We start from the raw sequence: 69605 nt of genomic DNA on the forward strand, positions 1-69605 counted from the left end.
AACGTAACGGGTCGGATTCTGGTGCATAAGTCTTGGGAATTCAGGTTGACCACTGAGTTTTGCTCTGCTGGCTGCGTCGTACTGGAAGTGTGCTGTCACCTGCAGGTGGTCATGGGAGTATTTGGCGTGCTGTTAATTTTTAATTTCTCCCTGTTAATGTTTCCTCAGGTGACCTGTCAGCGAGGAGCCTCGACTCCAGCCAGGAGATGTTCCGCTCCGGCTTCCAGCTGTGCGCCAAGGAGCTGCTGCAATACGTGGCCAAGCACGACAACAAGGAGCTGAAGGCGGCGCAGCTGGTGGGGCACCTGCACCGCGTGGCGGCCGAGCTGCTGCCGGGCGGCCCCAAGGACCTGAAGGAGAAGGCGGTGCCGGGGGGCAAGGCGGGCGAGGGGCGCGGGCAGAACTGCGTGCCCGTCATCCAGAGGACATTCGCTGCCTCCAGCGGGGAGCAGAGCGGCAGCGACACAGACACGGACAGCGGCTACGGGGGGGAGCTGGAGAAAAGCGACTCCAAACCGGAGCAGCCCTATTTCCCAAAGGATACCGAACTGAAATACGCCGTCCAGGAGAGGATCGGCTCCATCAAGCAGGAGAGCGAGGACCCTCCAGCCAAGAGGAGCAGGCTGGAGGTGCCCGATGATGACAGCCCCTTTGGCGGCGAGGTGATGGGCGCCGCGGGCGGCTTCCTGCCCCCCCACGCCCACCAGCCCCCCCTGTGCCTGCCCTTCTACCTGATCCCGCCGTCCGCCACCGCCTACCTGCCCATGCTGGAGAAGTGCTGGTACCCGGCCTCTGTCCCCGTGCTGTACCCCGGGCTGCCCGCGCCCGCCGCCGCCGCGCTCACCGGCTTTGTGGGCCCCGATAAGCTGTCCCCTCCACTGCTGCTGCCCCAGAGACTGCCCTCCCCGGGGCCCACCCGCTCCCCCATCGACTCCTCGGCCCTGCTGCAGGCGCTGAAGCAGATCCCCCCGTTGAACTTGGAAACCAAAGACTAAGCGCGGCGTGGGTTTTGGTTTTTTGTCCTTTTTTTTTTTTTTTTTCCAGTTTGAGACCGTTTCACTTTTATGCATTGGCTGGAGGGAGGTGTGGGCCGCGGCTCGCGGCGTGCAGGGAGCCACATCCCTGTCCTCTGTGCCAGGGAGCGTGCAGGAGGATGAAGGAGGCACCCGGGTTGGTCGTGCGGAGCTGCTTCCAAAAGGACAAGAAAAGAGCTCGATGCTTTCCGCCCCCCTCTCTGCACCCACAGAATGGGTTGGCTCAGTCAGCTGCCGTGTGTCAAAGCTGTGAAAAAACACCCCGAGAGGCAGATGTGGGGATGTAGGGTCTGGATGTCCCCAGTGGAAGGTATGGACGGCCCTGCTGCAGGGTACGGGTGCCCTCCGTGGTATGTCGGGGGCTCTGAGCTGTAGGGTCTGGGTGACCCTGATGGTACTTTGGGGGCTCTGAGCTGTAAGGTCTGGATGTCCCCAGTGGAGGGTCAGGATGTCCCCCACGGTGCCTTGTGCTGTAGGGTCTGGCTGTCCCCAGTGGTACTTTGGGGGCTCAGCGCTCCCAGCCCGGCCGTGCGCCGGTCAGTGGTTCAGGCAGGCTGAAGATGGGTTTCTCTCCTCACCTTTGCTGATACATATTTTAATAAATAAAAGGTAGATGCTGCTTGGAGGCTTTACGTGGAGTACACCTAATGAATAACGAACCTGAGCCCCGTCCCGTAACGAGCTGCTGGCGGGGGCCGGGCCCGGTCCTGCGAGGTGAGCGTGGCCCAGTTGTGCTAAACCCAGGTGAGGGCTGGGGCACGTCCCATAGATCCCAGCGCTGCGGGGCCCTTCCCTGCAGGTAACGCCATGACACCGTGCCCAGTTTGGCTTCTCTTTTTCTTTTCTTCTTNCCGTGCCCAGTTTGGCTTCTCTTTTTCTTTTCTTCTTTTTTTTTTTTTTTTTTAAACAAACTTTCCCCTGTTTTTTTTTTTTTTTTTTCCTCACTGGTTTTGAGGACCGGTGTCCAGCACAACTCCAGTATGGATTCCCATTTCACCTTCCTGTTGCCCCAGCTGTTGAGATGCACTATGCTTGATTGCAGATTGTGTTCTGACGTTTATTTCATTGGGTTTTTTCTTTTTTTTTTTTTTTTTTTTTTTTTTTTTTTTTTTGGTATACAGTTGTTGCCTTTATTTGTAAAATCCTGTTATAAATATATATATTATATAAATATATTAAAAGGTAAAGCGTTTCAGATGTCTATTATTTGTATAACTACTTGAGCATCAAAGAAGTGTGAAATATGAATGTATCTTTGTTCCCGGGTTGTCCTTTGTTTTTTGAAGAGAAGAGCTTTGTTTTATTCTCTAGGGAGAGGTACAGTGTTTATATTTTGGAGCCTTCTTCAAGGTGGGATATTGTACATATTTTTATCTCGAGTAAATGTTAAGTAGTTGTTTAAAAATACTTAATAAAATAATTCTTTTCCTGTGGAAGATAAGGGTCAGCTTCTGTGCTTTCCAGCAGCTGAGCGGGGTCCCTCTGCGGGGCCTGGGACAGGGGTGGGAGCAGGGACTCCCATGGAGATGGGGCTGTTGCCCATGTTCCAGGGTAGTGCTGATTGATTTTGGGGATGCTCATTGATGGCTTGATTCCTGGGGATGCTCACCGATTGATTTCGGGGATGTTCACTGATCTCTTTCCCATCTGCATCTCTGCGCATCGCTCCCCTCACCGCTTCCAGCTCCGGGTGCACCTGCTCAGGCTGATGCTTTCTCCCCATTCCCTGGATCCAGCTGCTGCTGAGGACCAGTGGGTGCTGCATGCTGGGACACCCCGCTCTGCTCACCACCCCCCCCAGCTCCCAGGGCTGGGACGCCGCTTCCCAAGGACCCAGGTACGGGGGAGCTCCTCCTGCCCTCGTGGTGGGATGGGGTCAATCCCAGTGCTCCACTGCTCTGTGCCGCTTGGGTGCTGGGTCTGTAATCATTTACCCCATGCACATGGGTGGTATATGAGGGGCCTGCTGGGTGTTGGGGGGTTTTACAGTTTGGAAGAGTCGCAAAATCTGGTGACAGCAAAGCGCTGTGCGGGACGGGGCTGCTGCAGCCCTGGGACCTCACTGCAGGATGCACACGCGTGCCCATGCTGCATGGCAGTGAGCGGTGCAGGGCTGCTGTGCACATGGACTTGGGCACTCCGTGTATCCTGGTGCTGGTGTTCGGTTTAATGAGCACTAAATATCGATCTCGCTGAAGGCAACCCCACGTAACCCCCTTTGGGGACGGGACACGGTGCTCAGCACAGCCACGTTTCAGCTCCCTGGTAGCCACTGCGGTTGTCCCTCATCCCCACGGTGCTCAGCCCGCTCCAGGCTCATCTCCATCCCCATCGCTCGCTGGTGGGCACACACCGGGGGAACGGGCAGGAGGGCAGCGCAAGGAGAGGGCAGGGGCAGGTGGGGTCCCCTCGGTGCCACTGCGGTGCCACCCCGCTGCGTGCCAGGGCACGGGGCAGGGACGCGGGGTGCCAGGGCTGCAGGGGGTGGGGCCGTGGGGTGATGGCGAGGCCGCGGGGTGACCCTGGCCCCTCCGCACCGCCCCAGCCCCGCCGGGCGCGCCGCGTTCCCTGCCTTGTTTTCATGGTCTCACCCAGCTCTGACCTGCCTCAAATGTTGACACAATGTCACGTTTCCGACTGCAGCCTTTCATGTGCAGCCGGAGGCTAAATGCGGCGGCTGGTTCCTGGAAAAAGACGTGCCTGGCACCCTTTCAGCAGCAACCCGATCCCCATGCAGGCTTGGCACAGCAGCTGAATAACATGGCAATAACTCTTTCAGCAGCGTTTCAACCCATAAATAGGGCTTCCCGAGCACCCCCTTGAAGGAAGGCGAGGAGGGAGACACAAGGATTATTTAAAAAAAAATTTAAAAAAAAAATTGAAGAAAAACAAACCAGAGCACGAGAAAAGCGAACAGGAGGAAGCAGCCCCATCAGAAACAGATCAAAGGGAAGCGGGGTGACGCTGCACAGGGTCTGGGGAACAGGAGAGGGATTGCCTCAAAAGGAAAGCACTGCACAGGGAGTTTTGCCGCCCGGGCTCTGCTCTGTGCCATCCCCGTGCAGGTTGGGGGGAGCTCTGTGGTGAGGACCCCCGGCCCTGCAGGATGCACTGGGAGCTCCCCACCACCTGTTGGGAAAGCTCCTCCACCGGCCCAGGGTGGCTGCAGGCGTGCCCGGGAGCTGCTGATTTGCATTATGCATGGACCAGGGCCTAAAATAATCCCCAGTGACGCACTTTTTTTTTTTTTTTTTCCTGTGATTTTTTTTTTTTTCTCCTTTTTGTTTCTTTCAGAACTCCATTTTTTGTGACTTTTCAGGAACGGGCATCCCAGGGGCTCCTGGCTCCCCAAACCGGGGCAGGCACGGGGCACGGAGCGGGGACGCAGCCCGGGTGGGAGCGGTGCCCTCCTGCGCTGCCCCCGCTCTCGTCTCCCAGCGTGTAGCTACAAGTGCCATGTGTTTACAAACGCAGCATTGCAAGATCCCTTGAACTGTGTCCTAGTACAAAAGAGGCTTTGAAACAAGAACCACGTTGTCATGGCATGTTTCAGGCCAGCAGCACCAGACTGAACCAGATAATTGCTGTTTCTCCTTTAGCTACTGTGTTGTGGGAGAAGGCGTAAGGTTGAGCAAGGCTCGGCCCTTGATGGGGGCTCGGGGCTGAGAGGGGGTGGTTGGGGCTGGGGTACAATGGGCTCTCAGCACACCCACGGTGGGGTCTGAGGAACCAGGAAGGAAAGGTACAGGCACAGCGCGGTGTGAAAGGCAGCGGATTCCTGGAGCATTGCTGGTCCTTGGCACAGGTACAGAGCTCGTGTCGGTGCCTTTGCCTGAGGATGTGCACAAAGTGAATGAATGTGGCTCTGAGCAGCTCAGGGAGGATTTAAGGTTGGGATCCCAGCACGGATCGCAGCCCCACACTCCTCAAATGGGAGCTGTGCTGGGATGGGACTTTGATGGCAAAACGTCACAACGGCCCTTTGCTTCTTTCCCTGCTCGCTAGCAGCCTGTCACCCTTTCCATGGTTTAAATGAGTGTCCAAAGGTCACAGTGAACTCAAGTCCCTGCCCAGTGGCTCATGTTGTCCAGTGAATAAGAGTGGGTGTGCGGTGCCTGCATCAAAACTCCCTCCTGCTGTGGAGCAGGGCATGGGGCAGCGCTGAGCTGTGAGCCTGCTGTGCGTGCCCTTCTCCTGGGCGGGAGCGGGGCCACGGGGATGCTGCCATGGGGATGCTCACCCAAGGGATGAGCTGCCCTGATGGATGCTTCCCCAGGGATGCTTACCCCGAGGGATATTTGCCCCAACGGATGCTGCCCCGAGGGATGCTCGCCTCGAGGGATATTCACCCAGAGAGATGTTTACCCTGAGGGATGCTCACCCCAAGGGATGCTGCCCCAAGGGCCACCCCAGCCCCTCCACCTCCCCCGCAGGGCGTTTCAGACTTGCAGCCACCACAGCTGTGTGCAATGCTCTGAGCAATCTGTCAGCTGCGGCCGATGAGGGGAAGACGTGACCGAGCAGTGTGTCGCAAGGGGCAGGGGCACACAGCTGGGGCTGATGACGGGGAGCAATGGCAAGCTGTTAACACCGGGCCATTTCCTCCGCTGCTGCCTGCACAGAGCCCACGCTGATTTTCTGCATTTAGTCGCTTTGCTCACTTCCAGGTGCTCGTCCCAGGGGCAGGCGGTGGGGCCGCTGCCCAGCGCTTCCCGCTTATCCCTGGATGCGCTCCAGCGCACGTGAGCAGCACGAGCCCGTGGGGAGTGCCGGGAGGCGCCGCTCGGAGGGGCTTTCCAGCCACATCCACGTCTGAACCTCGCAGTGAGGCGAAGGCGTTGGGGAGAGGCCGAGATGGAGATCTGCTCACATCCCGGAGCGCTCGGAGCGATGACTCAAAGGATTCCTGGCGTTACTGCGCTGCGAGGTGCAGCGCGCTGCCACCGCCGCCGTCAGCAGAACTGCGCTCCCTCGGACAGCTGCGAGCGCTCGCAGGTTTATAGGGCTTATTAGGCAATTTCCTATTAAAAATGTTTATGTGAACATATAAATATTCATTTATGCAGAAATTGTCTGGCCCTTTGCACGCAGAGCGGCGGAGAGGACACAAATTGTCGTAAATCCATCAGAACTCAGGGCTGCGCTGAGCGGGGCGGGTGCTGGGCAGGGGTGGGGTTGGGGCTGGGGCTGGGGCTGGCTGAGCAGCAGCTGCGGGTGCTGCAGGAGCTGTGTGCTGGGTTTTCTCTGCTGTGATTTCCCAATGGCCGCAGGAAGAGCAAGCACAGACCCGAGCTGGATTAAATCAAAGGAATTTTTTTTTTTTTTTCATTTGCTGTCTTATGCGCTGACCGCTAAACCACATCCGTCGAGCCTGAGCCCAGCCTGGTGAAACAAAAACTAGGCCAGGGCTTTTTGCTCCTTTCCCCCCCAAGCTGGTGCAGGCGATGGGGAACCCCTCCGTGCTGGCACCGCGGGGCTCTGTGCAGCCAAGTCCCAAAGCAAACCCTCCCATCCCCCTTGGGCGACCCTGTGTGGGAACCACGCTGACCCCTCGGCTGCAGGACCGGGGCAGAGCAGGAGTGCCACCCCCCTGGCAGCCCCGGAGCAGCGCTCCTGTCAGGGACGATGCGGCTGCTTGGGGAAGTTCTCACGTTTGGGAGCAGACAGCAGCTTTATTGTTTTAGTTTGCAAACCAAAACCAGCCGGGAGTTTCTGAAGTGTCTGCCATCCCCGCAGAGCTGTTTAGTCATGCCTGGTGTGCATGCATGTGAGACAGCGCAGGGGAGGGAGGCTCTGGGACTTTGCAAAGATTAAAGATTTATGCTGACCCTTGAATGCGATCCAAGGGTGCTAATCTGCCCTGATCCTATCGTCTGCGCAGGGCGGATCTATTTCACTTTCCTTTATGGTGCTCCTGACTCACTGCGCTCCCACTGCAGCCAGCCGGGTGGGAATGGGAAGCACCGCCGCTGCACATTTGTTTGGGTTTGCATGTAAAGCCCTGGACCTGCCGTGGGTGCAGCTCATAAAGGAAACCAGTGCGGATAAGATATGGGCGAGCTGAATGCTTGGAAACCACTCCCAGGCACAAGCTGCCGTGGTTAGAAATCAAGGTGGAGTGATGTGCAGGAGGCACAATGCTGGGCAGCTACGCCCAGCGCGTGAGAAAGGCGCTCACTGAGGTGGGCAGTGGGTGTGCTGCAGGGCCCAGCTTCACCCCACGAGGACAGAGGCGGCTCTGGGTCCATCTGTCCCCCCTGCCCACCCCTTCTGGTCCCCGGTGCCATGGGAGCCGGGCAGGGCTTGTGCCCCTGGCACTGCGCTGCTGCCTGGGAAACGTCTTGCTCCATCACCAAAAGGCTCCCGATGGCTGCTGGGGATTTACTATGGAAAACCAAGTGTGGGGGAAAATGCAGAGCTGTGTCGAAGGCAGAGTTAATCTCTGCCCTGGCACCAAAAGGTGTGGCAGAGAGAAGCACGAGCTCCCAGCACTGCCCCGGCCACGTGTCAGAGCCATCCTGGGGAGTCCGCCTGTCTGTCTGCCTGTCCACTTGGCTGTCCGGCTGTCCGTCTGCCTGTCTGTCCACCTGTCCAGTTATCTGTCCGGCTGTCCATCCGCCTGTCTGCCTGCCCAGCTGTCTGCCTGTCTGTCTGTCAAGCGGACGGTGTCAGTCACTCGGGGCCGGCCGTGCTGAACTGACCGGGAGGCAGAGCGCGGCGTCTCCAATTTCAGCTCCCCGGGGACATCCTGTTCTCCTGATAGCCCATGAGATGTAAATATAGCAAATGCAAAGCAAGGCACTTTCCTGCCGTGCCTCGCTCGGGCTGCATTTAGAAGGGGCTGAAGCCTAGCAGCACAGTTGGAAACACCCATCTGCAACTGTTAAATAGGCAGCGTGTTTTATTTTTAGTTTAAAATGAAGTTCCTGTTTGTAAGGCCAGAAGGGTTACAGGAAAAAAAAAAAAAAAAAAAGATGAAGCGGGATCATTTACTGCGAGGTTTCTTTTCACGTGTCCTTCCTTCCTTCCTCCCTCCTGAGAAATAGGATGTGGACTGCGGCTGTTCCAGTCTGCAGCGTTCGTTAGCAGCAGTGCCCGGCTCTGGCAGGGCCGTCACGCCCTGTGCCATGGCAGTGCCACGCTGCCGGGCCGTGCCAAGCGCCCTTCACATCGAGTTGCTACACCGAGCGCTTATCTCATGTAAATGAACGCTGCCTCTTCCTTCCTTTCTCCTTCGTCAGGCTGCGGGCTGCCCTGCCAGGCAGGGTGACGGGAGGGTCAGCGGAGCACACCCCCATGGGCAGCGCTCAGCCCCACCAGCCACTCCAATTAGCACAGCTGGGGCTAACGAGCCCACTGTTCAGTGCACGGCTCCTTCCAGCTGTAGTCAACCAGGATGTGTGGGGTGGGCACTAGAGGGTGTGTTTGGGTGCCTCCTCTGGGTGCCCTCCAGGGAAGGGGATGTGAGCTGCTGATGGGGATTTCCAGGTTCCCAGGAGCTGTGGGAGCCCTGGTGCGTGGACTGGCTTCCTGTAGTGCCGTGTGAAGGAGAGCAGGCTTTGCTTAATGAGGCAGGATGGGTCCAGTGGGAAAGAGAGTGGGGGGATTTGGGTCTGGGGAGGAGGCATGTGCTGCCCACGGGGCTTTGCCTCTCATGCTCTGAGGGGGGTTCTGGGTGCCTGCAGCTTTGGGTGGGCTTTAGGAGGGATTCAGCCTGTCGAAGATCTGTATGCAGATACCTGCATACATTTGCAGCTGATCAGGAGGAGGGGTGGCCCACTCCTGCAGCCTCGTGGTTTGTGAGCGCTGGGGCTTGAGTCCAGGCCAACATACTCTGAAAAAAGATAAAGAGAGGAGTGGGCAGCACGTGGCAGGAGGGGCAAATGGAGACCTGGTGTGGCCTCTGCAGGGAGCCACAGCCTTCTGCTGCTGGTTTTAATGAGAAAGGCCCCAGTGGAAATTTTAAACCTGGATCTGCATCAATTGCTCATAGTTCAGGGAGCTCAGGACGGGGAGTTCGGCCCAGTCCATGCACCAGAGCTATCTGTAACATTCACAGCCCAACATTTTTTTTTTTTTCCAGAGATGAATTCTGCCAAAGATGAGCGCTTGGATGTGAGGCATTTTTCTTCTTTTTCATCCCTTTTGCTAATTTAATTCCCAGATCTAAATCTAATCTTTCTGTCTCAGGCTTCTGTGACCCGGGATACATCGCTCACGGTTACGAAACTGCCGTGGCTCCGTCGCTCCCTGCAGTGCCGTGGGACGGCCGTGACACTCACCTGCAGCAGCACAGCCCAGGGCAGGAGGCCCCTGGCTTCAGCACTGGGCAGGTTTATTGCTGCATTGAGTCACAGCCTTCTGACGCGACAGTGCGCAAAGCACTGCGTTTCCTCATTATTGAAAGAGTGGCACAGAAGCCCCACGCTGGGCTCTCCCTTGTTTTCATTCTTTCTTGTTTTCTCGGTTGTAGAATGAGAACTAATCAGAGCAGTGCTCTCCAGCAGGCTTCTGTGCGTGGCATTACAGTGGAATCTGAAATTCCTTTTGCTGCTCATGCATACGAAGCAGGAAGAGCCAGCACGGCTGCAGACTGTTTGTGCTTTCAGATGGTTTCGCCAAGGAGAAAACAACAGGGTAGCGGGAAGAAAGCGTGTTTGCTCGGAAACACGTCTGGAGCGCAGCTCCCCAGAGCTCACCCGAGGGCAGGGCAGGGCCACAGAGAGCCCTGCAGCCAAAGCTCCCCAGACCTCCTGCTGCACGGCGCGGCCAGCAGCCTGCAGAGGAACACGCCGGGCATGTCGCTCCTGCTGCCCTGCTGAGCAGTGCCACGTGAAGCACGGATTAGAAAGTATTCATAGAATCGTAGAGTGGCTTGGGTTGGAAGGGACCCTGAAACCATTCAGTTCCAACCCCTGTGTGGGCTGGGTGCCCCCAGTGCCTCAGGCTGCCCAGGCCCCACCAGCCTGGTCTTGGTCCCCTCCAGGGATGGGGCATTAGGTGGGTCCCTCTGGCTTGCTGCACACAGCCGTGGTGGCTGGGAACAAGCTCTCGTCTGTTTTCTTTGTTTCCAAGTGACACCCGGTCCCCAGGATTATCTCTCCTTGGCTGTGACAACATGGAAACCAGGTGTTGGGATTGACAGGTAGACAAGTGCTCCCGTGCTCTGCATCCATCCATCCGATGATGGCTCATCGCAGGTGAAACCCCTCCCTGCGATGTCTTACGTGCATGGAGAGAGAGAGGTGCTGGGGGCCGGGGGCTGTGGTTAGGGCTGGGTGGCACTGGGTGACGCTGGGGTGACGCTGGGGTGAGCTGCGGAGGCTCCGGGCGAGGAGCGCTTTGGTGAGGCTGCACCCCCCTCTGCTGGAGGAACCCAGCAAGGACACAGGCAGGGAAAGGGAGGAGGAAAAGGGGCTCAAAGCGGTCGGGTAACCCGGGGATGCCAGACACCAAAAGGTGCAGAATGGTGACCTCGGTGGGATTGGAATGTATAGAATCACAGAGCCACAGAATTATTGAGTGACTTAGGATGGAAAGGAGCTTAAAGATCACAGAACAAGAGAACGGTTGGGTTGGAAGGGACACTGAAGTTCCGCAGCCCCAATCCCTGCCGTGGGCTGGGTGTCCCCCAGCTTAGGCTATGCAGGGCCCACCCATGGCCTCGGGCACCTCCAGGGACTGGGTCCCCACGGCTCTGGGCAGCACTGCCCGGGCCTCACCGCTCTGAGTGAAGAATTTCCTCCTCGTATCTAATCTAAACCTCCGCTCTTTTCATTCTATTCAGATAAACGTGAACCACTGGTGCCTAAATTTATCAGCTATCAATAAGGGCCACCCATGGTTCTGTGCCAACCAGCTGCAATGGAGCTCTATTTCAAATCTATTTTTGCAAACAGGGGGAGGCAATGCCTCTCCTGCCCACTCCCCACGGCCACCTCTCGCCCTCAGTGCTGGGGAGGAGGAAGGAGCAGGTGAGGAGCTCTGGGACTGCCCTGAGGCTGTGACCTGCAACAAGCAGCCTTGTGTGAGTGAGGAAATAATGCTGTTTTGGGTCCCTGGGCCTCACCCAGCATCTCTCTGATGCTGCAATGGGTCTCCCCTGAGTGCTGGCTTCCTCCAGATTCAGCAGGACACATCTGCACTAAGCAGGAGGCCTGGGGCTCCATGTTCCTCTTGCAGAGGCTCGCTTGGAGACTGTTTGTGCTTAGACTTAGTGCAGGAAGAATGCTTTCTTTTCTTTTTGGATTTTAATACTAAATTATAGAAAGGGTGAAATGCTGCGACTTAGCTGGCGAGGGCTCTGACTGTGCAATAAATCTGCAAGCGTGGGCCCGGCTTTTGCGCAGGGCTCTGTGCAAGTGCCAAGGTCTCTGCTAATAAATCTGACTGGAGAATCAGGAGGAAACTTTGTTTTTAACTTACTGCTAACAGCAGGCTCTTTTTCACCCATCATTTTTTCCCCTCTCTCTTCTGCTGATTCACACTCCCGTTGCCTCGCGGCGGGGAGACTCCAGCATTCCTGAAGGTCATCGCCTGCACGCAGCAGCTCACGCTGCAAAGTGCTTGCCAGCCTCCACCGAATCAGAATGCTAAAGCAACTGCGATCATTTCTATTTTCCTTGTCAGCGATGGAAAAGCTTGCAGCCTGCCAACTGCCTAGCTGCCACGTTTCCAGTCTGCTGGGCTACCAGAAGGCAGCGGAGGTGCAGAGAGGTAATTCCTCCCTGCAGACCTGACGCCACGCTGCCTCGGTGGCACAACACCCTGAGGGTTTTCAAATGGGCTCACCTAGGGGCAGTCCCCTCCACGATCTAGGAAGCCCAGAGCTGAGGAAGGCACCTGCCTGACCCAGCAGCCCATCTCCCAGGCAAGTATCAGGACTCTGGGCAATGAGATGCGGCTGTGCAGTCAGGTTCCTGCAGGACCGCAGCCTCAGTGCCTCCCAGGCTGTGCCTCCTCCCCCCTTGTGCCTATCCTCCCCAGCGTGTTGAACATGTTATTCCATCCTGTGCAGGACTGAAAAGAATGTTGTCAGCATGCGAACATCGCTAAGACAATAAGAATGACTATTTAGTTTTCAGTGCATGTCTCCCTTTCAATGGCAAAGGAATATTTCTGTTTTAGCTCAAACAAAACCAGCACAATCGACAGGTTTCTTGCTGAGAAGAAGTGTGGGGAAGACACAGTGAAATCCTTCCTTTACTTGAGGTTGTTTAGTGAGGTTTTGTGCTGTGGCCATACCCAAAAGCCTTGCAAAAAGCACGCCCTGAGTACAGCTGCAGGAAGATGCAGGTCACCGCCCCAGGAGGGGCCTGGCTGCTCCAGCTGTGCAGGCAGCATGCTGGATTTAGGTCTGGTGATAGTCACTCATCCAGCTCTAGGTGTTCTTTAGCAAATGGAAGTAGTGCAGAAAGAGAAAGAACTCTTTTGCTTTTAGTAGGAGCTATTAACAACAGATCCCAGCATAGAGCAGCTGCTGTTTGGGGGGAAACCTGCCTGATTTGTTCTGCTCTGGCTTTAGCCAGATCTTGGGGTACCACCAATTCAAGGGGGAAGGCTTAAATCCAGCATGTGGGCTGGGATGGCATTTCGTCTAGTGAGTTTGGATCTGATTCACTGAGCTGACAATGACAGTGTGCCAGGCTCCGGCTGCTGCCACTGTGACATGCAGCTCTGGGCAGGGCTGGCACTGACCGTGCACTGTGTCCTTTCCCTCTGAGCAGTTTTAATGTAAGCTTGAAACGCTTTGCATTAACTATGCTCTCATCTGCCTGTTTTTCTTTCGCTAATACTTTCAGCAGGACTCGAAGTGCAGAATGGAAGCAGACCCCACCTGCTGGTGCTGTGCAGCAAAGCTCCCAGCCTGGGCCCATTTCCTCACAAACTCTGCTCCGTGTTTCGCCCTCCCTCTGTACGTGGGACACCTGATCTAGGAGGCACCGTCAGCTCCTAGGCCATTTTACACATGGCCAGCTCCATCCCTCTCGAGAGAAAACTAATGGCAACATGAGCAGAAGGCACACACAGGGCATGTATATTGCCTCCTTAAAGCATGAAACATGAAGAGGCAGAAATGCAAAATCTCACACCAATATTGGCGCTATTATTTTGTCGTGTTGCTTGCTCAGCAGCAGGGGCAGTGCCACACAGCCGGGCTCTGTAACTAATCGAACCAATTAGTTTTTTTGTGTGCACCAGCTAGCGGGAGTAGTCTTCAGCCGAAGACAAATTAAAGTACTGTCCAGTAAGACATTCTATTTTGAGACGAGCTGTCCTATTTTCTCATGCTAATGACAGACTCGGAAATCTGAGCGCAATTTAGCTCATTATTAGAACTAATTGGTGCCAGGCATTCCGTCCCCTTTGATACAGCTAACCATGGGCAGGAAATTTTCTGAGTTAATGAACCATAAAATGGATTAAGAACTTTCAAAGTGTAGTTCATATCACAGCTTAATTGGAAGGAGCGTAGTAGCTGGCAAAGAAAAGCCATGTGTTGGGGTGGAAAAGCATATGCATGGCCGCCTTCCCCGACACCAAGGAGGGGGAAATTTCTCCTCCTGGTGCCACAGAACAGTCTCATTTCAGTGCAGGCACTTTCACCAGCAGCACGTGGTGCAGCCCAGCTTGGCGGGATGGCTGCAGCGGGGATGGATGGAAATGGGCTTTTTCCTCTGTGTGCAGCACTTAGCATTCCTCCTGCGTAACACCGAGCGGAGAGAAAGCAATTAATACAGATCCCCCAGCAAGGTCGGCAGGACTGCCAGGCAGATAAGGTGCCAATAGGAAATGTAGCATGAACCCTCCCAGTGTGGCTGGCATCGCTGATGGCAGACTGTCATCCCCCGTGGTTTCATACAGATCTCGTTCTGTGTGGTTTTGTACACCTGTTTGATAGCAGTCAATAAGAGCAGATTTCTTCCCCCCTTTTTCTTATCTGATGGTTTGGGAAAAATAATATGGCGCAATTTAGAAAATTTCTTTCTGGTGGTGATGGGGAAGAACTCCTCACAGGTGCCCCAGGGCTGCAGCACTGGCCTACAGGATGCCAAGGAGAAACACAGCTCGCTGCAGTGACCTGGGGCCCTAAGGTGACCAGGTGAAATGGGGTATCCCTGGATGGAGACACAGCGCACATACATCATCAAGCAGAGCTGATTGGAAATGTAACACCCACTATTACATTTTGTGACGTAAATATTTCCCTGAACCTGCATGGAAAAATTTGAAGCCTTTGCCCTTAGCAGACATTACAGAGCTTTTTTTTTTTTTCATCATCCAAACTTTATGATTTTTTGCTTCCTCTGATGACACAGCAATACAACATTTCAAGCTATGACACAAATTTGGTAATTTAAGGAATTTGCAATTTAGATAAATGATGACCAAAGTGCACCTATCCTAAATATACTTGGAATGATGATTTGTGTCATTGGCTGTACCCAGAGGCTCTCCTCTCACGGTTTGCAGCCTGCAGAGAATTTCCAGGAAATGTCTAGACACAGAAAGTGATGATCTGAGTCGTGTCTTTATGTGCTCTTTCTTCTAACATGGCCATCTGCAGCCCGGTCCTCCTCTGCTGCCTGAAATATCCTGCAATCCATGGCAGCAGTAATTGCATTGCTCTAAGTGCTCTGTGCTGCCGCAATAACGAGTGCAAAGGCTCCCAGGGTGCCTCTGCAGACAGCTGACAGCGGAATTGCGAAGCAGAGTCAAAGTCTAAAGAGCTGAGAAACCCTGAGTGGAACAGTCAGTAAAGTGATGTACCCAGCTTAGTGCTCGGTGCTGCCTTGCTGAGCACAGAGCAAGGGATTTTGGAGAAACCCCATCATTTGAGGAAAATGCATAAAATGTACTGTGAATTCAGCAAAATAAAGGGTATGACTCCTCTGCATTTAGACACACAGCTTTTGTTACAGCACAAATTATATGCCACAGATTTTATTGGGAGAAATATTCAGAATGTTCAAACGCAGACATATGAGAACCTGCAAACGCCTGCATCGCTCTGCAGCTTCCCTAGGCCTGCTGAACAGACACAGCATCCCCGCCTGCTGGCTCTGCAAGCAGCCGATACAAATCACGAAGTCTGTTGTCTGAAAACACACCACAGATGAGAGACTTCCTCCACATAGGATATGCAGCCTGTGCGGAAGGTCTCTCTGGTTTCTCTGCAATTCAGGGAGAGGGGACACTGTATTGTTTTCAGCTCCAGAAGCGCTGGGTAACTCCTGCACTGTTTTGTTTCAGCGAGTGAATTAGCAAATTAGATTTGCTCCCAGGAGTAAAATATGCATTTATCACTTAATCGAAAACATGACTGCTGCATAAGATGTGCTGTTGCCTGCTGCACATCTGTTCCCAGTGTGTACATCAGGAAACTTTTATCTCTGAAATGATGATGGACATCCAGCAGCAACTGGCCGCTTCCATCAGCTCCTAGCTGGCTCTGCAATCTGAGTGCTACAGCTTCACCTCCTGCAAAGCCTTCAATGTGCAAACCACAGGCAGACGGGGACCCTGGGGGTCATTCTTCTCCTGTGCTTCAGCAACAAACAGAATACTGTGGGCTGCCGGGCCCCAGGTGAGGAATGTGCGGCAGCAGCAAATCCTTCTCAGCCTGCCCCAGCAAGGGAGGGCTCAGGGGGCTCAGGGTCTCTTCAGATGAGGTCTGTGTTGGTAACGGAGATGAGTGATGGTCTCCTGAGATACACCAGTTATGTTCCTTGCATGTTTTATCTGTTCTCTTTGACACGCTCCTGGGACCTCGCTACGAGAGAGGCCAGGACACACAGGAAAGAGCCCAGCAGAGGCCTCCAGGTCGGTGCGGGGCTTGGAGCGGCTCTCCTGGGGGGAAGGCTGGGGCTGCCTGGCCTGGAGGATGCTCAGGGGGATCCCACCCACGCCCACAGCCCCCAGCGGGAGATGCAGGCCCGGGCTCCGCTCAGCAGGCGGCGGCCCCCCCCGCAGCAGCCACCAGGGGCGCCAAAGCGACGGGGCGGCGCTGGGCACAACTCCGCCCCCCCCGCCCTCGTGCCGCAGGTCCTCCCCGGGTGCGGTGCGCGCGGCTGCCCTTAGGGGACGCTGTGGGACGAGGCCTCTCCCGGTGCGCCGCGCGGGCCAGGCCACGGCGTCATATGACCGCGGCGCGGGGGCGAGCCGGGCCGTGAGGGAGCGCGCGGTGCCGAGAGCCGCCGGAGCCGTCCCCGGTTCTCCCGCGAGTGCCCGGCCGCCGCCGCCGCCCCGCCGCAGCCATGCTGGCGCTGCTCTCCCGGCTGCTGGACTGGTTCCGCTCGCTCTTCTGGAAGGAGGAGATGGAGCTTACCCTGGTGGGGCTGCAGTACTCCGGCAAGACCACCTTCGTCAACGTCATCGCGGTGAGCGGGGGGGGGCAGGGAGCAGGCCGCGGGGCGGGCCGCCGCCTTCCCAATGCGGCCCGGGAGCGGCCGGCGCGGGAGGGGACCCCGGGCTGCTCGGGGTCGGGCTCGGGCTCGGGGGGGGGCCGGGCCGGGCCGGGCCGGGCCGCGGGAGGTGGCTGGGCTGTCCCCGGGCCTGCGGCGGGCGCGGCTGGGAGCACGGAGCCCCGCGCTGTGCTGCGGCTCGGGGAGCCCCGTGCTGCGGGCCCTGCGGAGCGGCCGCGTCAGAGCGCTGTGCGGTGAGCTCTGCAGGCTTCCCTCGGCCTTTTCTTGGGGTAACCTAGGGGTGTCAGCAGCAGCTGTCCCCAACTTGATCTTGTCAGTGGTCATCAGTAAATGATTTACGTGTTTCCCACTCCGTTGTTCTCTCTCTCTCTTTTTTTTTTCCTCCTTCTTTTATTTTTTGTTTTCTGAAACCTGTATCAATTTATGCCCTTTCTCTTGAGGCGTGTGCTAAGAAGTGCAACTTCCAGGCCTTGCAGTAGCAGCCTGCTGAGCCTGGGCCTGCTTATCAGATGAAGGAGCAATGTGAGAGTCCTTTCCTACGCAGAGCTTTGCCATTGTTGAATGTGAAAAAGAGTGACTTGATTAGATGGATTCTTTGGCCTCTTCGATGTCCTGTTCTGCAGATGTATGTGGCAAAGCATTCACGAGGGGCAAGCTGCAATTTGTCAGCTGGTGTAGGGAGGCTAACGTGGAGGGGTAGCCTTTGCTTTGCAGGAAGTGTGACTGGTTTGAATCTAGTGCACCTAGAACATAGGGCTGATGTCCTCGACTTCAGATCCAAGCGCACCTTCAACTTCTTCTACGAGGCTGTGTTAACATTACTGAGCATTTTTATATATGTATTTATTTAAGTGTCAGTTGAATGAGTAACTGCATGGTAAAAGACACTGCCATTCTCCTGCGGTTGTATATAATTCTTGTTACGCTTACATGTCAGAACATAACAAAGCTCTTGTGTTGTTAGGGATGTTAGAGCTCCATAGCTTTCATGATAGTCACATGAAATGGTAAAAAATACCTCTTCCTCAGCCTGGTTGTGTGAAGCAAAAGCTGCTGGACTAATGTGAGAACTCCAGAAGCCCTTTCTTTCATGTGCTACTGGCTGTCACTGCCTTTGGATTTCTACAACTTGGACTGTATTGGAAATCCACTACTTGGATTTCTGCAAATGGAACTCAACCATTGAACAACCTCAGTGTGCGGTTGTTGACCTGATGCTTATTGGTGTGGTTTTCAGCTGAACTTGGGCACTGGAATTGCTTTGCAAGTTTTTCTCTTCTGTTGTCCAGGGTGGCGATGGCACATGTCAAACTACTACTTTTTTGTATTTTGAAGCACATCCACTTTGAGGTGGTATTTGTGAAGCTACTGCAGATAATGTGGGGCACTACAGGGTAGTTGCACAGTGACTTAATCTGTCTAGATTGTCCCAAGTGGCAAAATTACTAAAAGCAAAGCTGACAACTGTGCCCAGCTTGCTTTGCTAGAGGTTGAAGCTTGCAAGGTTTCAACTGCTCATTAGGATCACACCCAGAAATTTATCTGAGTAAGTGTCATTCAAATAGGCTTGCAAAACTGAGTGAAATAAGGAAGTCATTATGTGTAAGGCACAGCATCGTTAACTGTTTTACGTTTGGGAGTAGCATGTCACATTTCTGAAGCTTTTAATTAGGAAATCTGGTGACTCTAAGCAAAACAGAGTGAGGGGACTTGCTCACGTCTTTATTATTGGTTTAAAAAATTAATAGCATGAACTGTGATTGTCAGCATGATATTGCTTCTTACAGAAAGAATAGTGTAGTCCATAGCACGAGGAGCTAACCTTGTGTCTCGTGCTGCCTTCACTGTAAGTCAGAGCCTGCGTTAGTAGATCAGTGCTGGAGAAAAATACCTGCTCTCTGTGGCCTGGTTAATGGTTTGAATGGAAGCAGCTGTTGTGTACTGGGATTCCATAAAGCTGAAATGAAAGGAATGATGCAGCAAGGTGCTAGCCCTATAGACTAGCTTTAAAAGCTGGATTGCATGGCAGGATGTGGCTCAGGGTTGTGCTCTGCCTAACAAATGCGTGTTACCAGTCTCTTGACAACAGTGAGTTTAATGTAATGTAAATCTCTAATGTAATCTTCTGCCTTGCGTGGGTACCCAATCAAATCAGGCGCATGTAACTGAGGGAAAACTCAAGCCCATTACCTAGGAGGCTTGATACAACTCCTGGCTGCCACTGAAGAAGAAATGCCATGGAGGGCAAACAATCTGGTTCTAGAATGTTCTTTGTAGGCTGGGAGCAGGATTTGGCTGTATTTGTTCCTCCAGTGTCAACAAGCACTCAGTTGATAATCAGACCAAACTTAGTTTGACTGGTGGGTTTAAAACCCATAGCAGTGAAATCTAGTTGTAGCTGGATGCAGCTTCTGCTTTGCTAAGGCTCCATATTAGTCACTGTCTCTAATTAGATATTTAGCATAAGTTTTCCATGTGCATGAGTAAACTTGCTCACAAGGGAGGATATCATTTCCTCCCGGTTTTAATTTCCATAATGTAGATGGTCTATGGCTCCTTTCAGAGAAACTGCATGTCATCTCAGTATCACCTCTTGAATTGTGAACTTCTTATCTGAGGGCTTGAGATGGCCATTGTTTTCTGGAGTCTGTGGTATCTTCTGTTGTTTGCATCTCTGCAGCTAGTGTCTGTCAACAGGCTTTCATCAGACCGTCGGAGCTGCAGGTTACAGCCATGCTGCTGTGGGGAGATAGGACAGACAGCAGAGTTCCACTGTCATGTGATGCAACTGCAACATGACTCAAGCAAACCGATGGCTTCCAGGCTGCAGGCAGGCAGTGCTGGCCAGTGGTGGGACACTCGCTCAGTTTCAGGATGTGCCTGATGGAAGAGCAGCATTCCCTGTTGCACACTGATCCTTGACCCAGGCATCTGTGGCTCTAAAACTTCATGGTCTGGTCTTCAGTGGGCAGGAGAGGAGCACTGCAATGATGAGGAGGGAGACGGACCTCCCCTAAACTTGGTCTGTTCTGCCTGTGGTGACTCCTTTTTGGGATTTCTGTCAAAGCCTGAATTGATGTGTCTGGTGTTTGTTTAACTCTGGAATATCTGGAAAGCTTTTGAATGAGGCCTTCGTTTCTGGAAAGAGGCAAGTTCAAATGAAACTCCTCTGAAGGAAACATTGCTTTGGGCAGCTGGGAGCTGTGATTTCCTTCAGTCCTCGTGACTGTAACTTTGATTTAAAGTTATGCTGGAGAAGTGTGGGGAAAGATAGTTCTAAGTGGCTTCACTGGTCACTGGTTTAGTGCCTGGTGAAGCACCCAGGTGGGTCCTAAACGGTGTGTGTGTCACTTTGTAGCACTTGGGTGAGAAGTGTGATGCATCCTTAAGTGAAGGGTTTCTTAATTGCTCAAGTCTATTGAAATGGATTGCCTCACTTCATTAGGTAATAAAGCTAATATGAGGTGACTCACACTCCGGTTAATGCTTTCTGTGAGGTCTGTCTTGCTGTACTCCAAGTGGTCTGAAATAGGTGACTGAAATCCAAATGTTGGTCTTGGGTTCCCATGTAACACTCTAAGCAACACAAGAACTTTAAGTGGTAGCACTTAAGGAAGACAGCACTTTCGTGGTTGTCACAGAGGTGTGAAATGTCTCAAGCTCTTATACAACTGACTCCTAGCTAGCAATATGCCTTTTTAGCTTGTTTCACTTCTATGTGGTAGTTATGCGATAGCACTCCATGTTCTTTTAAATATGCCACTGAAGTCACTGTTGGGGAAGCGAAAATGCATTTTTACGTAGACTTAAGTTATTTTGCTTTCAGCAGTCATTCACAGAAGTGCTGTTGTAAAGCCCTTTAAGGGACTTGAATCTCAAGGACTCGAGTTTCTAAACCAATATGATCACAACAAGTAGTTGAAATGCTGAAGTATTTTGAGAAGGAAATTGACTGCAGAAACTGGAGCGCTGATTTGCCCATACATATTTCCCACTTTCTTGGTTGAGGCTATAAGTGTTGCATAGGATACTTGGTGTAGGGGTAACTTTATGTAATGCAGCACTGACTGCTTTTTCTTGAGAAGAGCTTGTTAGATGCGGCTGTTTTCATAGTGTATAAAGGAATTTGGGAGCAAACGGTGAGATTTAAGGTAGTGTTCCAGTGTAGGGCTGGGAGTGTCCCAGCTGGAGTCTGTGCTCCAGTGATGCTATCAGGTAAAAGCTCAGCTGATTAAATATATTCTAGATGGATAAAAAGTATTGTGACTAAAGATAAAAATCTTTGCAGTAACAAAGCTTATGTGAAGAAACTTGTCCTATAACAGGAAGGAATCGTAGCAGCTGTGAGAGGCAAGCTGAAGTCTGTCCTAGCATTTTCTGTTGCTGTAAAGAATCTCCTTGTGCAGGTTGTGCAGTGAGATCATTGTAGCTCTGAATTGGTGGGTGAGCCATTGTAGCTGATGTGTCCAGTGCCATGCTAGCCAGAGGGGAAGAGGAAGGAACACAAGCTTTACTACTACAGTTTGAGTTCTGCTTTTGTTTCATGATTAAAAGAATTTCTAGGGAAGATGCAGGAAACAGAACTCCAGTCTTAAGATCAATTACTTGCTTAAGTTGCTTAGAGATTTGTGCTGCCGGTCTGATGTGCGTACCCTTCTGGAGGATAGCAGTCTTCTTGCTGTAACTTGTGGCTACAGAAAGGTGAGTGGAGAAACAGTGTCTTTTGGTTTGGTTTGGACTTAAGACAAATGTTAGGGTTAGTAAGCAGCTTGTTTCATTGTTAACTATGTATTTATAAAACAACCCCCGCTTAGCATTCTTTCTGTGCTTTTTGTGGTGGTAGATGATGCTGGGTTAAATCCTTGTCAGAAGTGCTCTCATCCTGCCCTTCTGGAATATGGTCTGTAATGATAACTGGCACTCTGCCATCTCATTCTCAGGGGAAACCTTCAGTGGGAGCTGGCTGGCAAGGCTGCCTCTGGCCTGCTGCTGGGCTGAGCAAGCAGACAGCAGGCTGATGGGAGGGCAGTGCAGCCCCGGGGCAACCTGCCAGAGTTCAGGGTAAAAGCAGTGCTTGTGAACGTGGCTGTACTGACATACAGTGGTCAGTAGACCCTGCCACAGCAGATGCAAACAGGAGCTGACCAGTGAAGCAGTGTAGAAGTCTGAGGTATGGTGAAAGGGCTGATGTGATGCTGACTATGGCTGGGCTGGCTGGCACCCAGCAAAACACTCAGGTGTCTGTTGCTTTCCTGTAACAATGAACTGTTAGGTGAAGTTCAGCGTAGCACAGCCCTGCACCAGAGATAGTGTTAGCTCATGTGTAATGGATGGAACGGACTTGGTTGTTGTATAGACAGAGCAATCCATAAATGCTATAGTCTGTGCAACAGCTGGTGCTGACTGTATTATCTCACCTGTGTCTGAATCAAAACTGGTTCGTGCATGTAGGTGTCTGCGCTGTACTCCTAAATTACTCCGTATCCCAGGTGGGCTGATACTTGGGCTGGGTTTCAGTTTCCCTATGGTAAAACCTTACCTGTATCTCTCACATGCCAGTTTGTTACAAGAACTGTCCCTTGGGATGGACAAGGATCACATAAGGCTGGTTTGTTGCCTCTGGCTAGCTAAGAATCCCCTTCATCTTAGTACTTCACGTCTAGTATTTGGTGTGACTTATTGCCTGATCTGGAATATAAGACCTGTTGGGTCAAAGTGGCTGTAACTGGGCAGTTCCAAACTGAGCTTTGCTGTAGTCAGTTGTGAGGCTTTCAAAAAACAGATTGCTTGCCCTTAATCCATGCCGTACCAACATCAAATCATACTGCAGTACCTGGGCATGCCAAGAGGAAATACTAGAGAGCACTTGTGTATAGCTCGTCTTAGTACCAGTCATTGCTTCAGTGACTATCTTCTATTAAACAAATTGAACATTAATTCTAATCTTCAACTACCTTAATGTAAGTTTTGTGGAATGTCAGTGCTTGTTGGTGTGCCTGAGCTTAGGAACTGGGTGGCACTAAACCTCTAATATATCATGTGCGTGGGTTCTCTGGGAGCCTGGAATATCGTAAAGGGAACGTCTCTTAAACCAGGAGGCTTACATGCTAATTGTGCAGGTTCTTTCAGCATATGGCCTCTGAAATCTGGTCCGTTTAGTCTCCCTCTTATCTCTCATGTATGGACAGGAGTTAGCTTAGTGACCTTCACTGGACAGCTTCCATTAATGCTGCCTGGTCTGCATGGCTGCAGAGCTGAGCGCCTGTTCATAATCACTTCCAGGACACGCAGCTGATCTGAGAGGCCTCGAAGAGATATGGTGTCTGCCTCCTGGAGTATTCATGGGTGCTGAAAACAGATGCTATTGCTAGGTCTGCAAGCAGCTGCTCTGCTGTCCTTGAGTGCTTGAGCAATGCTTACTGCGTGTGACAACAGCTAAGCATTTTCAGACTGTGAATAGAAAATATTTCTGTTCTTCTCAAATTGTTTTAAAGCAAATGTCTATTTCAGAAGGAGAAAACATTATATCGGGAAAATAAGTAATAGGGCTGAGTAATCTGCTTTGGGGAAGGCAGGCAGGGAAGAAGCCTGACTCAAATGGAACTATATACTAAGAACAGCACATTCTTCTTGTTGTCCTGTGACAGCTTTTTGCATGTAGGAAGAGCCGAATGCCTTGGCTTTTGCCAACAAAGGCATAACAGTTGTTTTAACTGTCTTTGGACCTGCCTTAAAAGACAAGGTGACCGCCAGTAGCTTTCTTCAAGTGTGCTGGCTGAACTACAACAGCACCTGCACTCGTATGAGTAAAGTGTTTCAAATCAAGGTCGAAGTTCTCTGAAGTGCTCAGAATGTGAAGATGGATGTGCCTCACAAAGCTGCTGAGATCGTGCTCATCTCCTCAGAACCCACAGCCTCCAAACCTCCTCCGGGGCAAGGACTTGTTTGTGTTTTGGAGATGGTGCAGTGAAAGCACCTCCTGCCCTCTCATCCTGCTTCTGACAGCTCAGAAAGTCACTAGCGCTAGTTTGTCTCACCTACAAAGCAGGGTATAAGAAGCTGAAACACAAGTTGCTACACTGCAGTCATGTGGTTACAAGTCTGAACAAGTTGTTCTACCTGGGTGCACACTGTGGGTATGGAGTACTTGGGAAGTGGCGTGAGGTGCAGCAGCTCTTCTGAGGGCTTTGTAAAAGCTTGTGATGGATCATGGCAGCTGCTTCAATGCTGCCGTAAGCATGTGGCTGAGGTTGCTCTCATGTTGCTCCAATGTGAAGGGATCTGTATTTTAAAGGAGTGGTGGGAGAGCGGAAGCTCTCTGTTGATTGGAACAGCCGTCTACTGGAGGACCTGAAAGCATCTGAGTAGGAATAACTAACAGCTTGTGGAGTTCTCTGGAGCTGCAGATAAATGGAGGTTCAGGGAGTGTCTGGAGATGCTAGTTAGAAGATGTGGGTGTAGGGTGTGACTGCCAAGGCAGGAATGTGGCAGTTCTTGAGCAACCATAGCAAGCTGACCCTTCAAAGGCAAGATGAGCAGTGCAGGCTTTGGGCTGAACTGCAATCAACAGGGAAATATTGCTTACCCACTTGCTGTTGAATGATGATGGCTGGCTGAAATGGATGAGCTGGACTCGAGGCTCTCAAGGCAGTGATGGGAAGCTAACAAACAGGCATCCAGGTCATGTGCATGCTTTACTAAACTTCTCAGGAAGGTTGGGTTCTGAAGCAGTGCTGTGTGAGTTTGCCATGTGCTCTTCTGTATAGCATAAGCAGTTGAAACTTCTTTCACGTGGGTTTGCAAAACAACTGTCTAATGAGATTTAATCTGTTTTTTTTTATTACTATTTTTACAGTATCATTCCTTAGATTCAAGGTCTTAGTTATTTCAGATGCCTTTTAAGACTGTTAGCAGTGTAGCTGTACATCTGGGAAGCAGATCTTAAATGTGAGAAGTCCCCTCCTGTTCAGGGGGCTGCTTGCTGGCCTCACGTGCAGGCTCTGGCTGTATTTGTTGTGGAGGTCAGCAGCAAGAACAAAGTGCCGTTTAGCTGGGAGAGTTGGTCAAATAAGTAAAAAGCAAGATTAGAAGCCAACTGAAAACATATGGATGATATTGTTTCTTAGCGTAATACTGGAGTCTATGTATTGTGCGAAGCTTCTGGCTTTGGTTTGCTGATGGAAGATCAGGGTTCTGATGTGAAGGGGAAGCAACAGCTGAAAGTATGGGTTTTTGAGTGACAATTGAATGACAAAGCTCGTTGTCTTCTGGCTGCGGACTCTGAAAAGCACGTGGTTAAAGTATGTCCACACAGACTTGGCTACTTCCAGCTTGTGAGCAATTGGGTCCAAAGTGTAGGGTGTAGTGATTGCTGCTTCATAGATCCCAAAAGGGCTTTTCATTCACACTGGCTTCTCTGTGCAATATGAGTTGAGAGAAGCAGAGTTTTTACTGCTGTGATATTGAGCCCTAATTAAGCAATTGGATGCATTTGAGTTGACCTTTATTTCCAATTCTGATGTGACTGTCTGGTTCTATTAAGCGTAATGGATGTAGTGAGATGCATAATGCTCACTGCGGCTGAGATTCGCCTTCTGCCAGAGAGCCAAGTCTGCATGGGAGAAATTTGTGCTGCTGGTGATACCGCTTGTTGTGGCTGCTGGGTTAGCTACCAGAGATAGCTGTGAACTTGGCTTTTATCTGTAGCACAGCTTGCAAGTGTAACTGAGAGTGAAACATCTGCCATTACAGAGCCTCTCTAATGTTACACTGTTTTGTAGCAGTTACCTCGGAGCTCGAAGTGATGCTAAGCTGATAGAATCAGATTGAGATGCTTTACAGTTGTGCTTTGATTGCCTCTTCCACTGCTGAACACGTTTGGCACAGGGCTTTACAGGAAGCAGACCTGTCAGGTCCTTCCACCTGCTGGCCTTTTCAGACTCTTCAGGTAGCTAGCCATGCCTGTGGCTTGAAGACTTACCCCAAAGTGATTTATTACTCTAAATATTGTAAAAGTAGCTTGCATCAGAGAGACATCTGAGTATTTTAGCTTCCAGGTGACTAGGAGATCCTGTAGTACAGAATTTGGCTCCTGCCCTGGCTATTTGTTCAACTGTGTAAAGAACTTCTTGCAAGTAACTTTGTTCCCTTGGCTGCCCCAAGGCTTGAAAGATGATTTAAGTCCTCGTAAGAAACTATGTGACTGACCTCAAGCAAGCTTCAACTAAAACACATCAGTGTAATATATGTGATTTCTTGGCTATGAAGCTTTCAGCTGGGAGGCATGTAGCTAGAGAAGCATACAGTATTTTACTATGTAAACAAGTTGCATAAATGCTGAATTTAACATTTCTTCTTTCTCCAGTCAGGTCAGTTCAGTGAAGATATGATTCCTACTGTGGGCTTCAACATGAGGAAAGTTACAAAGGGTAATGTAACAATAAAGGTACGTGAACATCGTTGACTCTTCTTAAACCCATAAGAAGTTGTCTTCAGAGGCTAGTTTAAAAATGTTTGCTCTGTTTTGTTCCCACCATTGGGACACATGTAGGAAACTGAAAAGGCCCAACTAAAGCTGTCAGATAGCTTAAGAAAGCACTTGTTTATTTATAGGGTTTCCTAAATGAGAAACTGTTTGACTTCCAGATTCATGGGCTAGTTACAGCAGTACTGTAATAATGCTGTCTGGTTTTAATGTGAGTGAACTTTCACATGTTCGGGGCACAGACTTCCTATTCTCCTACTCTTCAATATTGCTCAAGGCTTAAGTCAAAAGCAGAGTTTTAAATTAGTATATTTTCATGTGTTCTACAGTATGTTTCCATGAAAACGTAGTACGTGGGTGTTTTTGTGCGGTTGGTACAAGATGCTCTAGTTTTCATCGTATACGATTGGGGCTGTATGAGCAGCTGTATTTTCACTGCTTATGGAGATTTTCTGTTCTAATAAGTGGAAGGCCTCATAGCTGGCACAATGGGAGAAGAAAACTGCTTTGACTTCTTATATTGTACGTTTAAATATAGCGTATAGCTGAACTTATCTTTTTTTTCCTTCCACTTGAGATTTGGGATATAGGAGGGCAGCCACGGTTCCGAAGCATGTGGGAGCGATACTGCAGAGGAGTTAATGCTATTGTGTAAGTATCATCTTCCTTTGGCTAGTGCTTGGCTGCAGATTTCTTGTCTTCTGCATCTAGCCTAACAGTGCATGCGTGGCTTGATAGCACTTGTTTTAATTCTGAAACTGTACTGTACATAGTGACTTCTTTTGCCCTGGAGTTCAGGGCTCAAGTTGGGTTATTTTCTCATTGTTGTCTAATCCCACGTACTAATGTTATTTCCTATTTGACTGGAGTGGCAGTGTCATCTTAATGGGAAGAATCTTCCATTTACGTGATCATGGGGAATTTCTTTGAAAAGAACCGAATTCTTTGCTCAGGAGACCTAGCTCTCTTTAAAGCTTCAAATGTGCCCAAAACTGATGGCACAGAACAAAGACACCTGTTTCTGGAGTAGTTCAGTCTTGCTAAACTAACCTTAAATTCTCTTTAAAGATACATGGTAGATGCTGCAGATCGTGAAAAAATAGAAGCCTCTCGGAATGAGCTGCACAATCTTCTAGATAAGCCACAGTTACAAGGAATCCCTGTAAGTAACTTGTATCATATCATTATTACGTGTTCTTGAGAATTGTACATAATCTTAGTGCCACCGAGGAGTATTTGAACTCTGAAGTCCAGTGTGAGCATTCTAAGCAATAGCTGCACCTAGTGTCTAAAATCCAGTTGTTGGCCCCGGCGAGTACTTCAGTGATCGTACTGAACTTGGTGCAACCTAAAAAATGTGGAAGAGTAGATTATTCTGCCATATGGATTTGTGCTCTTCTGAGGTCTGCTATGGTACGTGTTAACCAGAGTGTTGTACAGACTCAGTAAGTTTGGGAAATCTTAGCTGAAAGCTTACTGTGTTTGTTCTCACTTGTATAAACCGATGTGTTCTCGTACTTGCTTTTTGTATATAAGAGGTTTTGGACACCCTCTTTCCCTGTAACTAGGTCAATCTTTCTTCTCAACTTGGCTTACTACTGAAAGTCTTACTCCACTGGATTTAATAGTCTGGTGTAGACTGCTTGTTGCTTTCCTAAAATTAAAACAAACAAAACAACAGAAACAAAGCTGAAATTGTTTGTTTCTGCTTTGAATTTCAGGTTCTAGTACTTGGAAACAAGAGAGACCTTCCTAATGCTTTGGATGAGAAACAGCTAATCGAGAAGATGTAAGTCTAACCCTTTAGAAGAGATGCTAAATTAACTCAAATGAATTCATGTACATAAGGATGTTAGGTGAAGAAGCTTCTATTTATAAGTAGAAAACACAGTAACAAGTAGCTGAAACATTGTACAGAAACAAGTTACATGAAGTGGAAACAGTTTAGATCTTCAATGTAGAGCGCTTGGTATAAGGAAAGTGTGTGTTTCAACTTTGTTTCTTTTATAGGAACCTTGCTGCTATTCAGGACAGAGAAATCTGCTGCTACTCAATTTCTTGCAAAGAGAAAGACAATATAGGTAACTATTAACCTAAAACTGTGTGCATTAAGAAGAGCTTTATGCCTTTTGCTGTAGGGCTAAACTAACTTTGTTACCATCAGGTGAGGAGAGGCAGTAAAGGCTGTCAGACTGGCTTAAATATGGTGAAGTTTATCTAAAAGTAATTATGTGAGCAAGACCAAGGTATCACTTGAAGTCTTTCTTAGAGGTGCTGTTGACTGAGGAACCCACGTATCTGCAGTTCTCCAAATGTTGTTTGCAGGGCTCTGGGCTTCTGCAGGACTAGAATACAAACAGCAAACAAACTTTCAGAGTATTGTTCTGTTAATCTGTCTTGGGCCATCCTCTAGAAAAGGGGTGGCCAGTTGTCTTGTGTATTTGAGGCAGTGGGCATACCGAAGTGATGCTGGTTATGCAAATACAAATCAGCACTTGAATATGGAACTTCTTCTCTCTCTTCAGATATCACGCTTCAGTGGCTTATTCAACATTCAAAGTCTAGAAGAAGCTGAAGTCTTCCTGGAATCTCCAGTACCAGTTGGCCATAATCTCAATTGTCCACTTCCCTCCATAATGAGATATAACCCAAAAATCCTGTAACAAGAATCTGCCTTTTCACAGTTCATTTCTCATGTGCACTGCTGAAGACTTGTATTCCTATTATGTCACAAAACAACTAGAGTTGTCATAAAGTCAGCACAAATATTTATTTTACAACCATCTATGGTGGGAGGGTTGTGGGGGGGCTTTTTAAGAAAAAATCTACCATGTTAACTATGATGGTACACTCTGTTCTGGTTTTTCAGGGCCAGGTTTTTATATGATTTTCAGCAAGTGTTTTATTTCTAGTGTTTAGTGGCTTGAAGATGCTGATGCTTGACAGCATTAAGATTCTGTAAGATGCCACATACAGTAGTTAGAAAACATTTAAACGTGAGTTGTGGGATAGTTTATCTCACAAATGCATGTGATGTGTGTATGTTAGCAGAGAAATGGAAACTGTTTGCAGAGGGGAGCACAAGACATAGCTCAGCATCACTAACCTACAGCTGAGATCTTATCCTATCACTTAAAAGAAAAAACTTATGATGAATTAGGAGAGTCAACTGCTTAAGTTCATTTTGTTGCTTCTGTTTAACGTTTGTCTGGGGAATGGGAATGGACTGTTCTGTCAAGCTTTCAAAAATTGGAGTATTCCAGCATGAAAACAAACAGCTTGGTTCAAACACATTTTTCTATCTCCAGATTCTGGTGATCTCTATCTGAAACCAGAATACACATTCTGAGCGGCTGCATGACACTTAAATTACTGATGTTTTTGTATAGAGTCGGTTGTTGACCTTTAGCACAATATGTATGTAACTGTCTAGTGTCTCTCCTGCTCATGAAATAGCTGGGCACAGTTTCACCTGGTGCTATGAAACATCTCAGCTATTGTGACAACTCTAGAGCTGCCTGCTTTCTTGATGTAACCATGTGCAAAGTCTGTAAGTGGCAAGGTGAAATGTTCAACTGTGTCAAAGCACAAGAAAGCCAATGAATCGATCCTATTTCTTGACTAGCTTCTACAGTGTAGGGAAGTATATATAAACTAAAGATTGTAATGTTTTTGTAGCTTTACTTTCTCAATGACTTCAATATATTTAAAGGGACAGACTTGTTAAGACTGGTTTGTTCATACAGTAATGTCAGTGTAGCTTGCTAGTGTATACAAATACATGGTACACCTGCTTGCATTGCCTCACACTGTGTGTGATTCTTCCTTACCGAAATGTGGAGTTTGCATTACTTTGGAGTCTTTGGTTGAAAACACTGTTTTGTCCGTATCAGTAATGACAAATCAGTTTTAATTTAGACTACCATGGCCTTACTGTTCCGTACCAACTGTTGCACAGACACTACATGCTGCCTGCATTCAGTCTGAACTTAAATTTAACTTCTCGTCCCCTTTCAGTTCTCTGAAGTGTGATTTCAATTAATTCATCATCTGGTGCTGTAGAGGAGAGGGTATATTAACTTGCTACTGTAGTCCCTAGTTCACCGTGAACTGCTACAGTTACTTCTATCTAGCAAACTTGCTTGTGCCTAAATAATGGAAACTAAACTAGAATGTGTGAATCTTTGTGGGGGACCAGGTCACTGTTTAGTTAACTGGCCTATAGGTAAACTCAATGTGTTTGGTGTTTATATACTTCACTGCTTTCAGTATTTATGGCATCCAAACACTACCAACTGTTAACCTGTGCATTACTCTCTGCATGTGAACAACTTATACAATTACTGAACTTTGTAAATACGTGGATTTTTTTATTTAGGTGGATGCATATGTTGGTTTACTGCTCTTCAGCTTTATTCAATAAACTTATGTTTTGAGGGTTGTATTGACACTTAACTGACTGACTGGAGTTGATGTGGCTTAACTCACGGCATTGTGGGCTGTTTCTTCTCTGACTGAAACTAAATGGGCAAAGAGGTGCAGTAAATACCTGAGCCTCCTCATCTTCTGTGGTTGCACTATTAAAGTGAAATGCTTGTAAAACTACCTTTCAGGCCTGGGGCTTTCTCAGCTTACATAAACAGGCTTAACTAGAGTCAATCTCAGCAGTCCTCAGTGCTTTTCATGTCTGTGAAAAGGACTTATTAATCAGCTGAAGGGTTGTAGGCAGGTCAGCCTTCTGGAGTTCCATTTTTTTAGAGATAAAAGTACTCGTGTCTAAAATCTTGTTTCTTGTCATCTAAACTAGTCGTGGCTTTTCTAGCGCAGGTATTGGATCTAGCAGTGTCTCATTTGTTACCAATTAAAGCATCAAGTTTTGTATCTCACTGGAAAGGTGAGACTTCCATTGACTGTGGTTTCAAACAAAATGTTTTTTTTTTTCTGATATCTGAAGCTGTACTGACTGTTGTTCCCCAACACTGTTTCATTAATTTCTCTTAGGTGACCCATTAACCAAAGGGATGGTATGCCAACATCTTTCCAGTAATGGTAACAAATTAAATGTCTTCTGTGTGATCTGCCTCCACGTAAGCCTTTACATTTCCTGAGCTGTAGTGAGCTGGTTCTCAGGTCTGAGTACTGGGTGTTTAGCATCTTTTGTAACTGGGCTTGTGGGAAGGGCTGAGAACCATTGAGTAAAATGTCAAATGCGTATTTCTTCAGTTGATGGGAGTTCCCTGCATGCAGTGTTAACTACCTGAGGCTCACAGTCAAAGCAAAAATGCCTTGTTACAGTGTTACTGTTGTAAGATTTGTCAACCTGGCTGGTCACTTAAGTAAGCTGCTGTGTAAACTTGTCCAAGGACTGACTGCTTGAGGTGGCATTTAAGTAATAGTTGCTACTTCTGAATGTGAATAGCAAGAGAAGCTACTGGCTGCCTATAAATGAACGTAGTCAAATGTTCTTTTTTTTTTTTTTTGTTACTTCACAAAATTACTCCACTTGGGTTTTCATAGCTATTGTGCTGTTCTGGATGCTCTTGGTTACTTACATGGCAGAAATGTAGACTTCAAAGTGATGATGTGAATCCAGAGCTGAGGATTACGCTTTCTGTTTACTGGAGGCTTGATGAACTCATCAGCTACCCTCATTTTGATACAGAATGGAAGTGCAGTAAGTCTTTCCAGAGAAGGGAGGCTGCTCTCTCTACGTTCCAGCCTTGGACTGAAACAATGACTTGCTCTTCTGGCATAGTTAAATCCAGGGCTAAGCACTTTCTGTTCTGAGAATGATAAGGAGCTGTCTGCTGAATTTGGTTGCTGTAGTTGTGTTATAGAAATCTGCTGGGCCCATCTCATCTCACTGATGATTACTTGACTCTGGCTCTGTAGTGAGCAACTTCTCTTCTGATGGATCAGCAGTAGGCCGTTATCGTATGAAGAAAACTGGGTCTTGTCTCTGACTGTGTGTTTGTCTTTTCACAGCTCTTAGTCATGGGTATGAGCACAAGTCAGACACCAGCCGTACCTTTACAGCTTTGTGGTGCGTTAGTCTTGTCTGGTGTCCCTGTGGTTTGAAATAGCTGTCAACTCGAAATACTTGTCAGTGTTAAGCACTGAGTGATCACCCTTACTGACCATGGGGCAGCAAGCCTCCTAAAGGGAGGAAATGGTTGTACATGCACCTGCAGCACTGGGCTGAGTGCAAGCTGAGGCGTTAGGCCCTGTTGGCTGCTCTGTGCTGTGTCAGGGAGGCTGGTGGGTCCTGTGCATCCCATTTCAGTGCTCACTGCACCCCCCAGTGAAGCTGAGTGTCCCCGCAGTTACACAGAGCAGTTCTGCCAAACCACTTGGCACTGTGAGAAATGCACAGATGTGGGTGAAGCTGTTCTATGGCCCGAGGAACTCATCTAGATTCTTATTAGTTTGTTTTCTTGGAAACAGGTTGGAAAGACCATCCTCTTCGGATGCTGATAGGTTAAGGAAAATTCTGACTCTGGAAGAAGGAAGGCCAAAGGAAATGCCTTAAACAGTCTTTCTAGTTAAAATAATGAGCATCGTGCAGGGGTCTAGAATGACTGAAGTATGATTTAGCTGGATTGTCAAGTTACCTTTTCTAACGTCTAATTGTGTAGTTGCTCTGGCTGTGCAATGGGTGTGCTGGCATGTCATTTGCTTAGTGCCTGCTTAGTGAATGTTAAAGAACTACTCTTCTTGGGCAGCGTGCCTCAGCTCTGCTCCCTGCTGGCCTGGTTTTGCACTGACCCATACGCTAGAGAGCTGTATGAATACTGAATAGGATGTAAATCAGATTATTTAAGACACCAGTGTGCTGCCAACTACATGAGCGGCGAGAAAAGGAATCATGTGAAAGGAGAAGTGACTTGTAAATATCTAAGGCTGGTACATGCTTCAGGAGTTTTGTTCCAAAAATGTGCGTTCAGAATGACGTGTCTCACAGAACCTCGGACTTGTAAAAGTTGTCTGTTGGTTCAGAACTGCAGATGCTGAAAGTTAAAGTATGCCTTGGTGAAACATCAGGGCTTCCTTACGCATTGCTTAAATGACAAGCACAGGATGGCACTCAGAAGGGGTATGCACGTATTCTTAAGGGAGAAGTAGAAATGTGATGGCTTAGTTTCCATGGCAGTGGAAGGTTGGTAAGTAGACCTTTGTGCCAGGATTAGTGCCTTTTACTTATGACATTGCAGGCTTTATTCTGTTAAAGGCAACATCTATCATTGTGATCATTTTGAAGTGCTTCAATAAAAGTGTTGTTGGAAAAAATGTTCTTTTGCATATTCATCTGTAGTAGCGCAGCTGCTTTTAGGGTTGTTAGAATTGTGTACTTCATTACACTGCTACACTCAAACTAGCAAAATGCATCTATGCTTAATTTCAATTGTTTGGATTATCTGGGTGAGGAGCCAGCACGGTGTCTGCCCGTAGCGCTTGATTTGCGGTTATGAGAGAAGGTGCTATTGCTTCTCAGGTAACAAAGCCAACACCTTTGTCCTGGACTAACCCCATCGTAAACACAGTCATAAAATGGTGGTCTAGAATGTATGTTTGAATAAGGCCGAGGCTAATTTCTAAATGAGGCTGAATTCAGGACTTCATGTTTTCAGTTGGGGTGGAAAAAGCAGTTGAATGTTTGTGCGGGGCTGGGGCTTGGTCAGGGCCTGGTCTGTGCCCTGGGGCCAGGGAGTGGTTTCCATGGTAACGGGAGGAGGGCAGCACCAGCTTCAGTGCGGGAGAGGAGCTGTCACTGGGTGCGGGGGGAGTGCGGGCCGGGGGCTGGGTGCGGAGAGCAACTCCTGGCTTCCTTTGCGTTTCTTTGGAGCGGCCGAGCTGGGAGCAGTCCGTCAGCTGCCGTTGGGCCGACGCTGCGAGCGGAGACCAAGCGGTGCCATGTGGGAGGCCCAGCTGTGCCTGGCGCGGGGCTTTCTTCTTCGCTGCGAACTTGGCGTGGCTTCTCCGCTATGGGAAACGGCCGACAAGGAGATCCTCTTCTTGGTACGTAGAGATCGTGGTGCGGGCGTGCGTTAAGGTGGCAAACCACGGGGAAAGCACAAACTCCGCCGGCTGAGGGAGAACGGGGGGGGCCCTGGTGCTGCTCAGTTCCCGCCGCCAGGGGGCGGTGTACGGAAGCGGTCCCAGGGGCAGCGCTCGGCCCCTTTGGCCGCGCTGTGCCGTGACGCGGCAGGAAGGGCCGCGCTCCGCCCGGGCCGTGCCACGACTGCCCCGGCCGCCGCCCCGCCCCGCCCCTTCCCGCTCGCCCTGAGTGACGCCGCAGCGCGCCTATGAGCGAGGGTCGTCCCCGCCCGCCCCGCGGTTCGGCCAACGGGCGGCGGGCGGGGCGGGCTCCTCGCGGCCGAGTTCGCTGTTTCTCTTCCGCCGTCAGAGGAGACGCGGCGCGGGCGGGCGGCCCCTCGGAACTATGCGCGCGGCGCGCGGGCGACCATGCAATGGCGCTCGCTGGTGCTGGGGCTGCTGCTGCTGAGGCTGGGGCTGCACGCGCTGCTGGCGCTGCTCCCCGCGCTGGCTCCGGGCCTCTGCCTGCGCCTCCGCCTCCCGTTCCCCTTCCCTCCGCGCTCCGCCGCCCTCGGTCCTCCCGGCGCCGCGCGGCCGCTGCCCGGCGGGGGCTCCTCGCACTGGGGTTCGCTGCGGGGCGGGGGCGGCGCGGCGGGGCGCGATGAGTACGAGACGCGCTACAGCGGCGCGTTCCCCCCGCAGCTGCGGGCCCGGCTGCGCGACGCCGCCCGCGGCATGTTCGCCTTCGGCTACGACAGCTACATGCAGCACGCCTTCCCCAGCGACGAGCTCGACCCCCTGCACTGCTGCGGCCGCGGGCCCGACCGCGACGACCCGTAAGTGGGGCGGGGGTGGCCGGGCCGGGCTCAGGGAGCGGCCCGCCGGGGGAGGGACGGGTGCTCGGCCGCTCCCCGTCGGTTCCGCCTCTGCCGCTCCGAACCGGGCGGGCGGCACGCCTGACTCGCTGGCCGGGCGAAGCTCGTCCCTAACGTGACCCCGGCGTTGTTGCGTGCTGACGAACCGCTTCCCGGGGCTGCCTCTCTCAGGCCCGTGGGCGGGGGGGTCCCACGCAGCGCTCCCCCCCGTCCCTGCCCGCTGCCGCGGGGCTGCACGCTTTCCCCTCTCTTTGCCTCGTCGGCTCTTGGCCCTTCGGGGAAGCGGAGCTAAAGCGAGGTGGGTCGGAGAATCGTTACGGTTGGAAAAGACCTCCAAGATCACCACTCCCACCGTGCCCACTGCCCGCATCCCTCAGGGCCGCGGCTCCACGTTCCTGGAACGTCCCCGGGGTCTTGACCCCATCCCTGTGCCGGTTCCTGGCCTCTCTTCAGCGGTCTGTCCTGCTGGCCAACGCGGGCCTCTCCTGGCACAACGTGAGGCCATCGTTTCTCATCCTGAAAGTATTTACTTCCCCATAGCATGACAGTGTTTGTGAAGCTCTGCTGGCCATCATGCCTGACGCTTGGCTCTTGTTTTACAGTTCCAATCTGAACATCAACGATGTCTTAGGGAACTACTCGCTAACGCTGATAGATGCACTGGATACCCTAGCGGTGAGTTGCCAAAATACTTTGGTTTTATTCCCGCGTTCATGTTTAGACGTAACACGAGTTGCCCAGAGTGAATGGTTAATTAGTGAGGAGGAAGGTCCTGGTGTCACGGATGAGAGCAGTAACAGGCTGGCTGTCAGCTACAGAGAACAAACAAAAGCGTACAACAGAACCTGTGAAATCTTCTCCAGCCTTCAGGTATCTCCTACGCCTTAGCTAGCCTTCACAATCAGTCATCCTTTAGTCCTTCAGTCTCTTCAGCTTCAATAACTGTACTTCTGCTGTATAATAAAGCTTCGGAATTACTGCATAGCCTACTTAAGCTAAATTTAATCAAAAGCTCAGGAAGGAAATTGGGAAAGTTAGCGTGAGGAGCTGGAAGCGGCAAACCGAATTTCGCAAATTAGTTTAAGGGTACGCTAATGTAACTGGGATACAGTGCCAAAAAACATTCGTGTTACTAACTAAAATCTAAAGGCAGTGTCTTAACAGGATATGGTCGTGGCTTTCTGAAGAGTTGAAGTCAGGTGGGTGAGAGGTTTTGAGAGACATGAGAAACTCCAGATGTCCTTGAGAGTATGGATGTCTCGTCTGTTCTGCTCAGCTGTCAGTAGCGGAAATGAGGCTAGGAAAGTGGGAGTCTGTCACTGTTTGTTTGCTGGTTAATTCTGGACCCAGGTGTGGGAAACCTAGAATCAAAACTAGCACAGAGCTTATTTTAGAATGCTTATGGAACTGCAGGTGTTCGTTGCAGGGTGTTTGAATTGAGGTAGAGTTATGGTTGTGAATGACTTCTATTAGGTAGTGCTCTAGAACAATTTTTTGCAGGGAAGAGGTAAAGGGTAAAACGGGGATGTAGTAAAGCATTAATTTATTTGATGTCCTCTTGAGGGTGGCATTGCTAGGTCCATGAGCAATTCTGATAGCGTCCTTTACTCTGAGGCTGAACTCAGACCTCAGTAGAACAAAAAAAAGCCAAACCCAAACCAGCCCCCACTCGCCAACACCGGTAACTTTTTGTTTTAAATGCACTTTTAAATGTCTGCGTAATGGGCAACTGTCTGGGAAGGCTGTCAGCAGGAGCTGGAAGGACTTTGTTCAGGGACTAGGTAATACGACTGTTGATCTAAAACGTGTACTTGCCATTTTTTCATTTTCCATTTTCTTTTGAAGCAATGATTAGGCATAACAATAATAATTTTTATTTATATAAAAGGTAATGGGCAATTCCTCCGAATTCCAGAAAGCGGTGAAGTTGGTGATTGACACAGTTTCATTTGACAAAGACTCAACAGTCCAAGTGTTTGAGGCAACCATCAGGTACGTAGCTCTAAGTTTCTGTCTCTAAACCAGAAACAAGATTAAAGGCTTGGTGTGCATATGTGACAGATTCAAAATAAAGTCTTTTTGGTAAGGGTATCTTTGGTAGTCTTTCGTACGTGATTGTTCCTTGGCTAAGGTTTTTTCTAAACGTATTATGAAAGTGTTTCATCTTTGCATGTTTAAAATTATTTTAGTGAGCCACATGGGACATGATGCTGTGATGCGATGGCAGTTTCAGCTGTCTTTGGCTTTCAGGCTGCTACTTGATGTTGCTGGTCTTGCAGCAGACTCAGCTCTGTGCACCGCAAACAACCCAGCTGATGAGTTTGTTTTGTCTTGATCGTCCTCCATGGACCTTCTGTTTGCTTTCACTTTTGTTTCGGATGAAAAACAGAACTTGCCTGTCTTAGAGATGGGTTTAATATAGTGTCTGATATTGAATGGTTTTGTTATTTGAATAACTGCCTTAATCTGTTTATTTAATTGCTGCTTAACTTCATTAGGATTTTTTTGGAGGGAAATACTAAGTTTACGTGGCAAACTTAATGTCATTTGCAGCAGTAAAAAAAGGTGGGGGAGCGTGATCTTCACTTTGACTTGGTAGGCTAAAATGTGCTCCTGAGTTAGGTGAATTTTGCAGGTCAAGATCTTGAGATTCCTGCAGGTGACAAAACCAGCGTGACCTCTGGATGTTTTCACTAATGGTGGTGGAAAAAGCAGATCTCTTTCTATAGTGTCTGTGAGATGCAGAAAGCAGTGCTGCTGTTAAATGTGATGCTGGTGAGGGTTTAGCTGAAGAACTTGGTTCAGATTAGATTTAAAACCTGGAGATCTTTTGATTTTCCATTAGGGTTTTGGGAAGCCTGCTTTCTGCCCACATCATAATTACGGATGCCAAACAGCCTTTTGGGGATATGACCATTAAGGATTATGACAACGAACTGCTGCACATGGCTCATGACCTAGCAGTGAGACTACTCCCAGCATTTGAGAACACCAAAACTGGAATTCCGTATCCTCGGGTAAGTGAGCGCATCAGCACGGTGTGGAGAGAATCTAGAAGCAGTAGCTCTCCTGTCCTACAGCTGAAGCTCTGTGTGCTGTTTGTGCAGCTGGGGTTTTGTGGCCTGCACTAAGCTGCATTGAAATGGGGTGGGTGCAGGAACTGCTCTATGTTGTGGTGAAATTGATGGTATACAAGTTGTTCCTTGTGTCTAGTCAATGTTTTCTTCAGGCTGTTCTCTTGCTCTGTGTACATTGCTGCCTGTGGGTCAGTAGTCATTCGCTTCCATGCGGTTTGGCTAGGATGTGCCCTGCCCCATGCTTTCCACAGTAACAAACCAATGCTGTCAGTGAGAAGGTTGACAACAAATATGGTAAAGGCAAATAGTCTGGGAAAATGCCTGTGCTGGAGACTTGGTACCAAAACAATCGTGGTGACCAAAGAAAACAAGGCTGTGTTGGGCTTGGATTTTGTCACTGTCTGAAGTGCTGCTCTGTGAGAACTGAAGAATACTACAGCATACTTGAACGTGGCATCTTCTGCTTTAAAACATGGAGTGCATAAGGAAAAAGGCAGAAGTTCTAGTGGAAGAACTCTCAACCGTAAAACTAATTAGCACTTGCCTGACTGGTCTGAATGTCTGGGTACAGCAGCACTGCTTTTCTTCCAGACGTGTTGGGCGTTAGGAACGTGAGCTTTCACTTCTGCCCAGAGTGTGGGTAAGGCAGTTGTGGGTGGTGTAACTTCCCTTCAGCATTTTGTGCCATGGGGAAGTTGAGGAGCGTTCACTAATGAAACTCTTGACTTGAGGAGCACTAAACTTGCATCACCCCTGGGAGAACCTGGGCAGTTAGCAGAAATGATGAAAAATTGGATTGAAATTTGGAAGGGTTAGCAAGCGTAAGAGTAACAAAAATGAGGATTTCCCACGTTAAGCATGATATTATAAAGTTAGAAGATGAATTTCAGGAATTCCTTGGAGAAGTTTTTGGCCAAGCAGCAATATGCTGGCTTTTGATGCATTGCAAAAATCAATCAAGAAAGGCCTTAAAATAAATGCAAGACTGCAGGTCAGAGCACAGCTTTATTTATGAGACGCAGCCTGCCTCGTTGCTGTTAGCGCTCTCTCTGCTTTACAGGTCAACCTGAAGAAGGGGGTTCCTCCAAACAGCAATAATGAAACTTGCACTGCAGGAGCCGGTTCCTTGTTGGTGGAGTTTGGTATTCTCAGCAGGCTGCTTGGCGATTCCACATTTGAATGGGTGGCCAGGAGAGCTGTCAAAGCACTCTGGAGTCTCAGGAGCAATAACACTGGACTGCTAGGTAATCTCTGAGGTGACGCTGTGTCGCCTGGCTGTATGTTTTAAGCTGCCTCAGTCTCCTGTATTAGAATGCTATCACTCCACAGGTTTCATTCACGTATTAAAAACTTCATTGATCTGTTACCTCCTTAGCTGTTAAGTCATACTCTCCTAGTAGCACTTTACAATTTCCTAAGAAAAATGGATTATATGAATCCTTAGGGCATGGGTTTCCAAAGACAAATTTTTCATGAAACTGGGAGATGAACCTGAAGGTCTTGCATTTCTCTTCCCATTAATATGATTGAGATTGGCAGGTGACTGAATGTACTTAAAACGAGCACAGGTGGATGCCAGCTCCTGGAATGAATGCACTGTAACACTTACATTGAATGTAATCTTTGTTCATTCCTCCTTTAGGCTTTTTGAAAGTGTAGCATTCTGAAGTTGTTGTTTCTGATTGTTTTTCTCTGATGCACTTAGGAAGGTTAGACTAAAGCTTCTGTCTGTTCTGTCAGGAAATGTTGTGAATATTCAAACTGGCCATTGGGTTGGAAAGCAAAGTGGCTTGGGAGCAGGATCGGATTCGTTTTATGAATACCTCCTGAAGTCTTACATCCTCTTTGGAGAGAAGGAAGACTTGGAGATGTTCATTGATGCTTATCAGAACATTCAGAACCACTTACGAAGGGGGTATGTTACTTCATTTGAGTATCATTTCTTTAATCACATAAGTATTCTAGTAAGATATGATAGCTTACATAATGTTTGGTTGCCCTCCAGAAAACTTCTGTTCTCTTCTTCAAAAAAGAAAACCTTATTTTTGTGGTAGTCACTCTGGAAAGAGAAGTATGATCTGGATCTGTATGGCATTATTGGTGCAAAGAAGCTGAGCTGGTTACCATCCAAACCAGTAGACACTAGGCTGAGAGAAGGCTGTAGAACTGTGAAGGAAATGTATTAAATTAGCTGGGGTAGTTCTTCTTGATCCTACCCAGTGTGACTTCTTGGTAGGGATTCTGCTGACATAGCTTGAGGATACGATGCACATGCACTTACGAATACATTTTCTGAGAGTTGGATGGACTTGTTTGTTCTCTTCAGAACGGCCTTGAGCCTAGCACTGACAAACTGCAGCTTGTTCTCTTTGCTGTTGGCAGTGCTGAAAATTAAACATGCATTGTGTTCTCATAAAACAATGAACATTTACACGTGTGTATTGTTACTTGATAGTCGAGAAGCTTGCAATGAAGGTGAAGGTGACCCGCCTTTGTATGTTAATGTGAACATGTTCACTGGACAGCTGATGAACACGTGGATTGACTCTTTGCAAGCCTTTTTTCCTGGACTACAGGTAAAGCAAACTTTTTTCTTTTAAAGATTGAGTGAAGCAGTGGGCAGGTTCTCAGAGACACTCATTCTAATCCCAGCCTGTCAGTGAGTCTGAGCATCTGCTCTGAGATGAGCTTTAAACTGGCTGTTCTGGTAAGAGAGTGGTCTAGGGCAGTTCAGCCTCTGTGCTGGGATAACACTGCGTCGGTTCAGCATTACAATATTGGAGGGCTTGGCCTGCCTTGTGTGAGCTTTGAGATGCTTCATAACGTCCTCATGTAACCTCAGTGTCTGTATGCCGTGTGTGAGGAGAGCGTTTCATTATATGACGTGTTCTTATACGCAGAGTAGAAAGCAGCTTGCCGGCCTTCAGTATTAAGCATGCATGTTTATGGCTGTTGTCACACCTAGGTGTTGATAGGAGACGTAGAAGATGCTATTTGTCTCCATGCTTTTTATTATGCCATATGGAAACGTTATGGAGCTCTCCCAGAAAGGTACAACTGGCAATTGCAAGCACCGGATGTTCCCTTTTATCCACTGAGGCCCGAGTTAGTGGAATCCACGTATCTTCTGTACCAGGTACTGGACTGTTCCGAGCTTACAGCTCGTGTTTTGGCAGACGTGGCTTTATTCAGTCACTTTTTCCCCCTGCAATCCCTGCTGTGTACTTAGCTACTAGCAGACTGCCAGAACTTAGTGGTTCTGTGTCTGCATGTTGTTACACAGAGGTCTCTGTTTCGGCGGTTGATTGTTATGTTATGTAGTTGCTATGTTGCTTGCTTTGAAAACAGGCTCTTTTATACATCAAGCAAAAGCGAGACTAAACACTCTGCTGAAGAATAGCTGGCAGATTTTTACACAGAAGAGACCTTGTGACTTCTTAATAGAAATCACTGAAGTAAATGTAATTGCCTTCTCTGCTGTGTTGTCCAGGCAGGGTCTCTGGCAGCAGATGCAGTAAACTGAAATGGCTTTCTGGCTGTAGGAAAGCTATCAGAGCTTGAATTTATGGCAAATTTTACTACATTTTTGCACAGAGTAATCTAAGTCATGTCCCTAGAAAGATAAGTACACTGTAACACGTGGGAATCTGATAGTACCGTGCCTTTGCTTTAAGTGTTACTTTTACAAGATTTCAAAATGTCTGACTCTGCCTGTTGTCTTTCTTCCTTATTTAGGCCACAAAGAACCCATTTTACCTTCATGTGGGAATGGATATTCTGCAGAGTTTGGAAAAATACACAAAAGCGAAGTCAGTCTTCAGTGTTCTTTGACTTCTCTCACTGCTATATACATATATATTTTATATAAATACTCTATAGAATCCAATCTGCTAAATGTAGGTAAACCAGAAAACCCAATCCTCCACGAAAACCACAAGTGATTATTTATTTATCAAACAATCATATTTCTCATTTGAAAATGAAGTTCATTGTCCAGTAACAAATTCATATGTCTTCAAAGTTTTACAGCTACTCTTTAAAATGTGTGGTTGATGATCAGTTGGCAAAAACTGATAAAATTACTATTTTCCTATGGCTCCTGCAAGAATAATGCTCCCCTCGTGGGCCTGTGTTGTTTAACTGACTGGGAGGATGGCCTGTAAGCGAGGCTGCTGCGTATCAGCTTTCTTCTCTAGCCAGCAGCTGGGAATCCTGTTTGTCTGAACTTCTTGCATGAGTCAAAGGCAGGATGGTGGATCTTTATTTAACTGTTGGTGTTTACTTTGCTTTCATAGACAAGTCTGTGCTAGCCATAATGTGGTATAAAATGGTGATGTCCTGAAGTTAAGTAGGATTCAGGTGCTGTGTCGGAGTGTGACTGAAAGAATGGCAAGTGTATTGTGTGATGGCTTGCTGCTCCATCTGGAAAAGTAGTAGGGAGCTCAGGAGCAAACCTTGGCCTGAGAGCAGGCTTCCAGAGCCGCGCCTCTCATGTACTGACTATGGGGAAGTGACCTGTTTATGGAGGGTAATTGGAGAGCACCTTGCTTCTTTGAAAGATGCTGTTAATAGGTCTGCACAATGGAAGAGGTCAAGCACAGTGCCAATGGTCACAGTCTCCTCAGGATACCAGAAATGTCGATGCTTCCTGATGAGAGACTTGTTTCATTTTAGCCTAACCCCTAGTGCATTGGAATGGTCTGAAGTTGAGAAGTATTTAGGGAGTTCTTCTAAGCCCAAACTGACCTTAAATCTTTCAGGTGTGGCTATGCTACGTTACACCATGTTGTGGAGAAGACAAAAGAAGATCGAATGGAGAGCTTTTTTCTCAGCGAAACATGTAAATATTTGTACCTGGTATGTATGTCATCATTTCACGGTTACTGTCTTGCAAGTTTTGTGCACAAATATGACAAGGAGGCTGAAACTGTTAGAAACTGTGCTCGGCTCTGGGGAACCAGAGGTAAATAAGTGGCAGCGTGCACTCCTTTGACCCCGCTGTAGTCCTGGAGGTTTGGGCAGCTGCCTGGGCTTGCTGTCCTGAAATGAAAGAGCTGGCAGCTCCTTCAGGGTTGGAAGCTGCAAGGAGAGGGAGCAAGACTGAAGGTGGCTGCAGCTCAGCTCTAAGTGGAGTTGCTGCTTGTAGCTATTTTAGATGAATAGCAGCAGCCCTCCCGTTGCTCTCTATCAGGCTTTGGCAGTCATAGGAGAAAACATTTGAGCCAACATGGCTTAAGCTACTGTTCTCAACGTCCTTTACTGTAAAAATGTGCCACTGAATAGCAACAGTGGGATGCCAGCCTAGAAATGCCTGCATAGTGCAGCATAGGAGAATAAGAGCAATTGAAGTTGTGTGAGAAGTTTTGCTCTCTTCTTTTAACTCCTAACATATTGAAACTGTTTATTCCCATTTGCTCTGGCAGTAGTTAGCCACCAAAAAGCATGTTTTCCTGTGATCCTTCAGATGCATGAGTGTGATCTGATGCACGTGAGCGTGCTTTTTGACTTCTTGATGGGGGGAACTTGAAAAATGCACGCACTTAATTTACTTCATTCAGCTCCGTCTCTCCTGTCTCTTGTTTAGTTGTTTGATGAAGACAATCCAGTGCATAAGTCTGGAAATAAATATATGTTTACTACTGAGGGACATATTGTGTCTGTGGATGAACGTTTTCGCAACTCGCTGTGGCAGGACATCCTCCCCGGAGAAGAGGACAGCACAGAAAAAGTTAAACCTAACGAATTAAAGGCTGCCAACTTCAGTTCTAATGTAAGGAAGGCACAGACTGGTCCCGATGGTGTTACTGGGGGGTTGTATGTTGAGCTGGGTTGGGCAGTGGAAGAATAGCTTGGAGGTGGTGCCTCAGGGTTCTGCTTTGTTCCCTGTGTCAGTGTTAAATAGCCAAGCAGCTCCTTTGTTAACAAGAACTTGGAGCAGTGAAAGGAATGGGTTAGGTAATGTGGGAGAGATTATGTTGACGGTGAATCCTGTCCTCTTAAGTATTTTGCAGTAAGTAGTTTCTTCTTTCTTCATTTCCAATTATTTTTCCCTTCCGCTTTTCCTTGCCCTTAAAGTTTTCCTTTGTTGCTGTGATGGGGAGGGAAATGAGCAGAGGGTGACATAAACAAACCTGTTTTGTTTTCCTCCTCAGAATGGTTTTGAGGCAAATAAAGGTGATTTCTCTTGAACAGGAATTGACTGAGTACAGAGGCATGGATCCATTGCCCATCAACAACCAAAATAGTTCTGTTTTTCATACACGTTTTTCAGTCTCTGCTGGTAGCTTCTAGCATGGTTCCTTCTCCCTCCCTACCCCCAGTCCTGCAGAAAAGGAACATTATCTTAAAAGAAACATTATCAGTTGTCATAGTGAAGGAAGTATTGATTGAATAACGACCTGCAGTAGTTTGGCTTGTATTTGGAAGCTTGCAGCTTGCTTTAAAGAAATGCTTGCTGTTCACTGATGTTGTTCGTGCTGCAGGTTTGTAAAAGGAGGGAGAGTCAGCACTGGAAGTGCTGCTGGTTACAGCTTTTTACAGGGAAGAAGGCTGTGGTCATCAGTGCTGAAATGACTGCTGTATGAAAACGGGATATGGAACTGACTGTTTGCAGATTTTATTCTTAAAAAATATTCTCATTTTGTTAACAGTGTAACAGAGTTCCTGATGAGAGGAGATACCTGCTGCCTTTGAAGAGCAACTACATGAGACAGATCGATCGGATGGTGGGCCTGATCTGAATGGGTCTTCAGAGAAAATTTTGTCGTATGTCAGGAAGAGCATGGGGTTTGGCTCCAGACTTTCCTCTTCAGCTACACGGCTACGTATGCTGAGTCACTTGGGTGTCCCCTGTGCTTGTTAGTTTTGAATTGTGGATGTGAAGGGAGATTTTGTTCCCTTACGAGTTCAGACTTCTGAACTATGGAAACTCCGTGTGCCACCTGAATAGAGATTTCTTGTTTTAAGGCTTCCTATGAAAAATGTTGAAAATGAAGGTTGGATATACTTTTTAAAAAAAAAAAAAAAAGAGGAAAAAAATTGGCATGTGCCACTTAGCTACCTCTTTGTAGCTGCATTACAGATTTCCCTTTGGAAAAGGGTCAGGTATTTAATTTGAAATGATCTTGGGACTGGGGAAGGAATGGGAAAGTGCAATTTCTTACACCAAGTTTAATCATCGGGTTATTCAGACTAGCAATACACAATCTTAAGTACTTCTCAGGTAGGGACCCGCAGGCAGTGGGCTTTGGCTGAAACAAAAATGCTCTGTGTAGAACAGTATCTTGGAAAGATAACTCTTGATCAATGTAAGAAGCTGTCGGTATAGTCATGAGATCCCTCGTGCACGGTTGAATAGAGCCGTGCAGTCACAAGGGCTGTAGCTGCAGAAACCAGTAATAACACAAATTTGGTGCCTTCTTTTGTAAGGGAGCGTGGGGTGGGGTGGGGAGGAGGAGGGGAAAAACTTCAAAGCCACTCAGCTGTGGAAGCAGCTAACTTCCAAGAGTCAGGTGGTCTGCCACGTGCCTCTTCCAGAGAAATGCTGCTGAGAACTGCTATAACAGTCTGTGAAGAACAAACTGTTTCACATTCCTTATAGCATTGATGTGTTAGTGCCTTACATTTTCTTCTTTAGCAGGAAAAAACTGAGCATACCTGGGAGGAGGGGCAAAGTGTTTCTGAATAGCTAGTTAAAATGTGCAGTTGGTCCCAAAGTGAAAAGTAACTTACACGTGAGCCAACTCTTTTTCAATAGTGCAGCTGCTGTGCCCATCCCAAAGAATACTTCTGGGTTTATTTCTGTCAGTGTCCTTAGTAAAGGGGCCATCTCTGCATCACCCTGGGGCAGGAGCCAGTGAGAGGTGTGTGTAACCGCGTGGTGCCTGCAGGACTGTCGGTGCTGACGGCAGTGATAATGTACCTGCAAACTGTGCCTTCTGATTCCTGAGAGAAAACTGCTGGTGCTTCATCCCACCATCTTCAAATGCAGCTCAGGTTTAGCTGAGGAGTGACAATTCATGTAACTGTCAGGAGGAAGGCAGCACTGTTGCGAGGGATGAGGACCAACTGAGGCCAAACAACTTAATCCTTTGTTTTTCCAGTGGCTCCCCATTGCTTACAGGCTTTTTATGTGCTGCTTCTGGCTACAGCTGAAGCAAAAACGTTACTGTTGGGTTCGTGATTTTTTAAGTTAAGTCTTAAAATAAGAGCAAACTTGATCTGCTGTATTTTCACCTTTTTATGATGACATATGTTTTCATAAGCCATAAATTGCAACTCAAAACATTTCTAATAAATACGAAGCTAGTGCTTAAGAGGTTATTGCTTGAATCTTTTAGCATACAGGTGCATCTCAGGGACCTCATTGTAGAATCTTTTATTCCGTGATAGCTGGATCTTGTATTCAGGCAAAAAAAAAAAACAAAAAAACCTGTCTTCCTGGTTTTAATGCGTGTGTTTTTACTGGGGTTTTGGAGGCAGAGGAGGGAAATACGTTAAGATTTCCCAGAACTTTGCAATAGAATCAGTTGCCTTGCTATCTTAGGCAGCTGGCAATTCCAACTCCTTTAGAATCGGCTTTGCAAACCTATTAGTAGAATGTCTGTTCAGTTGCCTAAATCAATGCAAAACACAAATTCAGAGTGTTACTATCCAAATGTACTGGGAATGGTTCTCCTTAACCAGTAAGCATTGAGTGGGCATGCTGGCACGCTTCGGTTTGTGACCGTCTACAGGAGTGTGGGAGGATGTGTGAGGAGAACTCATTCTGCCTTCTAGGGGAGGGACAAAGCAAATTGCCCGGGCTTTCTAAACTCTGCGGGGTCAGGCCTGGTTGTGACTCTGAAGGGAGAAGTGCCCTGGCTGTGATGTGGATGTTTCTGGTGGCGGTTTTCCCCCGCCTGGCAGCGTAGCTCTCTGGATGTGCATTACGCATCGTGCAGTTGCCTCTGTGTTTTGTGCCTTCTGAAAAGCCTGAGCCCTGGTGAGGGTTCCAGCTGAGTTCTGTGTGCAGAAGTTTGCTCCGGAGCGTTCCCCGGGGAAGCACAGGGCTGTAATGAAGTTGCACGCTGTTCCACCGCCTCGCTTTTCACTTCTTGTGTGTGCCAGCAGCAGCAAAAGGCAGTGTACAGTGGGAACGGAGTGGGCAGGTGTTGCAGCCTTTCAGCTCGTGGTGGTTTGGGCCATTAGCTACAGTGCCAGCTTGTAGATGGGGAGCTTCTCATTAAACGGTGCCAGAATTTGTGTTGCCAAGGTGATCCAACAGCTGTCATCCCCCGGGAGCATTTCTGCCCACTGGGAGGCTGCTGCTGGTACGCGGTGGAAGGCTTGGTGTTCTCCAAGGAGCCAACTTTTCTCTTTTGGAAAGGAAGACTTCTCTGAGATGCTTTACTCTGTAATGACGGGGCACATGCTATGCACTAATATGGAATTTTTTTGTGAAAATCGGTGGTAAATGGAATTGGTAACTGCTGGAATAACGTGCTGAACCAGATTTTGTATTTCTTGGTATAATGTGCAATATCAATTTTTCCTAATTAAAGATACAGTGTATGCTTAATTGTTGTTTTTCAACAGAGTATTTAATTGGGGATGGGAAACTTTTAAGAGGACCAAACGTGCTTCTGTGAAATGTCCTAAGTTTTCAAAACTGAGCTTACATTTTAAAGTTTTGCATTAAAAATGATGTATTTGACCACTTCTAGCTGTGTTTTTCTGTAGTTTTTATGAGTTCATCGTAAAGTTTATGTGTAATCTCCCAAAGGCAGGGAAGGATGAGTTGGAGTGTGTGTACCTCATCTTTGCTGTTCACCAGACGGGGAGACTTCAGGAGGTGAAGGTGGGCTGGGAGAAGCAGTGAGTGGAGGGACACACACCTGGAGTCTGTTCAGGCAGGTCTGGGGCTCTTACTGGAGGGGGGGCTGCCTAAGCCAGACCTTGACAGTTCCTTTTCACTGAGGATAACTTGTCTCTGTCTGCACCGTGGACCTTTTTAGCTCAGGAACACATTATTGAGGTGTGCAAGAAGTAGCGTTTATTTTCCCTGCAGGAGGTTAAAGGCACTTTGCAGCCACGTCCCCGCAGTAACACACGGGAAGTTGATGGTTTGGAGAAGCAGTCTCTGGCTGGTGGAGGCTTTTTTTGCCAGCTCCATCTGCCTTGGTTACTAGACAAGATATTTATATACACTGCGTTTTCACCTAGCGGAGAACGAGGGGAGGCTCTGTACTGCAGGAAGATTGGAAATAACCACCTCCAACAAAGCAGCCCCTTCGTTTTCCCCAGCTCTTGAGGGGCAGCCTGTGCTGAGCTCCTGTGGGGTGGAGGAAGGCAGCGTGGTGGCACCGAGCTGATGGCTGTGAGCAGGTAACGGGTTGTGGCTGAGCACCGACCACATGCTGCTGTGTCCCAGCACCTTTCTGCACATCACTCTGTGAAGAGCCCAGTGCAGGTTCCGGGTGCTCTGCTGCCCTTCCCTGCGGTTGCCCACTTAGGGGTGGTGTCACTGCCCTGAGCAGCTATTGGCTGTATTTACCATGCTCCTTATCTTCTCTTCCCTCTAATCTGCTGTGGGGATGTTGGTGGGTCACTGTGTTATGGCTCTGGAATGAGACTGCTTTGACTGGAGCTTCTCTTAGGTCTGCATTGCCATTGTCTGTGTTCTGTGTTTGAGGGAGTGTGATAGGAGATCTAAAGCCTGAAAGCGTGCACGACAGCTCTGGGCATTTTATAGGGTAAAATACATCAAGCAAACCCAGCGTGACAGCTAAAAGGAGGTGGCTCGTGAGACATGGTGTGAGGGCTGAAAGGTTTGGGTTCCAGCATCCTTAGACCGCTGTAGATCTGATCTGCTTCCACAAGAGACCACTCTTGTGCCGCTGTTTGGAAATGTGTCTGTTCCACAGCAGCAAAACAAAAGTAACGTCTTTTGGGTGGAGCGTTTGAAAGTGCAATTGCATCATTTCCAAACAGCACTGTCTCTCCTTTAGGTGGAGCTGCAAAGCGGGAGGGAGAAATGAGCAAGGAAAACAAAATCGTGTTCTGCTGTGAGATGGTCCCAGCTGCACCGCTCCAAAAAATCGCCTCTTCCAATTCACGGAGGCGTTTGCCTTTCTCCTTGCTTAAAACTTCTTTTAGAGAGAAATTTGGTTTCCCCAGTCACCATTTGCACCATTTATCTACCCCAGACATTCAGAAAACATTCCCCAGTGGCTGCTTGGCGCTGCTTTTCCCTTACTCTCCCCCACTGACCGCAGGCTGGTGAGAGGCCACCTGGCCTTCCTGTTGGAACACAGCGGCTTCCCATAGGAAAATCCCTTGTTTCTGCAGCTCACCACCCATGGCTTCGTGATTCCTGGTGCGATGGGGGGTGCTGAGCAGAGAGCTGATGACATCCTGAGCAGTGTCCATGCTGTTCCCCCACAGCAGCATCACAGCCAAAGGAAGGAGCAACCCTCCTGCTCCCTGCAGCCCCCTGGGCTGGGAGGAGCCTGCGTGTCCCCTGCCCTGGGGCAGCCCCCAACCTCGAGGATGTCATCGCTGCACGGTGTTAGGGGTAGGTCACAAAGCAGCGCTGTTTGCACACTCGCAGCGTGAGGCAGGTGCTCCAAAAGGGGAAAACATAGTACGGATTTTTTTAAAAATTGATTTGTCCTTCATTAGTATTTTGAATTCATTGAAACTCCTTGCCCCGTATGGCCCAGGGGCTTTCCTAGTCATGGCAATCTGCGTACTGTGAGATGTTTCAAAACGTTCGTTTGGCGGAGAAAGTACTTGTTGACATGGATAGCTGCCGAGCAGCAGCGTGGCCCGGTCCCCTGCGCAGTGCCCGCAGCCTGGCACGGCACGGTGTGACCATGGAGCCGTGTCCCCCAGCTTCAGACAAAGCACAACATGCTGTTATCAAAAACAAGCTGCTTTTCCTCTTCTTTTGTGGAGGAGGTGGATTTTGTAAGCAGCCTTCAGGAGGAGAAATTAACTCTGAAAGGAGTTGTTAAATAAGCACTTGGAATAGCACCACTGTCCCCTTGCACTCCGATGTTGCTTACAGCAAAAACAAATCGCAGGGGGTGGTGGGGTCAGCATCCCTGGGGGTGTTGAAGGAACACGGAGATGTGGCACTGAGGGATGTGGGCATGGTGGCGTAGGTTGGGGTTGAGCTTGGGGATCTGAGAGGTTTTTTCCAGCCTTCATGATTCCATGGTTCACCCGTGGCTCCCTTCACCCCAAGCAGCCTTCGGTCCTGCACTGACACACGTGGGCAGAACGAGGATGGCACCGTGCTAAGGGGATGAAGGAGATGCATTAAAAGTCCAGAAATGAAAACGCTGATAACAGTGTATTATTCGCAATGTGAGAACGTGGCTTTTCATTTCTGTTGACATCAAATTAGAAGTTTTTTGAGGATTACGTTACCTGGAATTGTTTTGCTACTGATGCAGCTCGAATGAGTGTCTGAACTTTTTGAACCAAGGAAGGGATTGTCACCCAGTGACACAACCCAGCAGGCGCTGTCTGTGAGCACTGAGCAGCCAAGCACAGCGAGCTGTGATTTCAGAGCTGCTTGGTGCTGCACTGGGTCCTGGCAGCTCGGCAATGGGTGCACCTCTGCCTGTTGGCCATGGCTGTTACCAGGGCCAGGGCCATCAGGGTGCATTGGAAATCCAGTGGGGTTGGGGGTACTCCACGGGACATCACTGCCCCTTTGTGCATGTGTTTGTCTGGGCTGCTTCTGTGCTGGTAACAGAAGCCCTGGAGGCTCTGACACACAGTCCCCAGTGCTGGCTCTCGTGTCCGGAGCTGGAGTGCTGCAGTGGGGCTGGGCTGGGCCCACGCTGCTGCCCACAGCCCTCCTGCCCCCAGGGCTGCCCCAGTGCACGGCGTGGGGCTGAGCAGCCCGTCCTCCTCCTCTCTTTGCCATGGTCTCTAGCTTAGCGCTGCGAAGCTTTCGGCAATGAGGAACGTTTCAGTTGGGTGATTAATTAGTATTGCTGTTAATACAAGATGCAGCTCCATTAGATTAATGTATCTTATTGGTCAGGCTTTAATTAATTAGGTAATAAAACCGACCCCGAAAAAAAAAAATCCTGAACAGCAGTTAATGAAACCCATGGATCTACTTATTAAGAATTAAAACCTTTCTCCATTTAATATTTTTCTACATTATTAAACCCTGCCTGGTTTCTTTGTATGGTACATCCCATTAATAATGAGAGTCTTATTTCTGAATTACTTTGGGTGAGCCAAGAAATCTAGTATTATCTAATTAGGGATAACTCTTCCTGCATGAAAAATATGGCAGCAGCAAAATCTATTTGTTCCAGGCCCTTCCTACTACTATTAAAAAACCCGATCTGAGGCACTGTGTGCTGGATTTCATGGAGCAGAAGGAGGAAGGCCTGGGCAGCCTCAGTCTGCGCCCTGCAGAGCTGCTCTGCCAAGGAGCAGGTATCGGACAGGCTGCCCTTTTGCAGCCAGAACGATTGTATGGTTCTGCAAAGACGCTAAAGAACGCATTCAGTCTGAATCCATTGACCCCAATCTCGTATCTGCCGGCGTGGGATCGCTTTGGTCCCACGGGCAGTTGGCTCCAGGAGCTTTCCAACAGAGCGGTGCTGGGCGCACTGGTGCTGCCTTGTGCTGGGCAGAGATGCGGCGAGGCAAAGCTTTGCTTTGTTTTCCAGCTGATTGCCTCGTGCTGTTTCCCAGGGCCAGGGATTTCACCAGGATTTGCTGTGATGAAAGTTCAGCAAATGCACTGCAGGAGCAATTTTGAGGCTTTAGCACCGAAAGAATCCTGAGGATCTATCTTCACGCGTTTCACCCTCTCACGTCAAAACGTTTATGGGTGCAGCTTGCAGGTGCAGAGGGATTTTGGTCATGAGCTGTGTCCCTGCAGAGAAGGGGCCGCGTGCCGTGGGGCCATGGTTTGGTTTGTGCCACAGCAGTGGCTGACCTCAGGACTCGCAGCACGCCCCAGGCAGGCACAGTGAATTAGCGGTGCCCTGAGATGGAGGTGTCCTATTGCAAAAGTGTGAAATCCCGGTGTGCGAGGAGCTGTGCCCCGGGGAGCAGAGGGCTGCGGCACCTGGCTGTGATGGAATGCCACCAAGCTCACAGCTGGAGGCAGCAGGGCAAAACCCGGCCCTGGGGAACTGGTTCTGCCGCGCTGAAGGGCGCTGCGAGCACGCAGATGAGAATCGCCTTTGGAGAAAGCACTCAACAGCGATTGCAGTTTAAATCTGTTCACGTGAAATCCCTCTTGAACAGGGAGGAAAGCTGTAATCCTTCGCAGTGCCATTCTCTGGCTGCTGCTGAGCCGGTGCTGTGCTGTTGTTTCTGCGTTCCTAGCAGCGAGGCTTTGGGGCCGGATCCTGTTCTCCTTGGCTGTGAGCAGCTCTAACCCACTTCTGCTTTATATCTTCCCCGCTGCCGCTTCCCGGCCATTGCAGCAGCGAGCTTGCTGCTATAATTACAACGTGTAATTTATCTTTGGTTCTCAGATACTTCAGCGTAATTTCCTGGAGGGATAACTCAGATGATAATGGATGCACGGCGATGAAAGTTGTGCTGCCTTGTAATAACAGTCCAAATGAAAGGTAAATGAAACAAAAGCACGTTAGTGCACGTTACGTTGCAACTGAGAGGTTTTCCCTCTGCTGTGGCTGCCGTGGGGAGCAGAGCTCCCAGCACCAGCCATGCCCATGGCTGTGTAGCGTGGGGCTGGGGATGCTGCAGGAGCGGCTGGGGATGCTGCAGGAGCTGCAGGGGCATTGGTGGGACCGTGTTTTATCTGCAAGTCAGCAATCCATGGGGCTGCTCTAACCCCTGATTCCTGCAGACAGAGCAAATCCTGGTTTGTATTCATCATTTGGTAAAACTCAATGAACGCAAACATACTTAGCTTACAGCAAGCCCTAATTGGTGGCTGTAATGAGCCCGAGGTTATGACAGCCTTGGAGAGTGACAACTGCTCGAGAAAAGAGAGGAAGAAGGGGATGGAGAAAAGGAGGAGAGGAAGGTGGAAGGGGGTTGTTGTACTCGAGAACTGAGGCAGGAAGGCATTGACCTCCGTGGTGCATGGTGCTGCTGCTGGGCTATGTCCGTGAAGGGATGCGGTGATTCACATGGAGAGTGCATGCATCGCTTCTGATAGTTTAGCATTTATTAATTTCATGATCATCTGCAAACTTCAACATGTTTATCAGCTGTTCTGAATCGTATGCCCTTGTGTATGCAGGGAGGTCCAACCTGCTCCTCCCAGGGCCGTGCCCAGCAGTGGAGCCCACCTGCACTGGGTGCTTCTGGTCCATGCGTGAGCTGCGTGGCACTGCTGCAGTCAGCTCCGCACCCAGGCAGTCCTGCTCTGTGCTTTGGCTTGGTTAGCATGGGCGGGAGCGGGAGGTGCAGGAAAGCTTTGTTGAGAAATAATGAATTTGGAGAAAGCTGAGGAGGTACACAATGATTCTCAAGCTGTAATTAGGCCAGGTAATGGAAACACAGGCTTCTTGAACTGCCTCCTTGGGGTTACATTAATATGAAGCATTTAATCATCAGGGAGAAGAAATTAGTTCACCTAGATTGATCTCCGGGCTGAACTGGAGAGTGTGACAGAATAATCATGTCATAAACTCCTGCAGAATAACAATTCCCTGAACAGCGCTGGGGGCACTGCCCATGTGCCCTGGCGCCAGTGGGGGCTGGCACCCCGTGGGCCCCAGCATTTGTGGTTTTGGAAGCTGAAATGGGAAGGTTTAAGGAAAGGTGCTCTTTGCTTCCTAATATGTAATTTCCAGGAATTCTAAGGAGCTGCAGTTCGGTTTTCAGACCCGCGTGCAGAGGGATGAAACTGCCGGGGTTTGTCTGAAGGGTGGAAAAACCTGAAGAGTGATTGGAGAAAACTGTGGCACGTTGTTACAGTGCAGTAGGGATCAGGGTGGATGTACCCAACAGCTGAACCTTGGGCTTCTTTGCAGGTACCAGGGCTTCCCTCCTCGCCTTTCTGCTGTCTTCAGGGGCTTTGATCCGCATTTCTTCAAAGCTCTTTCAGGTCTGCAGGTGAAAGCATTTCACATAACTGCAAAACTTCACCTCTGCGTGTTCTGATCTGTGCTGCACAGGTGCATGGCTGGGCTCTGCCCTCCCTCCCTGAAGTCAGTCTGGGCACAGCAAAGGTTGTGCGTACCATTTGCCTCTCACCATCTTTAGCTTTGAATTGGTTCACAGACTTTGCAAACTTTGGGTCGTTACTGTTCAGTATTGGGGAAAAAAAAAGTGAGGAAATGACTTTGTTTTAACAAAAATGTAAGTAGGAGAATCACAGAACCGTAGAATCATTCGAGCTGGAGAAGACATCCCAGATCTCCAAGCTCAGCCCACCCCACCCCCACCATCCCACTGCCCACATCCCTCAGTGCCACGTCTTCGTGCTCCTCAAACACCTCCAAGGACAGGGACTCCCCCGCTCCCTGGGCAGCCCGTCCCAGCCCTGTGCCTGAAAATACCCCAGACTGCAGTTTCCTTCACGATCTTCCAGTGAAGATTTCCAAGGTGTTGCTGTGGATTATACAGTGATGTGTCTGATGCGGTGTTCCAGAACTGAGCAGATGTGGCACCTGGGGACATGGCTAGTGGGCATGGTGAAGGTGGGTTGGGGGTGGGCTTGGGGATCTTGGAGGTCTTAGCGATTCAATGAGTGGGCATGGCATGATGTGTTGGCGGTTGGACTAGGTGGTCTTAGAGGCCTTTCCCAACCTTAATGATTCTATGTTGCTATGTTCTGGCATGCTGTGTGCAGCAGGGCTGAGTGCAGGGGTCAGGCTCCAGTCCTTGCAGGCATTTTGGGGCTGTACCCACGCCAAGGGGCACAGAGTAGAGCTTTCTGCAGGACAAAGAGTCAGCCAGCAGCTGGCTATTGCCCGACAGCTCAGAACAATGACGGTGTTAGCGGTAAACAGTTTTAATTTATACAGGTGACATTTAACATGCAAATTAGACCTTAAGATAATTGCTGGAAATAAGAAAGCCTCCACAGGTTTAGGGAGTACTTCCAGTTTCTATGGAAATTATTTATCAGGCAGTGAGATCAATGGAAGAGGTTACGCCTTCGAAGAATTGGCTGGAGCGGCTCCTCTGCGCAGTCATGGGATGCGTTTAGCAAGAACACATGGGGACGGGAGATACGTGCTAGGAATAAAGCATTCAGATCCATTGAAAAAAACATATTTTCTCTTCTGAAGGGTTCTTTCCTCCTTACAGCAGGGTAATGTGGGCAGGGAGCAGCCTTGTGTGGATCTCGTCCTCTTCACCTGATCTGGAGCACGTTCCTCCGCTCCTTCTGCCCACCAATCTCTTGTGCTTTGGTTTTGTCTTCCCCTCCTGAAGCTGGACTTGTAGCCCCGGGGATCTGGGAGGATCACGGAGTGATTCTTCTTCCCTTCAGCCTCCTGCAAACCCTTTAATTTCCTGATCTCCATCCTTCTTTGTACCCGGCTCCTGGCTTTGGTGTTCTGTGCACCCTGTGCTTACCCGGTTCACTGTGAGGGTGCTCGTTGTTTCCATCCGAATGGTTTCTCATTAGCTTGTGTGGTTGTGAAGGTAGAACACACACGTGTGCATACTGAATGCCTTTTGGCCAGAGGAAATGCATTGCAACACAGTTCTGGGCAGAAAAAACGCACCTTGTGTCATCACAGGATCACCAAGGTTGGGAAAAACCTCTAAGATCATCCAGTCCAACCATCCACCTATCACCAGTAGTTCCCACTAAACCACATCCCTCAGTGCAACATCTAAATGGAGGAGGTTGCCAGCACAGCATTTGCCTTAATTTTACCTTTTAATTCTTTGTTCTCTCAAACCTATACTGAAAATATAGCAGCATGCGAGTATGTCTCCTTTATCCGTAATTCAGTTGGAATTCTTTTTCATATTCAGGTTAATAGCTCGCAGTTGCACTTCGCATTATGGCTTTTATTAAATGATCAATTGTTTTTGCAGGCTAGACAATCAGCGTGCTATTTGTAATAAAAGCAGTCCCCACTTGATAGCTGTTACCAGCTATGGAAAATGACTGCTGCTTGCATTTGCCTGTGCTTAGAGGGGCCCTAAACCTCAGCTGCTTGCAGGTGATGCACATGGGCAGGTGAGATTGCCACGGTGCTGCCTGCAGGGCACTGCCGGGCTCGCCTGCTTCACCCTGGGGCACCAGAAGGGCAGCAGTGGGCTGTGTCTAAGTGGTTTTTGGAGCCCAGCTCTGTTAGCAGCACCGCAATCCTCACCAGTTCCTGTTGCACTGGGGGGTTCAGCATGAGCCACAGTGCGTTGATCAGTGGGCTGACTTCCACGTGAAGCCGGTTCTCCTCCTTCTCATGCTGCCGGCTCCACAAGTACGAGCTCATTGCCCGGGTCCAAAGCTGCACTTTGCTACAGGCACCGGTGAGTGTCCGAGTGAGAGGAGCTGTGGGACCAGGCAATGAGTGGGTGCTGTCTTGCAGGGTGGGGAGCAAGCGGGGTGAGAGCAGGAAAGGGCCCAGGGGTGGCTTCCATGGGAGGGAGTTGCAGTGGCACACACATGCTGGCAGCTACTGTAGAGATGATTGCTTTTTTCATAGGGAATGGAGATGGTGATAGAACCTGTATTATGGGGGGGGGGCTTCAATAGAAATTAATTTCTTCCCCTTGTCGTTAATGACTTGCTGATGCAGGGGTGCAGCTGGGGCGGTGTGTGTGAATGAGCCCAGAGCCACCTGGGATCCCTGTGGTGGGAGGTCAGAGTGCTGGCACTGCTGGAACAGCAGCAGGGTTGCTCTGGACCTGGTGGGGTGTGGGTGGTAACTTGTTGTGTCATTCACAGTTTCTTATTTTCTAGTGTAGTGGCATTATGGAAGGATCAGGACAAGCTGTGCTGCCAAATCCGGTGTGTTTTGAACAAGTAACCTGTGTTTTGGGCAGATGTGGCCTTGCTTAGCTGGGGGCTCTATCTGCAATTCTATATAATAGTTCTAGTTTTTCACCATCACTTGGAAAGAGGACGCCTGCCAGAGGTCAAGACACAGCTTTCTGACTACGGAGGGAGGCCTCTGGGGTCTGGTGCTGGAGGAAGGTCCTACACCCCCAGAGCAGTGTGATGCAGCACTCCTTAGAACCTCGGATGTGACTTATCAGCTCCTCATAAGGTGCACCTTATTAAGAGTTAAGGTAGCCCCTTGTCCCCTTGCTGGACAGCCCCATGCCATCCCCTCCCCTGTAGCTCTATGGCTGAGCACTGCACCCCCTCCCAGCAACGTGGCTGGCTTTTGCTGATGCAGAGCAACAAAGAAGGGCATTTTTGTTTCCTAAGCAAAAATGAGTGACTTTAGGTGTCACTCTCAAAGCAGATAACAACTTTCCAACCTGAGATCAGTGATCAGTGCCAGCACAGCATCCTACCCCAAGCACGTCTTGCTGTGTGGTTATCTTCCCAGTGGAGCAGGGCTGGAATAGGCTCACTGCTGGGAAGGGAACAGCCCCGGGCTCCATGGCTGCTCCGGTAGCTTCCCCCAGGACAGCTCACAGCTCGTCCCAGGGCTTGGGGCGTGTGCGTAATTGAATTAATCACGACTAGGGGAACAATTACCTCTCATGTCTTGGGCTGATCTCCAGGTCATTTGAGCACTATCTCTCTTGATCTCATTATGAATTTAAAATATGCAATAAATTGGCTCTTAATTCTATAGAAAAGGTCAAGCTTGCTTTCTGCAGGAGGCAGGGGTGTGTTTAATGGGAAGATCTCAAGGACAAGGGAAACATTTGTTAGCAAAGGCAACAAGCGCCAGCACAGCTCACTGGGCAGGCCGGGCAGAGCTGCTGCTTGCACAGTGTCCCCATGGGCAAAACCCTGGCTGCAGTGCAGGGGAAGTCGGGGGCCTGAATTTCTTCCCCTGGGTACTTTGGTCAGCTTGGCTTGAAAAAGGTTTTCTTAAGGCTAGCAGAATCCTTGGCAGGGGGAGGAGGATGAATGGCACGAAGTGGAGCTACGCTGGCTTAGCCCTGTTATCACAGAGTCATGGAACCATGAAAGCTGGAACAGACCTCTAAGATCCCCACCCAACCCACCCCACCCCAACCACTGCCCACGTCCCTCAGGGCCACATCTCCACGTTCCTGGAACACCCCCAGGATGGTGAGCCCCCAACCCTGGGCAGCCCATGCCAGCGCCTGACTGCTCCTCAGAGAGGAAATTGTTCCTAATATCCGAGTTCTGGTTTAGGCAGGCTTTGTTCTTTTTTATTTAAGGATTGTTATGTATTTATACTATTATATACTTCTTACAAGTATTTCTTGCATGTAGAAGTTTTTTATATGCATTTATACCTTTACGTAGAGGCTCTGCGCTGTTATCATTTGTACTTCTCAGGGAATGGCATGTTACCTGCTCACACTGCAGCAAAGCTCTGGGTTTAGCCAAGCAAACTGCCCGGTGCCCCTCTTTCCTGCTGCCAAACACAACCATGCGATGAGGAGAAGCCCACCCAAATGCATCCTGCTGCATGGCGGGTTTATTCCTGCAAATGGAATTAGTTCAACAATAAATCCCACTGATCAAGGTTTTAATATAAACATGGAAACCCTTTGAAATGTAAAAGGTGCTGCTAAAATGCAGCGTTTGTGTAACTTAGGTAAACTTCAATTTAAAAGAAAGGAGATGAGAATTTTATCTTCTTTAGGTTATTGTATTCACTTCTATTTTTTTACGCTTTCCAGAAGGCAAAAGCTAAATTGAAACTGGACTTATTGCTGTATTCTCTATTCAAACATTTTAATATACATTGCCTGGCAGTGCAAAGGACAGATAATTAGGTAGGCCTGTCTGTTCTGAGGGTTGGATGATTTGGGTGCACGTTCCGCCAGGCGCTGTGTGCACAGAGCTGTGAGCAGCCCTCCCCTCCCTTGGGGCTCCTGTGTCCTGCTGGGGCCCAGGGCAGTGGTTGGGAGCACAGTCCTTGCAGGTGGCCTTGCATTCCCCACCTGTCTACATTCGGGTCACAAACTGATGCAGTTCTGCTCTTGTTTCCACTGTAGATACAATTCTCATTGCCAGTGCCTGAACTCTTTGCTACATAGCCCGAACCTTGTGTGCCCTGCTAGACACTAATTAAAACTACCCGTGTAGCAATTTGCCACTGCGCTGTTGATGGACACCTATTAGTAAAGTGCTCAACTGCTTTATTAACATTAATGAGTGATGGTAGACTTTGTAAAAAGGGCAAAAAAGGTCGTGCTTAAATCATCACATTATCAGACTTAATTATCAGACTTAATTTGTTGTTTGCCTGCCTCGCAGATGTTTGGGAAAACAGATTTTGTACTTCATATATCATGCATTGGTGGTAGCGCTCTTTCTGCTGTAGTAATACAGTCATTAGAGCTGGCCAAGGATGATGGCAATGGGGTTGCTGATGACTTGTTTCCAGTGCCTTGCCAGCTGAACCCATCAGTGGTGGCATGCACTGAGCCCAATGCCATCCTGTCCCAGCGGCGTGTCCTGTCCGTGGCTGCCTCTAGTGAGACACAAGTAATAATGATAAAAATAAATAATGGACTTCTGCAGCACAGGGGGTGCTGCTCATTGCTCACGTGGCACTGGGTTTGTCCTCTGGAGTCTTCTGCCACGGCAGAGAAAACTCTGTGAGGCCCTGGCCCCTGCACTCATACTCAGTGTAGGAAGGGAAAAAGCGATGGTAGAGTTGGTGAGAGCTCCAGGGCTCTGGGAGGGTGTGGGAGCACATCTGGAGGAGTGGTGGGAGGAGAGGCTCCTCCTGCAGCCTGTGCTGGGAGCCTCAGGGTAGTTAGCAAGGTGACAGCAAAAGCAAGTAGAAGGGTTTGGCATGCTGAGCAGCCTCTCGTGTTCTCCCTTTCATACAAAGCAAAGCAAGGAAGAGCAGAAAGGCTGCAGGCTTCACTAAATCCTAATTATCTCCTAATCATGCCCACAGCAGGGAGGAAGTTTTCAAAGCACTGTTTCTGTAGTAAATCTGGAAAAATGGCTCAGGAGCTTGGCGTTCCCGTACACGTGCCCAGCGGAGCAGCGATGAGGCCAGGCTCCATGATCCAGAGCTGCCTGGAAAACCAGGTTGTGGCTGAGAGCGGCTCTGTCTCTGCCCTCAGTGGGCTATAAAGATGGATTTTCACCTTCTTCTTTCCCTGTCCCAGGCCAGAGAGCTGCCAGGTGCAAGCAGTGCCTGTAACTCTGTGGGTTTGCTTAGGTTGGGAGATAAAAGTTTTCATGACACTTGGTTGTCCCTTTCCCCTTTCCCCTTTCCCCTTTCCCCTTTCCCCTTTCCCTTCCCTTCCCTTCCCTTCCCTTCCCTTCCTTTCCCTTCCCTTCCCTTCCCCACAATAAATATTTTTTATCAGTCCTGCCAGTAACATTACTTCCCTGTGGTCTCAGGAGCTGGTTACAAGAGAATATCTAGACAAAAAAGCTGGATATCAAAGGCGGTTTGATCAACTTGACCAAGATGTGAATTATTGGGGAGCTCACTGGGGGAGAAGTGGAGTGTCTCAATGCCAGGGAGAAGCAGGTCTGCCCGAGTGTTCAACCTTCAGGCTCAGAGGTAACTGAAGCAGCTTTACTCATCTTTATAAATATACGTCTGGTATTGGGTTCTGAATGAGACGGACTTTTCTTTTCCTGAGATTTATATGCGTGTGCTTCTATAAATGTATTGATGATCCTTGAGGTCTCTTCCAACCCAAGCCATTCTGTGGTTCTCTGATCCTCATGCCATCTCTTTCATAAACCTCAGCATGAAGCTGCTGACTCTTCCCAGTGCATGTGGGTACCAATGGGGGGTGAAGCTGATGGTTCTGCTCGGTGAAGCCCCGGTGTTTGCATGCGGAGGTGCTGGCAGATCTCAGACTGCCAGCCACATGTTGGGGTGATTTCTGCAGCCAGGAGATGTGACGCGCAGTGATGTGGAGCAGGATTCCCCCGGGAACCCACGGGTCCTCCTGGCTGTGCGTGATTCACCCTCTGCAGCTTTGAGATTTGGCTCATTTGCAGGAAACCTCCACTTAACCGTGATGCGATGACCGCGTGGTCAGTGCTTGCTGCGAACCCTACACCCCATTCCCTGTGGATGCCCAGATGGCTCCGGCAGCTGGCACCAAATCTTTCCCACTGTACTCTGAGGAGCGCCACGCTCCCTGTCCTGGCCTCCTGCAAGTGGGGAACAGTTCTGAGTGCAGCCAGGAGGGTACGTGCGGGTGCCTGCTCTGTGCTCTGCATGTCTGAACAGGGCTTTCTGCCGTGAACGTTGAAGTACCCGTCTGCAATGTGCTGTGAAGGGAACAGATGGATATTTTGCCATGTGATGTAGCACAGAAAACAGCTTTGATTTAGTGCACTATGCTTGTCTGACTTTTAAACTTGTATTAAATAGAATTTCATAAAGACAAACTCGATACCAAATCTAAATAACGGGCCACTTGGAGGGAGGTTACTAAGCCGTGAAAATTATTGATTCATTCTCCTTTCCCTTCAAATGGGCAGATGTGCATGAATACTTATTTTCTTCGAGAGCTTTTTTTTTTAGAGGGGGGAGAAAGGTCCTCAGAAGGCAGTTTGGTTTTGTGGCACTGTTGTGGGAACTGGCACCATGTATGAAAGAGGGGTTAAAGCTGCACCCATACCGATATAGGAGAACTCCCCCCATATAAAGCCGCTCCCTCTTGTCACACTGTTTCTGACATTCCGTCTTTGAGGCTATTACGTAGTGTTAGCCCCCAGCTCTTCAATGCTGAAGATTCAGTTGCTTGCAAACAATTGTCACAATGCGTCCTGGCATAGCAGCATCCCAGGTAATTGTGTGCTTTCTGCTAATTGCCTGGCTCTGATGAACACCGTGTGGGCATGTCAAAGTAATGGGAGATGCACAGATGCTGAATGTGGCTGGTGGGTTGTTGTAGCAACAGCCGATCCAGCTGTGATGGGATAAAAGGCAAGATTACCTCTACTTGTTCCCGAAACTCTCATAACTGGTCTCATAGGACGGAATCCCAATGGTTTCCAGGCTCATTTTGCAGCTGTGGTCTGTGAAATTCATGAAGAGTTATTGTATAGTATTATTTTATACGATATTATGATAATAATTTAGCTTGCTTCCTAAGCAGACAAATGGTCTTTCAACAACTTTTGCCTCTGAAATAATGGAAAAATAGCAAATCAACATTGTAAGGAAGGAGAGGTTTGAGATCAGCTCCTTTTCTGAGTAATATTCCTTTGAGGACACATTGTTTGTGTTGGGATGAAGTTGGGAGGAAGTAGGAGAGGGGAGGGGTGAGTGGGGCGCCCTCAATTTGGAAAACCACATTGCAGCAGCGTGACCTGTTTTTGTGGATGAGAACCTCCAGCCAACAAAGTTCTTGTTAAGAGACTCTATCTGGCTGACCAGATGGTGCAATTTGTCTGGCACTGACATTTGGGAATATGTGCTGAATTTTGCATAAGGACAACTGTTTTAATTATCCAGCGGCTTGCTGTGTTAATCTTATTTGTCTGCAGCAACAAAACCCTTTCTTATTCCTGGTGATCATGGCACTGCATTGTGTGCACCTTTATGCAACCTCCTCCTCACTCCTGCTCTTCTGTTCCCTCTGTCTCCTGGGTATTTCCTTGGGTTGAACTCCTCCTGTTACAGGGAAATGACGTGCTATGGAAAACAAGCCGTGATGAGCCCAGGATGTTTAAGGCTTCTCTCCCAGGCCAGTCCTTTCAGCAGAATAAATGCAAGATTCTGCTGTGACGGAAGAGGCCTTGAGGGACATGGTTAGTGGGCATGGTGTGGATGGGTTGGCAGTCAGACTTGATGATACTAGAGGTCTTTTCCAACCTTAATGACTCTGTGATTCTATGAGAAATATGTGGGATTGGAGCAGAGGAGGAGTGCAGTGTTACGGCTGCAGAGGAGCTCTGAGCATGGCAGCAGCTGGCTGCGTGGCCAGGTCTCCTCCTTAGGAAGCACAGCAGAGAATTCATCTGTGCCAACAGAAAAGAGCAGCAGTCACATTCTCTTCTTTAAGGCAGAAGAGCCATTGACCTTCTTGCCTCTACCTGGATGAAAATCCCTTTGCTGAGCGCTGTCATGCTGCTGCCTGTGCGCTATGGATGGTGCATGGGTGCTGGCAGCAGCATGCTGTTCTGTGCCCGGGGCAGGGCGTGGGGCTTGGTGACACTGTGCCATGTGTCCCCCCACCTGCCCGTGGCTGCGTCCTGCAGCAGTGAAGGTGAAGGAGGAGCAGGTTCACACCCAGCAGAGCCCCATCTCGGCTCGGATAATTCATTACAGTTTAATTTAGGAGATTCAGGATCAGGTTTGTGTGTGCAGAGGAAGCAGCTCATTACAGCTTAATTGCTCGCATTGCCTGGAGCAATACATCTGTATTGATACAGAGCGGCACAGAAATGTGCTATCCATTAAGGCAAAGCCATTAGTCCTCCATTGCGATTTATGATCTAATCTGTGGGCTGGCCTCGCAGCCACGCGTGTGGGCAGCTGTCCCGTGCCTGGGCAGCTCCGTGGGTTCCAGGGATGGTGCTGGCAGAGTGGGTGCACCTACCTGCACCTCAGCTGCTCCTGGGGAGATGTGGAGCTTAACCAGCCAGGTCTGCAGCCCTCAGTGTGCCGGGGCTGCCAGATGTCTTAGCTGAGAACGTGCTTAGTGTGCTCTTACCACTGAAAATTGTGATGGATTGCGTGCAGTAGCAATGGTATGGAGCCGGACGACTGCGTAGTTAATGACTACAATTATAACATGCTATGAAAAGGAATTTGATTCATGGTCATTCGTGATGATGAATTTCCCACAAGTTATTGCTGCACCACTGAGTGACAATGGCCATGTCCCATGGAGCCCCTGTCCCCTCCTGCACACAGGGCAGTGCTGGGGGCCTGTTCTGGATGCCAAGTTCCATGCTGATGTTCACTTGCACATGTCACTAACATCTGAGCTTTTGCAGATGAATTTACGGGTGATTTTTCCACCACTAGCATAACGCATCTGTTTGGAAGGAGATTTTTTGTGTTTCCAGTTTCATGCCATTTCAGGCTTCAGGGAAAATGTTGGTCTTAAATCTTTGGAGGGACCAGGGAGTGAGATGTTTTGGCAAATTGCGTAGGGCCGGCGAAATGACAGGAACTGGGAAGTGGGAGTGCTGCTTGGTACAAGATCCTTGACTCTTGTTGAGTGATAAATTTTCCATTACTAAATAGCTGGCACATTATGTTACACGAGGTTGATGGGTGCAAATTATTGGCTTGGTTGTTTCTAGACAGAATGTTATTAGCTGTAGGGAAATATGGCAAATGGCCAGAAGCAGAGGGTGAACTTCTGTGTACACTGCCTTGAATTGCAGAAGAAAATGTATGTGCATATTCTAATTGGCAATAGGAAACTCACTACCAAAGCTATATTTAAAGTGAAGAGATTGAGCTTTTTCCAATACAGGCATGAGACCTCGATCACATTGAGAATACCAGAGTTCCAGGTTAATTAGAAACAACTTGTAATCAAATAACTGAATTTCCTGCTACACCGAGAGCATAACGCATAGGACTCAAAAAGAACTGCAGATATGTGTGGCGTGAAAAACTATAGAAAGAAACATCCCCGTGAGGATATTGAGCTCCGTAGTTGAAGCAGTCTGCAAGAAATCGAGGTGAGAACTCCTACAGGGCTGGGTGCCCCCCGCCCTGCTCTCTCCCATGTGCTGGATGCCTCCACGAGGAGGGCTGGGCTCCATCACTTCCCCTTTTGCACTGACCTCCACATTTCACAGTGTTACACAGTGTTATACGTGTGTATACAGCGTCCCATTTTCATGGTAATTTATTCCTGGCAGTCACTGTGCAAGAATGCAGAAGCCAAACGATGATCTCAAGAAGGCTGTGTGTGAAGGAAGCATCAGCAATGGAAGCTGCCCAGTCTGCTCTGAGCTGAGCACTGCTGGAAGTCACTGGGAGACTGCTGGAAGTCCCTGCCCCGCTCCCGAGTGCCGCTTAAGGCGTTCTGTCCTTGTTTCTGCAGCTCTGCACCTACAGCCCCAAGCAGATTATCAGCCCAGTGGTCATGAGTTCTATTTCATTCCTTGTACTGCTGCTAAATGGAAATTAAAATTTCCCCGTTAATGAGTAGTAATGTGAGCACTGAGAAACTTGCTTACATTACCACCTATGCTGCTTCTGGGAGTAGAGCACCGCTGTTTGCTGTTGCTTTGCAGAGCTGACTGGAGCTGACTTTGCCTATGGCTCTTGAGGGAGAAGCTCTGGCCACTGCATGAGTTCCCCCAGGATGGATTGATGTCCTCCCTATGTAATAATGATGCCCACGCGCACATTACAGTGCAACTTGTTCTGTGTTTTTCCCCCTCTGCTGAAATAGGAAAGGTAAATGGCAGCACTTGGGAGCTTCCTCCTGCTCAGCGCCTTATTTTGGTACCGGACAGGAGCTGTGAGTCATTAAGGGCCTCCATCGCCAAAGTCCTGCCAGATGTCTGGCCATCACATGGAGTGTGTGGGCACAGGGCACAGCCCGAGCCGTGCGGAGTGCCTGGTGCTGGATCCATAGTAATGGCAGGACATTGGAGCCAGCTTTGTGCAGCTTGGGTGTGAGTCACTGTGCCCAGACTCAAAGAAATAACGCTATATCATTCATTCCTTATGCTATTTTTAATCACTCAGGGAAACAAAAAGTCTCATTTAGAGCCTACTGAAGTGAATGGATGACTTCCATCATTTACGAGGGGGTGTTTCATATTTTGGGACCTTGCATGCAAGCTCCCACTCACTCCTCTTCCCCCCCAGGTTGGAGGCGATGGGGTGCATGTGGCTCTGCAGGGGATGAGCAGTCAGTGCACTCCTCTGGCTGCAAGAGGCTGGTGGGATCGTTTGATAAAGAAGAATTTGCTCTCAAAAAACTGGTGGGTAAAACATTACTGGGTTGTGCCAGCAGCCTCGGAGGCTTGCAAACAGTGCTGCTAAGAGAGAGGGCACCATGTTTCGATGTAAAAGATATTAGTATTTCTCGCATGTAAACAGACTTCCTGGCTTCTGCCTCTAGGGCAGAGGAGATGCAGTTGGCTGAGAGATACAGGGAAGATATTGGAATGATTTCCACATGGGGAATGTACTTGGATGGCTGAGGATCAGAAAACAAAGCTGGTTTCTAAATCCCGGCACGCTCCCACCAGCCCACTGCTCCCTGCTCTCAGTTCTGCAGTTTTCTTCATAAATGCGGGCTGACATCCGCAAACTTTCTGCCCATTAGCATTGTGCCTGTGTCAGCAACTCCTCCCTCAGGAGGGTGGACGATGATTTCCAGCAGCTATCCCGCATCTCCCACAGCCCAGCTAACACACCCAGACAAGTGCTTCTTCAGCCCAGAACCCACAGATCAGCAACCTGCTCCTGTTACGCTGGGCACTGCAAGAACGCTGAGCTCTAAATCACTGTCCCAGTAATTATCATCGTCGTTATTAGATGACATAAGATTTTATTGCAGATAATTTGGAGGCTTTGATACATTTATTTGAACTGACTGCTCCTTTGGCTAAGATTAATTGCTTGGGTTCCCCCCGTGGGCTTTTGCTGCTATATAAAGATTGTTGACCTTGGAGCTTTGATTTTGAGTTCTTATTCAAATGCGAATACCAGCAACCCAGAGAAAAATACGCAGCTTCCCAAGCAGAACTCCCTGCCGAGTCCTGGGGACCTTGGACAATGAGTAAAGTTTGTGTCTGCATGGTTAGCAACACGCGTGCTTCTGGCGCTTCTCCAAGCCTAACATTCTCCAAATTGCCAAAAGCAAATGTGAACCTTTCTTTTACCTGACTGCATCCGGTACCCTCAAACGAGATGTCGGGACTCGTGAGACAATGCGGTGGTGAACACGGTGCTGGGATTTCCTTCTCCTCCAGCAGGGATGTCCTGCAGGTTCCCGTGCTTGTTTCAAGGAGCTTTGCAGTCCCCACAAGTGCTCAGTTGCTCCCCATGCATTGCTCTTTCACTTAATGCGGTGCCATGTACGACTGTGTGCACTTAGTTGGTGTTGTGCTAATCATAAAAATGGGCTAGAAAATAAGGTAGGAAGAGAGAAGCACTGGATAACAATGTACAGTGGTGGCAGGCAGCACGAAGGACCCTGGAGGGCTCTGAAATGGCATGGTTTCATGCAGCGTGCAAATAAGGATGAAATTGAAAATCCAGTATTTTAGGGAAGCTATCTCTTCATTTGCATGAAATAATAATCAAATAATTATCTGGCCACTTTAAGCAGCAATACTGAAGATTTGTTTAAGGTCATTTACTTGCACAGAATGCCACAACGCCTAAGAAAATTTGGAAGTATGTGGTAAAAATCTAATTGCCAATGGGATTTGTTAATTGCAAGTTGAATAAGCACTTTTATTTGGAATAACCCACTTCATCCTGAAAATACCGAAAGCGTTGGACACTCAGGGTCGTAGCGCTGATCCCCAAGGGCTGACCCACAGCTCCTAGAAACTGAGGCATTGTGCAAACAGGGCATGAAGATGTTCTGTTGCTTTTAATCAGGAAGTCAAATTAATGAGTACCATGATACGAAGATTCTTGTGATGGCATGGGTAGAAGGCCGGCTGGACTCCTGCCAAATCGTGAACTGCTTTGTTTATCAGAAAGAGGAGAGCAAACCTTTGTTCCAATGCACTGCAGAAGTGTGTTTTGAGAACCGCAGAGAAGATTTCTTCCAAAGGGCCATTATTACAGTGTGTCAGCGATGATCACGGGCTGTTTTGACATTCCTTGCCTTGCTCCCACTTTCCTGTCTGTGAAAAACTTGTAGTCTTGGCAGCATAGAAAAGAAATGTGTCTGGTCAAGCGTGCAGAGAGCGAGTTGAACTTAATGATCAGAAAGGGAAAGGTCACCTTCTTGGAGATGATTTTTGCAGTGACGCTATCATAACAAACCTCCTGGCTCTAAAATCAAAGCTGAAATATGCAATAAAACAACTTCGTTCACAGTGAATGATTAAAAGTGCCCATCCTGCATCAAGCTTGGGCAGAAATTTGGGTATTACATCATTAGAATGGTCTCTAATCAATACATTTTTTTCACTTATTTTTCACTTCCATGCCTCTTATGATCTCTCTCATTGGAGTTAATGACTAATACTCCTAAGAAATAATAGGGGTGAGGGTTAATTGTTCAGTTACTACTGCTAAGGAACGCAGTACTTCCAGCCTGGTACAAAAAAGCATCATTTTCCACCGTGCCATTAAGCATCCTCACTCAGAGTCCTGAGAATGAGTCATTGCCTCTGATTTAGGATCATCAAAAAGCACATGGTTTCTGCCTTTATTTAATTGACTTCTGATTTACTGTTAATTAAATCCACGTATCCCTGATCATCTGTTGTAAAATGGGACTCATCTGGGTTACATTTGTGCTGGTGAGACCTGGTGGGGTGCCCAGGGATGGTGAGCAATGATGTCGGTCATGGTGCTCGTGCACATCCTCAGGGCTGCTGTCCCCAGGAGGGGATCGTGGTGGGCTGGGTGCTGTTTAATTAGCAAGCTGATGGAGGATCACTGTGTGGGGCTATCAGGAGGGGTTACCTGGGGCCCGTGGCATGGAGGGGAGCCAAGAGGATGTGTCTGCTGCAGAGGGACAAAGGAGAATTTGGCAAGGAACTTTGGGGAAAAACTTCTGGAAATCTGATGAGGACCTTCTGAAATTTGGAGGGGAAATGAATGGGAAAAGAGACATTGCACGAGGGTGCAGCAGGGCTTTTGTGTCCATCTGCCCATCTGTGGGGTACAGTCCCACAGCAGGGCTGTCCTGTTGCCCTCACCCCCAGCTTCATGGCTCCCTGCCCTTCTGCCCTTTGTACCCACACTAAATCCAGAGTGCCTGCAGACTGCAGGAGAACAGCTGTGACTCTTCTTCTCCAGGGCCTTTGTGGCACTGTTTAATTAATAACAACAATAAACCCCTGCAACACATCAGCATCCTGCAGCACAGGTGAGTGCTATCGGAGGCCGAGCAGGGGCACGGGGGTTAATTAACATGCTCCAGGCTGGTGCTGAGCCAGGTGGGGTCTTCCATCAAGAACACCCTCAGCCAAACAGAGGAAATTAGGAGAAGGTCTCTGTGGAGTCTGTGAGGGCACAGCAAAATGAGAGATGTGTGAGCAAAGCACAAGCAAATGGAAGGGGAAAAGAGGGAAGAAAGGGCCAGGGAGGAAGATGGGGGCTGTGCAGGTGCTGAACCAGAACAAACACCATTTGTTGTGCTCCTTGTCACCTCTGCAGGGAGGTCACACCTGGTGATCCCTGGGTGCCCACCCACAGCCACCTCTGCCAGTAGCAGCCTGTGAGCACGAAGGCTCTCCTGACCCACAGTCCCTGCAGCAAGGTATGGGTTTGATGTGGTCATATTGTGGGCTATAGATCAGCGGCACTTTCTGCTTTGTGCAGCTCCTGGAAGGAGTCGTGTTTTCATCTGCATTTGGATCTGTGCATCCTCTAAGTTGGTTGATAAATCGTTCCTCCCTAACTCAATTAAGTCACGTGGTTCTGCTTTCCTGTGGTGTTACAGTTTAATTCGCAGCATTGCAGTGAATGTACTGTAATGAGGCTTCTTGTCAGCTATCCATGCAC

The 69605-nt window shown here is 49.0% G+C and overlaps 3 protein-coding genes and 1 long non-coding RNA gene across 6 annotated transcripts in view; all 4 read left to right on the top strand.

Annotated features, from left to right (window-relative positions):
* Positions 1-1653, top strand: part of BHLHE40 (basic helix-loop-helix family member e40) — a 3733-nt gene extending 2080 nt beyond the window's left edge. For both annotated transcript variants that reach the window (XM_021409724.1, XM_021409725.1), the window contains one exon: positions 169-1653. In XM_021409724.1, the coding sequence (XP_021265399.1) occupies positions 169-995 (827 nt within the window). In that variant the 3' untranslated portion in view covers positions 996-1653. The remainder of the gene's footprint in view (positions 1-168) is intronic.
* On the top strand, positions 2881-6081 carry LOC110404940. The gene is made up of 2 exons (XR_002442585.1): positions 2881-4839; positions 5702-6081. It is a non-coding gene; the product is annotated as an uncharacterized LOC110404940 (long non-coding RNA).
* ARL8B (ADP ribosylation factor like GTPase 8B) lies at positions 16160-30398 on the top strand. Its single transcript, XM_021409267.1, has 7 exons — positions 16160-16414; positions 25824-25904; positions 26521-26594; positions 27012-27105; positions 27665-27732; positions 27954-28024; positions 28469-30398. Exons 1-7 carry the CDS (start codon positions 16292-16294, stop codon positions 28516-28518), a joined length of 561 nt encoding a protein of 186 aa, XP_021264942.1. The 5' UTR covers positions 16160-16291; the 3' UTR covers positions 28519-30398.
* On the top strand, positions 34336-47630 carry EDEM1 (ER degradation enhancing alpha-mannosidase like protein 1). 2 transcript variants are annotated; one of them, XM_021409266.1, is made up of 12 exons: positions 34338-34813; positions 35455-35527; positions 36741-36844; positions 37698-37869; positions 38990-39173; positions 39670-39844; positions 40385-40505; positions 40895-41065; positions 41665-41738; positions 42690-42786; positions 43514-43699; positions 44580-47630. In XM_021409266.1, the coding sequence occupies exons 1-12, from the start codon at positions 34407-34409 to the stop codon at positions 44667-44669; spliced, it is 1854 nt and encodes a 617-aa protein (XP_021264941.1). In that variant the 5' UTR covers positions 34338-34406; the 3' UTR covers positions 44670-47630. The 2 variants fall into 2 exon arrangements, 1 of the variants encoding a protein (XP_021264941.1); XR_002442464.1 differs by lacking the exons at positions 43514-43699; positions 44580-47630 and having other exon boundaries at positions 34336-34813; positions 41665-41825.

Source organism: Numida meleagris, chromosome 11 (assembly GCF_002078875.1).
Source record: "Numida meleagris isolate 19003 breed g44 Domestic line chromosome 11, NumMel1.0, whole genome shotgun sequence".
NCBI classification, from domain to species: Eukaryota; Metazoa; Chordata; class Aves; order Galliformes; family Numididae; genus Numida; species Numida meleagris.

Excerpts from the sequence above, each read along its gene's own strand:
- ARL8B (XM_021409267.1), top strand. The coding sequence starts at position 16,292 with ATGCTGGCGCTGCTCTCCCGGCTGCTGGACTGGTTCCGCTCGCTCTTC. Across the intron at positions 16,415-25,823 it reads CCTTCGTCAACGTCATCGCG|TCAGGTCAGTTCAGTGAAGA; the intron begins GTGAGCGGGGGG and ends TTCTTTCTCCAG. Across the intron at positions 25,905-26,520 it reads AGGGTAATGTAACAATAAAG|ATTTGGGATATAGGAGGGCA; the intron begins GTACGTGAACAT and ends CTTCCACTTGAG.
- EDEM1 (XM_021409266.1), top strand. The coding sequence starts at position 34,407 with ATGCAATGGCGCTCGCTGGTGCTGGGGCTGCTGCTGCTGAGGCTGGGG. Across the intron at positions 35,528-36,740 it reads ATGCACTGGATACCCTAGCG|GTAATGGGCAATTCCTCCGA; the intron begins GTGAGTTGCCAA and ends TTTATATAAAAG. Across the intron at positions 39,174-39,669 it reads CAATAACACTGGACTGCTAG|GAAATGTTGTGAATATTCAA; the intron begins GTAATCTCTGAG and ends CTGTTCTGTCAG.